This window comes from Sarcophilus harrisii, chromosome 4 (assembly GCF_902635505.1).
Source record: "Sarcophilus harrisii chromosome 4, mSarHar1.11, whole genome shotgun sequence".
Lineage (NCBI taxonomy): Eukaryota > Metazoa > Chordata > Mammalia > Dasyuromorphia > Dasyuridae > Sarcophilus > Sarcophilus harrisii.
Genome location: NC_045429.1, coordinates 90,994,973 through 91,067,061, shown reverse-complemented (window position 1 = coordinate 91,067,061; position 72,089 = coordinate 90,994,973). Strand labels below are relative to the sequence as shown.

General features: G+C 34.6%; 1 protein-coding gene across 1 annotated transcript; it reads left to right on the top strand.

Annotated features, from left to right (window-relative positions):
- The first annotated feature begins 25,870 nt into the window (after nucleotides 1–25,870).
- On the top strand, nucleotides 25,871–53,667 carry ATP6V1G3 (ATPase H+ transporting V1 subunit G3). Its single transcript, XM_003767548.3, has 3 exons — nucleotides 25,871–25,991; nucleotides 44,564–44,664; nucleotides 53,457–53,667. Exons 1-3 carry the CDS (start codon nucleotides 25,883–25,885, stop codon nucleotides 53,628–53,630), a joined length of 384 nt encoding a protein of 127 aa, XP_003767596.3. The 5' UTR covers nucleotides 25,871–25,882; the 3' UTR covers nucleotides 53,631–53,667.
- Nucleotides 53,668–72,089: the final 18,422 nt, after the last annotated feature.

Genomic DNA, 72,089 nt, shown 5'->3' with positions numbered 1-72,089 from the left:
ATGAAAAAATACTACAAATTGGTAATAATTGGAGAAATACAAATTAAACTCTGAATTTCAATCTCACATCCATCAAACTGCCAAAAATGACCAAAAAAGACAGAAAATTATAAAGGGACTATAGGATAACAAGAATATTGCCACATCTATAAATGATGGATCTGTGAATAGGACCAATCATTCTAGAATACAATTCAAAAGTAAACAATAGGAGTTGCTAGATAGTTTGATCTAGCTATATCACTATTAGGTTCATACTCCAAAGAAATAAGAGGAGGTGGTAAAGGTCCTTTATGTACAAAATGCCTCTTTTTGAAGAGGCATAAAACTAGAAACTAGAGGGATAGCCCATATACAGAAAGCTAAGAAGTGCAATATACAGAGTAGTATGCTGGGAATCAAGAAGACCTAAATTCAAACCTAAATTCAGACATTTAAAAATGGTGGACCCTGGGCAAGTTACTTAACCTCTCTCTATCTTAGTTACTTGTACTCTAAAATGGGGATAATATTAGCACCTATCTTTCAGGATTGTTGAGAGGAAAAAAAATATAGTAATTGTTTAGCACAGTGCCTTATGTATAACAGTAACTTATTAAAAATACTTGTTTTCCCTTCCCCACCTAACCTAATTGCCTATTACCTGAGGAATGGTTGAATAAATTGTAATATTTGAATGTAATGGAATACTATTGTGCTGTAAGAAATGAGGGGAAAGAATGCTTCAAAAATGCATGAAAAGATTTACATGAACTGATGCAGAATAAGGTGAGCAGAACCAAGCCAAAGAAAAAAATTTTATAACATCCATACTATAAAATGAAGAATTTTAAAGACTTACAAAATGATGAAGAAGTAGGGTAGGATAAATGCCTTTGCTTATCTGTTGAGGAAAGGGGACAGTTGATCTGGTTATTCATGATTAATTGATCCCACCCTCCAACTCAGTTGATGTGTAATCATAAAAGATAAAAGGAAGATAATTGGGACAAGAAGAAGCTGAGGTCTTAATGAAGAATATAGAATGACATAACTTATTTCTCTTTGCTCTTTATAGTTCTCTATTAAAGTTGTTGAAATAGAGGGCAGCTAGTTATTAAAAGTCTAGAATCAGCCAGGGCTTAGTAATTATTTGAAATCTCTATAGGGAGGCTAACCCTAAATACAATCTCTGGAATCAGAAGGAGAACTTTATATAAAAGAAGACAACTCTTGAGAAGGATTTACTCTTCACCTATCAAATAAGGGTGAAAGGAAGCAAAAATCTCTTCCTTCTTTCCCTTTTCAATGTTATCTCTTCTCCAGGCATCTTGATCTATTACTTGCCACTGCAATCAGATGGCTCTGGAGGGGCAAGTGAGGCAAGTGACCTTAGACAGTCCTCCTTCCCTTAAGTCCAGTTCACTTGCATATCATAAGATCACCTCCCCAATGTTATGGTTCTCTTCGAGAATGAAGGACAAACAGCAACAATTACTTTAGTAGAGCTACTTGTAAGTCAGGAACAATATATTTGGCTGAAGACAAACACAAACACAGTCAAAGCAAAAGACTCAGAGGAACTTCCTGAATTGAAAGACATCTATCCTTGGCTATTAGGAGTTAATCTATGAAGAGGAACAAGTCAAAGGAACCCAGGTGAGTGATCTGCTTAAGAGAGAAATACTTTATTCAGCCAGAAAAAAAAAAAATAAAGAAAAAAGAAAAAGGAAACCACCAGAAAAAAAAAAAAAGGTCTCTGTAGTAAACTGATTTTAGAAAAGCCTGGAAAGATTTATAAGAACTGATGCTGAACAAAACAGATAGAACCAATGATACCTTGCATACAGTAACAGCAAGTGTGATGATCAACTATGAAAGATTTGGTTCTTCTCAGAGATTCAGTGATCCCAAGCAATTCCAATAAACTCTGGATAGAAAATACATCTAGCAAGAGAACAATGGAGACTAAATGTAAATCAATATGTTCTATCTTCACTTATTTTCTTTTTGGGTTTTTTTTTTCTCTTGCTGTTTTTCCCTTTTGTTCTGATTTTTCTTTCCCAACATGATTCATAAAGAAATGTGTATTTAAAAAATAATGTAGGGGCAGCTAGTTGGTGTAATGGATAGAGCAACAGCCCTGAAGTCAGGAGGACCTGAGTTCAAATTTGGCCTCAGACCTGGGACACTTAACACTTCCTGGTTATGTGACCCTGGGCAATTGCCTCAGGAAAAAAAAAAATCATGCACATGTATAAAAAGAAATATTGTTTTGAAAATAAAAAAAGAACAACAGCAACAACAATCAAAACTAAATGTGAAATTATATTTAGTGTGATCCTATTGAAGAGATACAGGAATGTGCCTAAAAAGTAGTATAATAAAGTATACTTTAGTATACTATATATAGTATATAATAAAGTAGCATAATAGATAGAGTGCAGAACTTGGAATTAGGAAAACTTGAGTTCAAATTTGACCTCAGACAACAGGTGTATAACCCTGGGCAAGTCTTTGTTTGCATCAGTTTTATCATCTGTAAAGTGAGGATAATAGTAACACCTATGTCACAAGGTTTTGCAGAGGATCGAATGAGATAATAATTAGGAAGTCCTTAGCAACATTTTCTGGCACCTACTAAGTGCTATTTAAATGTTAGTTGTAATAATTATAATTTAAAAATTGGCATGTTTATTATTTTACTCCTTTTCTTGTCAGTGTGGGGAGGAACTATTGGAGTGAAACACTATAGATAATGCCAGAATTGGTTAATCTGTTTGTCAGTTTTGGTGAACTGTGTTATATTTTTTTCTTTTTTTATTCTTATAAAAACAAGAGATGAAGTCACACAAAAGAAATGGGAAGGAATGAGAAGGGAGAGTAATATATAGAGAGAAATGTATGTGATGTGAGAACAAAAGTTATCAATAAAAATTTTAAAAGCAAAGAAAATGGGCAATTCACTCAACCTTTCCATGTCCCCAGACAATTCTTTGGGACTTGAAAATGAATAATAATTGCAGATCTGAATTGATAGAGGAGATTTCCTCACATAACTTTGTATGTAATAATCATAGATCTAGAGACAGAAAAAAACTATCAAATCTAATAAATTAATTATAAAGTAAACATTATTCTTTTGATGTCAGTTAAATAATCTAGAGAGAAAAAAATTGAGTTTATCTCAAAAGAAAAGATTATTTTCTACCAAATATTGTACACATAGTAACCATTCTTCAAATAGGCACAGCTATACAAAATAGTTTGTCCAGATACATTGTTAGTAGTGACTGCAATCATCACAAAACATTGCCTGAGAATCTTCAAAGTGTCAATGTCCAAGAGAATAAAGAAAATTCTAAGACTCTGTCTTGGGAGATATTTAGGAACTCTGGGTTCAGTAAATTCTGCTTGATTGTCATTCATCTAAGAAACAGAATAAAGATTTTGAAGGTGAGCATTGAGACATTGGGTTCATAGAAACCAGAACCCCACCCACCTCCTGGCACATGTTCTGACTGAGATTCTTGTCTCCAATTCTTGCATTAGTTGAATTAGAGTCCTCTTCTCACACTTTCCTGCTTAAGTGACCCAACCCCAAATCCTAAGAATTAGAGTAAATTAAATTATGGTTTATAAATCCAAAGGAGTGCCCAAAAAATGGGAAGTAAAAGAAAAATTATTCGGCGTTCAATATACAGTATGAATGAGGTAAAAGAGAGGCAATTTATTCCTACATAAAAAAGAATGCCAATCATAAAAGAATCACAATTACCTTAGAAGAGAATTAACCCACAACTACAGATATAATCTGCTAGGAGGTTAATATTTAAACACCAGAACGTAAAGGAGTTTCTCAAGACTGATAACTGGGCATTTTACATTCCCTCTGTGCAGGACATTATATTTACAGTTCTCCTCAAAAATGGCAATGCTTGAGTCAGTTCTTTTCTTGTCAATGTAGATACTTCCACTATTATCAGCCCCAACCACTCTGGGGAATTCTATCCTCACAAACATTCATTAGAATTTTTTTGAATTATTAGATTGGTTGCAGTTTTAGATAGATAGATAGATTGATGAGAGGGAGAGGCATATATACAGATAGATGGGTGCAGATAGACAGGTGTAGATATAAATATATATATGGATAGAGATATAGAGATAGAAATAGAGATAGGTATATATACAGAAAGAAAGAGAGAGATGAGTGTATGCATATTCCTAAGATAATAATACTTAATAATGACTAAAATTTTTATAGCACTTATTATGTACCAAAAAATGTGCTAAATGATATACAAATACTATCTCATTTGATCTTCATAAAAAGCTTGGGAGGTTGCAGCAGCCTCCCATTTTTACAGAGGAAAAAAATTGAGTAAAACTAAGATAACATAACTTGCTCAAGATTTCACAGTAAGTCAGTGTCTGAGGTTAGATTAGAACTCAGGTCTTTCTGGCTCCAAGCCCAGTGCTCTATTTGCTGAGCCACTTGAAGTAAGCTAGATACTTGCTTACTTAAGATTAGAATGAACACAAAAGGAGCAAAAACAGTCAATAGTTCCATGTTTCTAAATGGGCTGGGTCACCATGATGGAAGGGTGGTACAGAAGCACCCATCCTTGTCCACCCATCACTGATGTTACATCTTACCATCTGAAGAATCACAGCCAAGAAGTGAGCCGAACTACCCCCTTTTTTACATGCAGTAAGTCATCCGTTCTTTGGCTTCAGAAGTCTATTAAAGAACTCTATCATCTAGCAGGCAAATAAGTGATACAGGGGATGAAGTGCCAAATTTGAAATCAGGGAGACTCAGCTTCCTGAGTTCAAATCTGGCTTCAGACTCTTACTAGTTGGGTGCTCCTGGGCAAGTCACTAAACCCTGTTCACCTCAGTTTTCTCATCTGTAAAATAATCTGGAGAAATAAATGGCAAACTGCTCCAATACCTTTGTTAAAAATTAAAATCGCAAATGAGGTAAGAAGAATCACAACTGAAATGAATGAACACACACAAATACACACATACATGTCCTTAGCAATGAGTCATATATAAGGCCAAATGTATGGTTTAAGGCTTTCACACAATTGAGTAGAATCAGAAAGGGAATTCTGACAATGTTCTGGGGAATATTCATATTACAGTATGGTGCAGTGGAAAAATTGTCAAATTTGGGTTCAGAGAAGTTGGGTTCAAATTCTTACCCTATGAATAAATGCCTGAAAAATTCAGTTATCCTTTCTGAGCTTCAATATCTTCATTTGTAGTATGAGTCATTTGGACAAAATGGCTTCTGAGATCTCTCTCAAAGTTAACCATCTGTGTTTAGAGGAAAGTATGACTATTCAATCTATCCCTAGAATATCTTGGAGCTCCACTTTTGAAGGAGACATATATCAAGAACTACAAGAACAAATAAAAACTGACCAAAGATTATAAAGCCAGAGCAACAGTGAGAAGGTCTTTCCATTGGCTTTGAAATATCCTATGAGCAACAAGGAGCAAAGAATTGAAAGAGGGTATGAGAAGTCAAACAAGAAAGGGAAGTTGGCCCACTAGCTCTGCAACTGGGAGCTTTTTTTTTTCCTGGAATAATCAAGCTTCTATAATGTGGTTTTAGTAGATAACAAATAGAGAAATTGGCCATTGGGTAACATAGCTTACTACCAAAGAATCCCCAAGTTAATAAAAGTTTTCTCTTTTTAAATGCCTCAAAAGTTTTTTTTTTTTTTTTTTTTGAAAAAGCAGGCAAGGAAAAAAAAACATCAGATTAGAAATGTATCACTGGAAATTACAATGAGAAAGCTTTACATTTTCACTTGTTAGAATTTCTAACAGGTGAATAGCCTAAGGAATCTCTTTACAATGTTCAAAGTAGTTGTTTAAGTGATAAAACTTTAAGATAAAATAATACCTTACAAGAATATAACCATAAAAAAGGAGTCATGAGGGTACTCTAATCTAAGCAGCTATGTGTCCATGGGCAAGTGGGGCTATAAAAGGTAACTTTTTTCTCATTTTCTAAAAAGATAATCATACCTGGAGTATCTAATTCAAACAGCTGTTCAAATAATTAAATACAATAAAGCCCTTCATTAAAACAAAGAAATAAGTTATTATTTTAGATTTTTTAAATACATATATGTGTATATATATATATACACACACATATATATGTATCTTCCCACATTTGAAAATCTATGTCTCATTCTTTATCTAATCTATTACTCTTCACCAAGAAAGGAGAATTGTGCTTATTCATCATTCTCTGGAATTATACACCATCAGGGACTTTCTTTCATATAATGCTGTGGACATCTTGGACAACAAGGTGGAACAGTAAATAGAGGACTGAGCCTGAACTCAGTAAAACTCATCTGCCTGAGTTCAAATCTGGCCTCAGGCACTTATTAGCTTGGTGACCATGGACCAGCCATTTTGCCCTGTTTACCTCAGTGTCCTCATCTGTAAAATGAATTTAGAGAAGAAAATGGCTAACTACTCCAATATCTTTGCCAAGAAAACAGCAAATGGAGTCATGATGAATTAAACATAACAAACAATGGCTGAACAACAGTTATATTAATTGTTCTTCTGGATTTACGCACACTATATCATTTCATAAAAGCCTTTCCAGATTCACTGAATCCATCCCTTTGTCATATCTTACAGTATAATCACATTTATATACTATAACTTAATTAATTATTGTCCAATTTTTGGATGGCCACTTTTACCCAGTTCTTTGCTACAACAAAGAGGCTTTTTAAGTCAATCTTCTCAGTATCACAGAGAATATGTTTCAGAGACTGGAGTTAAGTCCAGGACATTTTAACTCCAAAGCGGGCTGTCTGTTGACTAAACTACACAGTCTCTATTATTTGAAGAAGTATCTTGGGTAGGTTGTTAGCCTTTTCACTTTTAAAAGAAAAATTCAAAGTATTTAATTGACTTGTCAAAAGTCACCTAGCCATTAAAGAGAGAGACTGAAGTTCTTCAGAGCATGTACTCATAGGCCCAAGACAAATATGTTTTTAACTTGGAATAAGCTCAAAAGAGAGATCTATCAAAATGCTTACAAAAATGAGGAAGAGGTTGACTTCATTTGGGGAAAGATACCATGGTAGATGTGCTATCCAAACTGGACTTCGAAGAAAGAGAAGGCCTTCAATAAACATTTGTATAAGGAGTGCATTCTGTGCTTGTACAACTACCTCAAGGTGGGAAATACCAAAGTAATATGAGGGAATAGGAAATGAGTTTTAATTGGCTAAGACACAATGCATGGACAATATTTTGAAATAAAATTAGAAAATAAGATTGTAACCAGATTGTGAATGAATTTAAATACCATATTAAGGAGAATTTATAGTTTATCCTTAATTGATAAGGAGTTGTTTTTGAGCAGGAGAATACTATGTCAAGTCTAATGTATTAGGAAGCAGAACCTATAGTTTTCCCACTAGTTCCTGTGCATACAAAGCTGAAGTGAAACAATTCCTGACCTCAAGGAGCTTTTATTCCAATGGGGAAGACTATATGCACATTTATAAGAATATGCGAAACACATACAGAGCAGATGATACAAGGTAATCTTGGAGGGAAAATTGAGCTGAGACTCGAGGGAGACAAAAGATAGATCTAAGAAGGACGTCTACTCCAAAGATAAGAGGTAGCCATGGCAAAGGCAAGAAGTCAGGACAAAGAAGGAACATTAAGGACAGTTTGGCCAGGCTACAGAGTGTGTGGAGATGAATATGCAGCAAGGCTAGGAAAATCAATTAAGGACAAGTTGTGTCGAGTTTTTATTACAGAAGAAGTTATATTTTATCACGGAGATACTAGGAGCCACTGCAATTAATTGAATAGGGAGGTGATTTGGTCAGACTTTATCTTGAGGAAAATTACTTTTATAGATAGAGGAAGGAAAGATTGGAGATGCGAGAGATTAGAAACAGGGAGACCATTGTGATGCTATTACAATATTATAGGAGAAAAGTGTTGAGGACTGGAACTAGGCTGTTTGTTGACTGTTAGTACAGAGAAAGGGATGTCAGAAGTAAGAGATGTGCAGATGAAAATGACAGTATTTGGCAACTTATTTTCTATGCGGGGCGAATAAGAATGAAGAAGTGAGGATGACATTGAACTTGCAAACCTTGGGCACTGACCACTGGCAAGACAGGGGTGCCTCTATTGAAATAGGGAAATTCTAAAGAAGGAGATATATGCAGGAAAATGTATAAAATTAGGGAAATTATTTTGGCTACTACATCAATGTTATAGTGAAGAAGGAAAAAATTGAAGCCTAGTTTAAATGACATTACAATAATAACCTAGGAGAAAAGTAATGGGTGGTGGCAGAGAAAGGGAGGGAGTCAAAATAAGAGTGTAAAGAGAAATGAGAATCCAGATCCAACTGTGAGGGTTTAAGATGCTGCCTGGTTTGCAGGTGGCTAAAGTACTTATCATTCCAAGTTCTAAAGTCTAATTCTGACTAGTATTCAGATTGAAGGGTTGTTCCATGGGAGGGCATAAGAGTAGGTATTAGACCTAGGAGTAAAGAAGGATATGATAAGTAGAGAGTTGGGGGCAATGAGGACATGGCTATGTAAGAGGAAGTATGAGTAGAAATGAAACTGCAGAAAAAGGGAAATTATTAAAAATATAGTGAACAGCTGCTAAATTTACAAATGTATCTATTCAAAACATTAGTCATTAAGCTTTCAGCTTTGTGATAAGCAAAGATGAAAGCAATTTATCAACAATTAACTGAAACACCACCAGAAAGCATACTTTTTTTTTTTAGTCACTCATTTTCTAAACTTCTAAATTAAGGAAGGAAATTGAATGCAAGTTCCTGAATAATATAGTTTAGTTTCATATTTAAATGTCTTTGCAGCCAAAAGCACAAAGCAGGGGGAGGTTAGGGAATGGGTTCATTACCTCAGTTTATATATTTTTTCTACTCTATTGTAGACTCCTGGAAGGCAGGAGCTATGTCTTATTTACCTCTGTATCTCTTTGCATAGTTTTAGTCATTCAATAAACATTTATTAAACACTTACTATGTGCTAGACTCTGTGCTTAGCACAAGGGGATACAAAATAAGGCCAAACCTGGAGAGACTTACACGAACTGATGCTGAGTGGAATGAGCAGGACCAGGAGATCATTATATACTTCAACAACAACATATAGTAATATGATGACCAGTTCTGATGGACCTGGCCATCCTCAGCAATGAGATCAACCAAATCATTTCCAATGGAGCAGTAATGAACTGAACCAGCTACACCCAGAGAAAGAACTCTGGGAGATGACTAAAAACCATTACATTGAATTCCCAATCCCTATATTTATGCCCACCTGCATTTTTGATTTCCTTCACAAGCTAATTGTACAATATTTCAGAGTCTGATTCTTTTTGTACAGCAAAATAACGGTTTGGTCATGTATACTTATTGTGTATCTAATTTATATTTTAATATACTTAACATCTACTGGTCATCCTGCCATCTGGGGAAGGAGGTGGGGGGTAAGAGGTGAAAAATTGGAACAAGAGGTTTGACAATTGTTAATGCTGTAAAGTTACCCATACATATAACCTGTAAATAAAAAATTATTAAATAAAAAAAAATTTAAAAAAATAAGGCCAAAGACTTCCCTGCCTTCAGGGAACTTACAATCTAATGAGCAAGAAATATGCAAACAACTATATGCAAACAAGCTATAAATACAGGATAAATGGGAAATAATTAGTAGAGAGAAATAGGCAGTTAGTGGCACAGTACATAAGGTGTTAGACCTAGAGTCAGGAAGACTCATTTTCCTGAGTTCAAATCTGACTTAAAACACTTACTAGCTGTGTGACCTGGGCAAGTCACTTAACCCTGTTTGCCTCAGTTTCCTCATCTATAAAATGAGATGGAGAAGGAAATGGGAAGCCATTCTAATATCTCTGCTAAGAAAACTCCATAAAGGATGGCAAAGAGTCAGATAAGAGTGAAACAACTGAACAGCAGCAATAGCAGAAAGAATTAAGCAGTAGAATTAAGAGGGATCAAGAATGTTAGTTCATTCCATTAACATCTTGGTACTGATTTTCTTTCTACTCTATTAGAATCTTCCAGAGGTCAATTGCAATAAGACATAAATAATTTCTTATTAATTGTGTGTCCCCTTTGATGGTATGCCTTATATTTGCATAGACACTCAATAAATAGTTTCCTATCATATAGAAATAAATCAGCAAATAACTAAAATCAAGGTATGTCCCTAACTGTGTGTTATAAAGTAGAATACTATACCTTGGTTTATTCATTTGTAAAACAAAAGGATTAGATTAATTTATATCTAATATATTAACTGACATTACCATCATCATTAATAGTAACTGGTATTTGTATAAACCTTTCAAGATTTGTTAGCAAAGAAATGTTGCTTGAAGTGATTTAATTTCAGCTTTTCCATATAAAAAAAAATTCCTCTAACAATAGGCATGTTGTAAAGATTTATGATTAAAGGCTCAATTTCTACTTTTATATTAATTATTCAATTGAATATTTTATAAACGTTTTTAGTATTTTGCATGAAATATAATATTTTGATATTCTAATTATTGAAAAATGGAATTAGGTGGCATGATATTCAATAGTTAATTGTACTTCTTCAAGTAAATTCTATTGCATATGATATCAAGATCTTAGAATGTTAAAATTGGATGGTTGAGTAGTATCTCAGAGGACACAGAATTCAAATTCTACCTGAAGGGTGTATCCCCTCTATAATATTCTTAACTGAAGTGAAATAAAACTTGTAGAGCATTCAGTTTACATTCCCTTTTAAAATACAAAGCAAATTATGAAATAAAATTGCTTCTAGCGAGGCAGAATCCAAAAATTCATCTCCAGAGTTCTAGGATCAAAGAATATAATTTTAGAACTGAAGAGATATGCAAGGCCACCCACTTCAACTCTCTTATCATGCAGAAGAGGAACTGGGGCCCACATAGGTTAAGTGACTCACTCAAGATCACACAGTTAATACAGAACAAGAATTTAAACACATATTTTCTTCTTTGTTTAATAGTATTTTTTCCAAATACAAGCTCAGATAGTTTTCAACATTCATTTTTGCAAAACCTTGTATTCCAAATTTTTCTCTCTTCCTCTCTCCATCCCTTTTCCCTCCCCAAGACAGCAAGCAATCTGATATAGATTAAACATCTGCAATTCTTCTAAATCTATTTCCATATTCTATTTTTAAAATTCAATTGCATTCATATACCATAACTTATTCAGTCATTCTCCAACTGATGGGCATCCACTCAGTTTCCAGTTTCTTGTACAAAAAGGGCTGCTACAAACATTTTTGCACATGTGAGTCCTTTTCCCTCTTTTATGATGTCTTTGGGATACAGATAGATGGGTCAAAGGGTATGCATACTTTGATAGCCCTTTGGACACGTGAATGCTTCTGACTTTAAGTCCAGCTTTCTTTTCATTACACATATTAGAAAAAAAATATCATCTGACATAAATAACTGTATGACCTTTACCAAGCATATCACTTCTTAGTGCTCAAAGAAACTGTAGCTCTGCTCAGGTAGAGGAAGCTCCTCATCAATAACTCCCCCTCCCTACTGGCTATTCCCTATCTCTGTGAAATCACAGGTCAACTCCCCTACCTTAAAAAGAAATTAATCTAGTTCCCATTAGTTTGAAGATTCAGTTGCTATACCAAGCTAATTTCAATCCATCTGTAATTTCTCTTTTCACTGTGTTGAGATCATGTTGTGAAATGGTAGGCTTTCAACAAAGTGGTCCCCAGGGACTGATATAGGTCCCCTTACTCCCCTTACTAATACTTCTACCCTAGATGGAGCTAATAACAATGTAGTGATTTAAATAATGTCCCTTGGGGGCCAACATTTGGATTTCAAACTTAATTTAAGAAGATTATATGTTTTATGAGTTTGTGAATTAGGAATGTTCGCTGAATCAGGGAGATAATACTCCCAGGTGTCTGGAGAAGACCATCATTTCTGAGTCTTGGTGACTGGAATCCTGGGACGGAGAGAGTTGAGGACATTCATGGGATTAGGGTCAGGCTGGAGGAAGAGAAAGACTCAAGCCTATCAAGAGAGGTCCCTGTTCTAGCAATCTTTCAGAAGAGCAATGTGGTGGGAAGACCGTGATCTCCTGCCACTGTGTTCACGTAAGGGTATGACTGGGATTCAGATGAATTGATTTCAGGGTGTCTATGACCTTCAACTCAAACAAACAAAAAAAAATCCATCTTTATTTTCACTAGCCTTTAACTGAAATTTACCCTACTTCCCATTAACAAACAAACAAACATAATTCTGAAAAGGAATCTTTAGAGCAATGGAGGAGACAGTTAAGAGCAAAGGAACCATGACAGAGAATGAGTAAGACCCAATAATACTGGTCAGGAAGATCAACAGAGGAGAATGGTCCCTGTCGCCATCTTCTGGGAGCTGCTCAAAACTGCGCAAAGAGAAAGCATCTTGTAGGTAGCTAGGTGGATTCTCGGACAGTCAGGAAAAGCTGAATTTAAATCCTGCCTTAGACATTTACCAATTCTTTGTGCCTCAGTTTCCTGATTTGTAAAATGAGTGGGTTGGGTTAGAAAGACTCCAAGACCCTTTTATGCTTTCAATCTATGATCCTATGAACCGATTGAAGGTAGCTAGATGGCTCAGTTTAGACATAAAGACTTGAGGTCAAATTTGCCCTCGGGTGCTTACTAGCTGTATGACTGGGCAAGTCATGTAACCTCTGCTTGCCTTAATCCACTGGAGAAGGCAAATTGTTCCAGAATATTTTCCAAGAAAACCCCATCAAGAGTATTGGTGTACTATGATCCATGGAGTCCCAAAGAGTAGGATATGACTGAACTTTATCAATTACAACATGAGCCTGCCAGGAGCTCTGCCTGATATGGCAATAACTGAGACTGTATACAGGTATACCTTTGGCATTGGGGTGCTCATTGGAAGGTGAGTGTTTTCCAAGAGCTTTGCTGTGAGAACGATTTAATTTTCTACAGACTTCTAAATAATATTTTTCCCTTTTTAGCTCTGTGAACTGTGCATTTATAAAGAAAGCTGATGTCAAGATAATAACTGTTTTAAGAAGAGTAATCACCTCAAAATTTTCTGGGTGGGAGTTCCAATCCAGAGAAATGAAATAATATTTGTAGCACAGTTTGCAAAACCTTAAAGCTCTGTATGAATGCTAGTTGTATGTTGTTATCATTGTTGACTTTAAAGAAATGAATGAAAATGCCCACAAAACACTGATGGTTTGGGTTTGGTGAATGTTACTGAATGCTGATAAAGGCAACACTTAAAATCCTGCAGACTGCTTTTAATCTTAGAGCAAATAGGAGGAAAAGGAGGAAGGAAGAAAATTTTAGGACACAAAGTTTTATCAAAATGATGCTGAAAAGTATCTTTGCATATATTTGGAAAAATAAAATACTATTGAGAAAAAACAACAAATGAATGAATAAGTAAATAAAAAGAACAGAAGGTGGCAGACACAGAGAAAACCAATAAGGTTACTTGAGAACTCTATTGTTGCTGCTGTTCAATCATTTCAGTCCTGGAAATGACTCTTCATGACCTACTTTGGAGTTTTCTTGGCAAAGATACTAAAGTGGTTTGTTATTTCCTTTTCCAGCTCATTTCATAGATGATGAAACTGAGGCAAACAAGAATAAGTGATTTGCCAGTATCACAGCTAGCTACTGTCTGAGGCTAGATTTGAACTCACAAAGATGAGTTTTCCTGACTTAAGACTTAGTATTCCAAGCTGCCCACTTGAAAGCCTTAGAGAATTTATATTTTATGTGTATTTTATTTGATACATATGCCACAAATGTGATATGTATTGTATTTCATATATGTGCTACAAATAGAAAACCCATCCCCTATTCTTCTTAGGAACAATGTGCCCCTACCCAAAATCCTGTGCCCATATTCTGGCACCATAGCTATGTTTTTGCTTGGTATAGAATTGTTCAAATCTGACAGTTTTCCCATTTCTGACTTGATTCTCTCCTTTTCTTTTCCTTTACTTGGAAAAGTGATGGCTTCAGTCCTCAGTATGAAGTAGGGTATTTTTTGTTGGCTCTTCATCTCTCTTTCTTTCTCTAGATACTTACATAGTAAGTAAGCATCTTTTGCATTTTCTAGCCTCTCTTCCCTGTTCTCCTTGGTATCTATCTTAATGGAGAAATATAAGTGAGGTGTATTTGCATGTATAGCAAACATACTATGTGTTTTCTAGCTTCTCTCTAACATTTCTAAATTCTAAATGATTCTCAACCTGCCCCTAGATTGCAGAGCAGTCTGAAGGTCTTTTAAATTGTACTCTTAGCATTATTCCATATTATTCACCAAACCAAGAGTATTTTTCTGGGGCTTCATTTATCCCCGTTTATAGCTAGCATTTATATAGTACTTTATATAGTGGTATAGTTATATTAAAATACACTGGTCAAATTGCGTCCATTTTAGGTAAGTTGGTCTAATTTTTTTATTAAAGAGATTTAGAGAACTTTGAAATATTATGTACTTTGATTCCTTTATGCTTAAAGCATATTAGAGTGTAAGCCTGGGGTGTCTGTTTAAGCTTGCATTCAGAAATCTAAACCCAATTCTTAGACAATTTCTTCTTAATTAGATCTTCATACATGAATATATCTTTCTCTTCTGAAACTGATGCCTTCATTGGATGGCAGTGGCAAAAAACAATGTTTATATCTCTAAGGTCTTTAATTTCTTGCCGAATACTAGGTAATTTTTAGTGATGCTTTCTGGATTTTTTCTGGCAGCATCAATGAATCCCCATGAATTACCAAAGTAGGTGGAAGACATATGGTTTAAAAAGTCCCCAGAGGCTCACTGTCAGATCTTGGATACATGCACAAGAAGGACATAAGATCTCTCCATTGTTGTTATTCAGGGAGCAGCCAGCTGCCTCAACATCCCTCAGCAGGGAGTCACCAGTCACTGCTACTCATCTCTTCTTCCTCTGTCCCTTAAAGTTGCAGGAGATAACATACAAGTTGTATTGGTAGCCAAAAGAAATGAACTTGATTAGCAGAGATTTCAATTAAAGTCAAATTCCTTTTATGAGAATAATAGACATTGAAAATTTCTAATGAATGATTATATAAGGGAATCTATGTAAAGTGAATGTAAATAGTCTGTGCTATTCAAAGACTGTTGATTAGTAACTACGAAAGCCTTCCATGATCACGTTATGTACATACATCAAAAGAAAACTATAGCCCTATTATGAAGGTGATCCCATCAGCTACAAATGGCAGATAACCCAGATAAGAATGGGGAAACTTAAGCCAGGTGTGTTTAAAGAAAGGTTTTTGTAAATTGAGTTGCCTGAGGAGTATAAGCAGCAAAGAGCCATCAGAGTTGATATGTGTGGTGTTCTCTTACATAATGAATCAAAATATCAAGAACAATAGTGACAGACCACTTTACCCAACATATGCACAAATGGCTGCTCAGCCCATTAATCAGGGGAACTCCCTGGTAGCCAGTGTCATCAGACCACATTTCTCATTCTATCGATTCCCAAAAAGATTGACTGAAATTTCAGTTGATGTTTTAAAAGCAAATTATTGAGCATTTGACTTGGTTTCAGATAAATGGGTAGAGAGATTAATAAATGGATTGATTGGGAGAGGGAAAGAAAAAGAGACAGACAGACACAAACACAGATACAGAGAGACAGAAGACAAGAAAGCTGAGATAGGGGCAAAGAGACAAGAGAGACAGAGACACACACACAGAGAGATAAAACATTTATCAAACATTTATTTAATGGCAGGTTCTATATTAAGCTTTAGAAATATAAATATAAGCAAGCAGAAAAACCTCTACCTTCAAAGACTTACATTCTAAGGGAGAAAGACAACACTTTATGGAGGGATAGAAGGAGCATGATGAGGAGGTTTTAGGAAGGATGATGGTGGCCTGAACCCTGATTGCATTAGACAAAAAGCTCAGCTAGCAGGGAGGAGGCCAGGACTGGAGTCCTAATTTCAGGTAGGTCAGAAATTGAGGCTACAGAGGAGAGGCTGCTGTGGTGGCTCCTGGTTCTCTTGCAGGTCAGATAAGGCAAAAAGCTCATCTATCAGAGCCAGGGGAGATTTAGTTTGGGAGGATTTAGATAATTCTGCCCAATTGCCTTAGAGACATTCTTAGAGATTTAAGAGGTTTAAATCAGAAGGAAGCTGGGTGTTTTGTCAGCTTCTGGGATGGGGAAAGGGAGAGGTAGCTGAAGGAGAACAGGAATTAAGATTTATAAATTCTATGTCTGGACCTGGTGTTTATAACTGAGATCCTCCTGAAGAAAGGGCACAGTAAGATTCCTGGTGCCTGGATCAGCATTTGTGAGATCAGCTTCTTTAGGAGTAATATCAACAAAAATGAGAAATTCTGAGAATGAAGTAGACCAAGCTATCTTTAGACCAGGAACATCCTTGGAAACATTCTCCCCTAGCAGTGGGCAAGGATAATATTTATTTTTTTTCTTTTTTTTTAATAGCCTTTTATTTACAGGTTATATGTATGGGTAACTTTACAGCATTGACAATTGCCAAACCTCTTGTTCCAATTTTCTCCCTCCTTCCCCTCATCCCCTTCCCCAGATGTCAGGCTGACCAGTAGATGTTAAATATATTAAAATATAAATTAGATGCACAATAAGTATACATGGCCAAACCGTTATTTTGCTGTACAAAAAGAATCAGATTCTGAAATATTGTACAATTAGCCTGTGAAGGAAATCAAAAATGCAGGTGGGCAAAAATATAGGGATTGGGAATTCAATGTAATGGTTTTTAGTTATCTCCCAGAATTCTTTCACTGGGCATAGCTGCTCCAGTTCATTACTGCTCCATTGGAACTGATTTGGTTCATCTCATTGCTGAGGATGGCCAGGTCCATCAGAATTGGTCATCATATAGTATTGTTGTTGAAGAATATAATGATCTTTTGGCCCTGCTCGTTTCACTCAGAATCAGTTTGTGTAAGTCTCTCCAGGCCTTTCTGAAATCATCCTGCTGGTCATTTCTTACAGAACAATAATCCATAATATTCATATACCACAATTTATTGATGAGAATCCACTCAGTTTCCAGTTTCTGGCCACTACAAAGAGGGATGCCACAAACATTCGTGCACATACAGGTCCCTTTCCCTTCTTTAGTATCTCTTTGGGATATAAGGCCAGTAGTAACACTGCTGGATCAAAGGGTATGCACAGTTTGATAACTTTTTGAGCATAGTTCCAAATTACTCTCCAGAATGGTTGGATGTATTCACAGTTCCACCAACAATGTATTAGTGTCCCTGTTTTCCCACATCCCCTCCAACATTCCGCATTATCTTTCCCTGTCATTCTAGCCAGTCTGACAGGGGTGTAGTGGTATCTCAGAGTTGTCTTAATTTGCATTTTTCTGATTAATAATGACTTGGAGCATCTTTTTATATGGCTACAAATAGTTTCAATTTCTTCATCTGAGAATTGTCTGTTCATATGCTTTGACCATTTATCAATTGAAGAATGGTTTGATTTTTTATAAATTCAAGTCAATTCTCTATATATTTTGGAAATGAGGTCTTTATCAGAACCTTTGACTATAAAAATATTTTCCCAGTTTATTGCTCCCCTTCTAATCTTGTCTGTATTAGTTTTGTTTGTGCAAAAACTTTTCAGTTTGGTATAGTCAAAATTTCCTATTTTGTGATCAGTAATGATCTCTAGTTCTTCTTTGGTCATAAATTCCTTCCTCTTCCACAGGTCTGAGAGGTAAACTATCCTGTGTTCCTCTAATTTATTTATAATCTCATCCTTTATGCCTAGGTCATGAACCCATTTTGACCTTATCTTGGTGTACGGTGTTAAGTGTGGATCAATGCCTAGTTTCTGCCATATCAAGTTTCCAATTTTCCCAGCAATTTTTGTCAAATAGTAAGTTCTTATCCCAAAAGCTGGGGTCTTTGGCTTTGTCAAACACTAGGTTGCTGTAGTTGCTGACTGTTTTGTCCTTTGAACCTAACCTATTCCACTGATCTCAAGGATAGTATTTAAAGGAGACCTGGTCTGAGGAATGGGCAATGCTATCTGATGGAGTTATGGAGGAGCCTTGACAAAGAACAATACTTTCTGGGAGCTGGAACCTCAGATGGGGAATTGGCAGGGCATCTGTTGCTGGCTAGTGGGAGCTATGCAGAGCTACAGGAGGAGCTGCCTTAAGGAATATTGCCTGCTGGGAGTTGGAATTGCCTAAAACAGCACACCTGTTATTGCCTGCTGAGAATTGTGAAGACCTGCAGGAAGAAGCACTGTGGGAAGCATCACGGAACTACAGGAATCAGTGTCCATGGGAACCCTGGCTTTGTTTGACCAGATCACAGACTAGGCCTTAGGAACAGGTTGTTGACCAGAGAGCATTTCTTTTTCCAAAGTCCTATTTCATTTCCTAAGATCTTCCAATAAAACTTTCCTTTCTTTGTTTTGGGTACGGTTAGCTTGAAATGGAAATTGGCTCCAATAAACTATGGGACATCAGGTGGAAATTTTCCCAGATTTTTGGAGTGGGGGCTATGAATCAGCGAAATGAGAAATTCCATGAAGTGAACCCCAGTAATCTGCATGATGAAATACTTCCACACATGAGTCTCATACTTCTAATGGAATAAGTTACACATTTTTAATTCAACAAACATTTACTTCATAAGTATCTAAACCACAATACCATATGATGAATCCTATATCTTTGATTTATCTCTTGTTTCCCACAAAATCATAAATGAAATATTTGTTTACATACTCAGCAGTATGAGAAAATAGTAGTAAATCCCCCAAATATTCTGAAAAACCCTATAATTTCAATTGCAGTCAGCAGATCTTTTTGTGCCTGGAAATTCACGTTTGGTAACTAACTTCCACAATCAACTTCCCTCTTGTCTATGGATCTGTCTGAGTTTATGTATTTAATTGCAAAATCTTGGTGGAAATAAAAACAGATTTTTTAAAAATGACAGCTTCTTGACATTAAATGCAGAAGTGGAAAATGAAGCCAAGTATACCAGTTCGAAAGGTAAATCTGCATACTGCACACTTAACAGTGAATGCTACTTATTGTAGTCATCCTGCACCAGCCCTGCTGTCAACATTGTCTTCTGGTGACAACCTCCAGCTCTAACTGAATTGTGTTGCAACTGAAATTGTACTGAGATAGCTAAAGGACTTGCATAAGATGAAGCAGTAAGAGGACAAAGTATCTTTAAAAAGATACTTAAGATAAAGCATGGTGCCCAACCAGGCTGCCTACTTTGTTATTGTTTTCAGATGTTTTTGGGTGGATTTTTTTTTTGTGGAAGTAGATCCTAATTATCTCTATTTTCCCAGGTTCTTTTCTTCTCTAGAATCTAATCATTAACTAGATACAGTATGAGTTTAAAAGAATAGAGAAGTCTTTCATCCGATTGTAATGGCAGGAATCATATCCTCAGTTTTACATCCTGATCCTTGGCTCTTTTCTTATACAAAATAATGATAATTTGTAAAAAAAAAAAAAAAAAAAAAAAAAAAAATTAATTGAATTTTGAACAAATATTTGGGAAGGATCTGTCATGCATTCAGTTTGGAAATTTTGAGTATGAGAATCCTTTCCATTAATGCAGATGAGTCATTGTTCAAGTTGTTTTTCAGTCATGTCCAACTCTTTGTGACCTAATTAGGGTTTCCTTGATAGAAATACTAGAGTGGTTTGCAATTTCCTTCTCTAGTTCATTTACAGAGGAGGAAACTGAGGCAAACGGGGTTAAGTGACTTGTTCAGGATCACACAGCTAGGAAGTGTCTGAGGCCAAATTTGAACTTGGGAAGGTGAGTCTCTCTGACAGGTTCAACATTCTATCTACTGTACCTTGTACCTGCCCAGATGAATAGTAGATGAATAAATGGATTGATGAGTAGATGAATGCATGGAAAAGCACTTATTAAAAGATTTATTTAAAAATCCATCATTTCTGGTGGATTTTAAGGTTTGCAAAGTATTTTACTATTTCATTTGATTTGTATAAAAACTTAGGAGGAAGGTGTTATTAGACCCATATTATAGATCAGGCAACTGAGACTGAGATTTACTCATGATCACACAGCTAGCAAATATGAGGAGAATTTGACCTCGGATCTTCTTGATACTGAATCCGGCATTCTGGGCAGAATCATTTAGCTGAATTGACTATAGGCCAAAAATGTTTATTAAACACTGGGGATGCCAATAAAAGGAAAGACTGCTCTGGATTTCATGAAAATCACTTCCTACTAGGTAGACATAATCCATGTAGGAGGGTTCAGTATTAGAATATATGGAAAAGCCTAGTACTCTTTAGGACTCAGCAGTAAGGTCTATGGCAAAGCATATGCTTTAGCATCATCTCTCTTTGATTGTGTCAACACTTGGTGATAAGAGCATTCTTTTTCTGGGTCTTAAATACCTGCAGATACTGAGGAAGCTATAGTCCATATTTTCTTTTGCAACATAGCCATTTATACATACATATATATATGTACATATGTATATATATATATATATATATATATATATATATACACACACACACATATTTTGCAGGGTTGCATATGTATAATTTATACCTAATTGCTTGTTGTCTCAAGAAAGGGGGAGGAGAGGAAGAGCAATAAACTTAGAACTCAAAATTCTTAAAAACAAAAGTTAAAAATTATTTGTACATGTAGTCTGAAAGATTAAAAAGAAAAAAATTTAATTAGTCTATCTAAGTTTGATCATGCAAAAATCAGTCAATAGTTGTATCAAAAGGCAGGACATTGCACATAGAGATGGAGAGACAGGGTGATAGAGGGGAAAAGGAATAATCCCAGATGGAGTGTTATACTATCACCTCCACCACCATTGTATCTATTATTGGAGAGGCTGTACCAGTAGTCAACCCCACATCCAGCCAGGATCAGCAAAAGACACATTGATTACAAACAGAGACAAATAAGCTCATAGATGGAGATGAAAATAAGCCATTTGAGGGAGGAAGCAGTTTCGAAGGATGTGACACTCCCTCCCCTTTATACATTCTTTTCCCTTTACATACTCCCTCCCCCATACAACAGAAAAGTAATGTTGGCTTTGAACTATATGTTTTAGAAGCATTGACTCAGACCATGGGCAGAGAGCTTCACCTAAAGGAGACTTCTGGAGGCCCCTGCAAAAGGCTTCCAGTAATCAGGAGTTGTGATTACTCTTGGGTCATATGGGTCCTCCACTACCTTTGTACTTTGAGGCTTTCAGGGTCTTTCCTCAGGGATCTTGTGTATATAACCCTGGCTTTGAGAAAACATTGTCATACCAATTCTTCTTGCCATACCATTTTGGTAAATAATTTTCTAAAAAGTTAATTAAGGTTACTGACTGATAATTAGTAGAAGATATACTGATAGGACTTGTAAGTGATGGAACAAGAAACCCAACCCTTCCCCACCAGTTTTGCTCTCAAAACTTTAAGGGAGAATAGTAGCGATATATCAGGAACCCAACAGGATTCCTGGTCAAAAAACAGTGCCAGTTGGGTGAATACTGTTTGGGAATACAGGCATAATCCTCATGGTGTCACTTAGTATTAGCCTTTAGGACAATTGACCTTTTATTACCATTGGCCTAGAATATAACTACAACTAAAACTTCCTCCTTTCGCTCTGTGTAGGACATTGGTCTAGTTTTTAATCATTCTGGGTTTAAGTTTCATAGCTAATATGAGGGTATGAACTAGAGGCAAACCACAGGAAAATTAGTTCTTACAAAAGTGTGACTGATACTAGGCTACATTATATTTGTTGGAGGAGATAAAGAAAGAATGGGCTAGAAGCCAGAAATCACACATCCCTGACTTGACAGTTTTATCAAGGCAAAGCCTTTTCATTGTCCTCTGTTGTGCTTAGAAAAATTAAATGGGCAGATGCTCACTGCATAGCTCATTGGAAACACTGATAGGTTATATAAAGCATAAATGTTCAATTAAATCTCAGGTCAACTAACCCCTGAGCCCAAATTTCTCTTTCTTTCTTTCTCTTCCTTTATTTTGCTTGTTTCTTTTTTCTCTTTCCTTTTCCTCTCTTTCCTTTTCTTTTTTTTCTTTCTCTTTTTTCTTTCTCACCCTCCCTCCTTCCTATTATATTAATCCTTCCTTCTCTTAGCTTCCCCAGATTGGAAATGCAATGGCTCCTCATAGATTTAACTCTGTTGATCAAGCACAGATGATTTGACTTTGATTCACTTCCCACATAGCCAGTTCTTCCCTCCTTAGATAGCCCGATGCCATTCCCATTCCAATCCCAGAGGCTCACCATATTGATTCTAGATAGCATATGATTTTGACTTTTGCCCTATTGACTTCAAAATTCCCCTACCTCAAGCTATCCACCAGTTTCATCCTCTGCAATAGCAGGAACTACAAGCATGTGACACCATCTCTGGTCCCAGATCATATTTCTCAGTTCCTCTCATGCAAAAGATTCTTAACCTGCAGTCCATAAATATGGTTTTTAAAAATAGTTTGATAATTGATTTTCATTTGTAATACTATGTATTTTATTTTATACATTTAAAAATATAATTCCTGAGGAGTCCACAAGTTTCTCCAGGCTGTTAAAGTGGTCCACGAATCAATAAAAATAGTCATAAGTCAGACACTGTGCTAAGTGCTTGGGTAACACAAAAAAAAAAAAAGAAGAAGCAAAAGACAAAACCTGCTCCAAGAGCTCATAATCTCATCAAGGAAACAATACCTTTAGTTCTAAGAGTTAACAGTAAGACTAATTATAAGAGGGTGGGTTAATATGAAGGAATTAAAATATATGTTCAAAGAGGTTTGGCAATTGTTAATGCTGTAAAGTTACCCATGCATATATCCTGTAAATAAAAGGCTATTAAATAAAAATAAATAAATAAATAAATAAAATAAAATATATGTTCAATATTCTTATGCAAAAATATACATGTACAAAAATGTCACCAACTTTTTATGGCAGAGGTTACAAACACAACTTACTCAGACATATCATTAAAGTTCTGTAGTTGGTAATACATACAAAAATCTCTCAATGGAAAATGAAATTCTCTTTATGAATTCTGCCTCCTATTTTAAGCTATTGATTTAGCTTTGGCTTCTGAATTCTCCTATCTAGCACCATTGTTCCCCAGTGACCAGCAATTCCCAACCAAAGGTTGCTATATTCTGTAATTAAAGCAGCTTTCAACCCCCCATTCTCCTTGGAGAAGCAGATGGAATCTGAAGTCTATACAACACCTCCTATTCTCTCTAGTCCAACAATGTTGTTTTCAATACAAATTTGTTGAGTGTGTCTGCCTGCCCTGTACTCCAGTGAGACTTCTTCCACCTCCAAACTTTACTCACTTCTTTCAGACTTTATCATTCCCAGTGCCCTTACTTCTCACTCAATCAATTAACAAACATTTATGAAGTACCTATTAAGTAATAGGCACTGAGGATACACAAGAATATTATATATATATGTAGTATATATATATGTAGTATATACTATATACATATATATGTATAATATATTATATTAATGTATAGTCTATTATATAATATATAATGTATATATGTTATACATTATAAAATATATGCATATATAAGTATATGTAGAAGTATGTTTAAAATTAAACAAAAAAATAAATATAAGGTGATTTGAAGTTGGGGTAGGCAGGAAAGGCTTTTTTATTTATTTCATTTCCATAATTGACCATTTTCCTGTAACATTTCTCAGAATTGCTTCTTTTCATTCTAAACAGCAATTACTTTTGTCAAATAAACCTTTTTGGTCTCCTAAATACTTTGAAATATTTTAAGTTGGATTCACCATACCTCTTCCAACATCTGAAATTCCCTCCATATTCTTCAGTGCTATATTTTGTTTTTCAATTTATTCAAAACCCTGATTGAGATTCACCTCTGCCATATAATCTCTTCAGCTAGATGGTCCAATGGATAGGGAAAGAGACCTGGAATCAGGAATTCTGAATTCAAATTTGTCTTTAGACATTTACTAGCTGTGACACACAACCTCTATCTACCTCAGTTTCTTCAACTGAAACTAAGGATAATCACAGCATCTACCTTCTATCTTGTTGTGAGGGTAAAATGAAGTCATTATTTGTAAAGTAATTTGCAGTTTCTTTGACATAGTAGGTTCTGTATAAATGCTTATTTATTTCCCTTTTACCCTCTTCTAATCAAATGTTCTTCACTTTCCAAATAAAATAAAAATCTAAGATTGTCTTCCTTTCAACATTTTTAATATAAGTGCATCAAATAAGTTAGTCAAATGAAGGAAAGAACCAAAGAAAAAGTTTAAATTTCTATCATCTGATCCCAAATAAGTAGGTATTGAATAATGATTTCTGCAGAACTTCAAGAGAGCAAGGGGTCAAGAAGATTTACCTTTCCCAGTTCAGACACTGACTACCTGTGGGACACTGAGCAACCACTTAACCTTTTTTGCCTCATTTTCCTCATCTGTAAAATTAGCTAGAGAAGAAAATGGCAAACCACTCCAGTATCTTTGACATGAAAACACTAAATGGAGTCATGAAAAGTTGAATACAACTAAATAACAAACAGAACTTCAACAGAGTAATCAATGTATTATAAATAAAAGTATAACTTAATCTTTCCAAAAAGACCCCTCATCTCCCAAACCAGAAATAATCCTGGCCATCTGTTGTTCCCAAGCCACAAATTCTATATACTTAATCACCCCCAGGCCTGTAATTATTTATATACATGACATATTCCTCTCTTAGGGCAGGAACTGTCTTTTTTTGCATCTTTTATTTCCAGTGCCTAAGTAGACATTGAAAAATAATAAATATGTCTTGTGTTAAATAGAATCACTTCTTCCTGTCTGTAAATAAAATCCACAGCTCTCTTTTGATCAATTGGCTTCACTGATAAAGTTTAAGGGCAGTATTCACCGTTTTCAGGTTGCTCAAATCCACCCTCATGAAGTTCATAGTACTCATTTCCCATATGACCATATTCATTCAAATTTAGTTTAATACTCGTGTTACAAAACTGGGGAAGAGCACTGGTTTTGAAATCAAAGGCTATAGATTCAAATATTTCCTTTGTCATTTACTGTTTCATCTTGGACAAGCCACTTAATCCTTTGCTTTCATTTTCTTTACCTGTAAAATGAAAGTTTGAACTAAATACCAAGGTTTCTTCTAGCTCTATGTATAAAAATAGATAAAAATTTTAACTGACATTTAGATTATGCTTCAGATATTGCAAAGCACTTTATATCCATTATTTCATTTGACCCTGAGAACTAGTCTATAAGGTTTCTACTTCAGGTATCCATATTTAACAGACAAGAAAATTGAGACTTAGCCAAGATTCAATGTCTTGTCTGTGGTCACACATACTATGTTCCATCAAAAATAGAATTTGAATCCACATCTTCCTGAAACTAAATCCAATATTCTACTGTTATGCTCCTCTACTCCAGCTCTTAACTAAAGTTTCTTTTCATCACAGGTAAGAGCTCTTAGACTCTTCAAATTGTTAAGTTAACCAAGTCACTAGAAATAGATTACCTTGGTTTTCTGGATTGCACCCTGCTTTTTTTCTGAGAGCTCTTGCTATCTGACCTGAGCAATCTAGTTTGATGCAAGATATCTATGCCCAGAATCTGTTGACAAAACATTCCAAGTGATGTGATGATAACCAAGAGTATAAGTCTCTCTCCCCAGGATCAGAGTTCTTCTATGCAGCCTGATCCCAAGGAGACAATGATGGCCAGTCAGTCTCAGGGAATTCAGCAACTCTTACAGGCAGAAAAACGAGCTAAAGATAAGCTGGATGAAGCCAAAAAGAGTAAGTTCTAACTCATTTTAATGGTATTTTCTTTTCTAATGTTCCTAGAATTTCTAATAGTTTCTAATTTCGAATTTTCTCTAATCCTGGAGTTGATATAGAGTTTCTTGAACCCAAACCAAATTGAAATTGAGATCTCACTGGCTCTACACCCCTACTATTTCTTTGCTCCAGTTCATTTTTCCAAAAGAGCTTGTAACTAGTAACTAAATCCTTAAACAGATTCCCCTCTTAATTGCTTTTCATTCCAAGATTTAAAAATATTCCTATCACATGGTTCAGCTGTCTACAAGCTAAACTCCAAGGCCAGCATTTCTAACTTTAAATGTTTCTCAGTGGTTCCTCTAATTTTCTCTTTCTTCATACAATAACAGTAATATGGTACAGCTGCATGTAAATCTCTAACCCCTTCTAAGTCTGTTTCCTCGTCAAGATAAAAGGAATAATAACACATTTAGTACCAACCAGACATTTACTAACTGTTGTGAAGGTCAAGTAAGGTCATTTAGTTGTTATTTGCAAAAATTGAAACATTTTTTATCATTACTGTCAATTACTAATTATTATTATCATCATTTTGTTCTCATCCTTTTCAATAGAGTTCAGAAAGAAATTATGGTAGAAGCTATTTTTCTTTATATTTAATGTTACATGTAGTACAAATTCTATAATAATTATTATTGCTATCTCAGTGGGTCTGTCAAAAACTACAGAAGAAAAAATTGAATACCATGGTAATCTATTTAAAATATTCTTAGAATGCAACAACATTCAGTGGTTGGGTCTAGAGGACTGAACTCATATTAATAGATAAGAGTTACATGTAGGAAGACAAAGTAATTTCACAACAAAATTAGGATTATTTTAAGGTGGAATGTGCTACCATGGGAAGTAGTGAGTGGATTCCTCTTCCCTCAAATTTAGAGGTCTTCAAGTAAAAACTGAAGGATCAATTATTGGAGGTATCATAGGATTTGGGGTTAGATTCAAAATTGATTGAGGTCTCTTGCAACTCTGACCCTGGATTTATAAAATCTATACTCAAATCCCAATTCTCTTATTTACTAACTATGTAACCTTGGTCAAATCATTCAAACTTAGTTTCCTCATTTTTATAATAAGGAATTATAACAATAATTCATTTTTTCTATGATATATTAAGATTTATAAAGTAGTTTCCACACAATAATCCTATAAGATAGACAGGGGGAAATATAACTTCTATTTATATACTTATTTCATTTTATAATCAATGAGATACTAATGGATATATAAAGATTTTATTAGTCATAAGCATGATACACATGATATGTAAAGAAGGTATACTTCTGTATTGTTAGAAATGTTAGCATGTTAGAAATATTAATGAGTGCTTAATCAAGAAAGTAATGGCAATATTTTAACACAAAGTATTTTAAGTTAAAATACTATTAATTTGGAATATTTCATTTTTTATCTGGATTAAAATAAAGAAAATGAAAGAAATGAATGAAAGAAATCAATCAGCTTCTATCTGATTCATTCTTGAAGTTTCACTATAATTAAAGAATTGTAGGAATGTAAATTCACAGATCCAAGGTTAGAAGGGGCCAGAGGTCATCCAGCCCAACCCTTGCATTTTATGTATTAAGAATGGATTTGGAATCAGGAAGATGAGTTTGAATGCTCTCTCAGAGACTTCTAAGCCATGTGATCCTGTACAAGTCCTTCAGACTTAGTTTACCAATCTGCAAAAAAAAAAAAAAAAAAAAAAATCACTTCACAGGATTATTTTGAGGATTAATAGGTAACTGTGTAAAATGTTTTCAAATGTTAAAGTGACAATATACTGCTGCTGCTACTACTACTATTGTACATGAGGAAAATATAAGTCAATTTATAATTTTGCATATATGATCTGACCAAGTCACTTCCTTATCAATAAATTCTAGTGGCTCCCAAGATCAAATATAAAATCTTCTGTGTGGTTTTTAAAGCTCTTCATAACCTGGCCTCTTCCTGTTTTTCCAGTTTTCTTATACCTTACTTCCCTCCCCACATTATTCCATCCATTGACACTATCTCTTTGCTGCTCCCAGTATATAACAACTGATTGCATGCATTTCTCCCCCTGGCTATTTGTCCTCCATGTCTTTCTCTTTCCTTCTTCGTCTTTACCTCCTAGATTTTCTGACTTCAAATCTCAACTGAAGTCCCCCTATTTACAAAAAATTATTTTCAATCCTGCCTAAACTTGTCTTCCCTCTGTGATAAAATCCCATTTACAAGAGTGGGATCTTCCTTAATGCTATTTATTTTTATTGATCATTTCCAATTTATTCTGTATGTACCTTATTATTCAGTCATGCCCTACTCTCATGACTGCATTTGGGGTTTTCTTGGCAAAGATACTAGAGAAGTTTGCCATTTCCTTCACCAGTTTATTTTACAGATGGGGAGACTGAGTAAGTAAGTCTAAGTGATTTGCCTAGGGTTATATAACTAGTAAATGTCTAAGGCTATATTTTAAACTCAGGAAGATGAATCTTCCTGACTAAAGGACCAATGCTCTATCCACTGTATCACCCAGTATCCCTATACAAACCTAATTGTTTTCATGTTGTCTCCTTCCCACCCCTTTAGATTGTGAGCTCCTGGAAAACAAAACAGATAATTGACTTTTGCCTTTCTTTGTAATTCCGTTGTTTATCAGTCTCTGATGCAGAGTAAGCACTTCTTAATAAATGCTTATCCATTTAATAGCACAAATACACAAACATGTATAACATAAAAGTCATCAAAGTGCTTTACTTCTTCATCATCATGTTTTTGGGCAGCTAATACAGGTATTTTTTCGATGAGGAAAGTAAGACTCAGCATGGTTAAATGGCCTATCTAGTGTTATAGCCAAAGAACAAAGTCAGGAATCATACCCAAATCTTCTGGCTTACAGTCTAGTGCTTTGTTCACTGTGCCACACTTCTGATTATGTGAACATTTATGAATATGAAATAAGTTTGAAGATGAGGCAAACTATGAAGCCGAGTCTATAAATTTTTAAATATTTATATATATATTTTCTTACCAAAATTAGAGTAATTTAAAATGTTCCAAAGAAAAAAAGCCAGTTCTCCCTCAGACATGACAGTCATTTATCTGAGATTCTGTCAAAAAAAAAGTGACATTAAACTCAATTTTAATCAATATCATTGTCTTTTCAAACAACTTTAATCAACCATTTCACTCTCTTCCAAACTTACTTGCAAAAAGAAAAAAAAAAATATTTTTCTCACTGATCATGTCTGCTAATGGAGGCCGTTGGAGGTGGGTAGTAAGCAAAAGCTTCAAATTCCAGTGTAAGGGCAAAAGATAAACTCTTTTCTTTTTAAATGCGTGGGAAGCCTTTTTTTGTCATCTGTTTACATATCGAATCCTCCCAGTAGAAAGTTAACTTCTTAAAGGCAGAGAATGCCTTTAAGTTTTGTCTTTGAGAAGTATAGCTTCTTTACCAGAAAGATCTAGATACAAATTTGGCCTCTGACACATGTTGCCTGTGTGACTTGTGGCAGGTGATTTAATTTCTCAGTGTTCTCATGCTTTGGAAGATGACATTTACTCACTCAAGAGTTCCCTTTACCAGTGAAATTATAGGTCTTATCATTATCTGTTCACAGTATCCCCAGGGCTTTGCACACATAGAAAGAACATGAAGCTGGTTCTCCTCAAAGGCATTTCAGAAAATGTTTTGATTTCTAACAGGTAACTTTTGTTCTTAGTTTTGCCCAGTGAGTGTTCTGTCCCAGAAAGTAGAAGCTTGGAAACAGTTTTCACTGGCTAATACCAGATTTCCCCACTCAAAAGTGGGCAGTTTACAGTAGCTACATAAAATACCTGACCCATACTCTCCAAATAAATACAGTTCATTCCATGGCAAACATAAATAAAACCTGACCTTCACAGCATAAGAAATCTGTTATTATTTAGCTAACCTTTTATGTTTTACTGTCTTTTATTTCTTTCTTTTCTTCTCTAAATAGATGCGGAATCACAGTTGAGCTGAAATGGATTTTAGCTATCATGTTTTAAAACTTTCTTCTCTATAAAGACAAGATCAAGACTTTGAATAATTTAAACCAGCTAAGTTAGATGATTGAACTTGAATGGTGAAGTATTAAGAGCCCTGGAGTTAGATACAAATGGCTTGATTTCCACCCCTCATCTTGAAACTGGATTGGCTATGGATGTCACTTTACCAAGGTGACATTCAGTGTCCTCATGGGGAAAAATGGATATAGTCATATTTTTTAATGTAACTCACAGAGTAGTAAAGAAAGCACTTTCAAAAAGCTATAAGGCTCTATAAATGTTAGTTACTAATTTAAAAGCTAGCAAGCAGTTCTATTGTGTGTGTTTGCATACATAGGCATATGTATACATACATACACACACACACACACACACACATATATGTATATATATATAAAATTAAATCTCCAGAGCTAGGAGGCTAACTAATCTAAGTCTTTCATTTTACAGACAGGGAAACCAAGGTCCCCCAAATCTCGGAGGATTTTGGTTTTGTAAAAGTGGGTATATTACAAAACTGATTACTCATTAACCAGAAGAAAGCTTACTCATTGAATTAGAATGGACTTCAGGGAAAACTAGTCTAACTTGTACCCAAGCACGTATCTCCTCTAGTATAATATATCAGATAATTGTCATCTTGACTCTTTTTGAAGATTTTCACTGAGAGAAAAATTTCCTGCTCCCCAAAGGGATCCATTCCACTTTGGATCAATTCTAATTGTTAGGAGGTTTTTCCTTAGATTGAACATAAATCTGCCTTTCTGCAACTTACTGTAGGATGACAGTATCAAAATTTAAAATTGGACCAAAAATTTGAATTGGAAGGAACCTTAAAAATATTCTAATCCAAAATCTTCATTTTACACATAGAGAATTGGATTTAGCTTTCCCATTAAGATCAGGAGTGAAGCAAGGATGCCCATTATAACCACTATTATTCAGTTTTATACTGGAAATACTAATTCTAGCAAGAAGACAAGAAAAGGAAATTGGAGAAATAAAAATAAACAATCTTTCTGAAGATGATTTGATGGAATAATTAAAGAACCCTAGAGAATCAACTAAAAAAAACTAGTTAAAAGAAATAACAATTTTATCAAAGTTGCATGATGTAAAATAAACTCATATAAATCATAAGCATTTCTACATATTACCAACAAAACCCAACAGTAAGAGAAAAAGAAATTTCTTTTAAAATAATTGTAGACAATATAAAGTATTTGGCAGTCTACCCACAAGATAAACCCAGGGGAATATATGAATACAATTAATAAATACTTTTCATATAATAAAAGAAAGGGCTAAATCCCTTAATATTAATTGCTCATGGATAGGCATGATATAATATAATAAATTACAATTTTACTTAAGGGAATTTCAGTGCCATATCAAACTATCAAAATATATCTGGAAGAATAAAAGGTGAAGAACATCAAGACAATTAATGAGAGAAAGGGAGAATGAAGGAAGATGGCCTTAGCAATTCCAGATTTCAAAATTAATTACAAATTAGTAATCCTCAAAACAAGCTGGTACTGGCTAAGAAATAGAGTGGTAGATCAGTGGAATAGATTAGATACACAATACACAATAGCAACAACCATAGTAATTTAATGTTTGATAAACTCAAAGATCCAGGTTTGGGGGTAATAACTCACCATTTGACAAAAATTGCTGAGAATACTAGAAAGCAGTTTGGCAGACACTAAGCATAAGATCAATATTTCACATTGTTTAACAAGATAAAGTCAAAATGGATAAATGATTTAGACATAAAAGGTGTGATATCATAAGTAAATTAGGGAAGCATGGAAAAAATGTACTTGTTAGATCTATGAATAAAGGAAGTGTTTATGGCCATACAAAAGAAGCAGAATATCACAAGTAAAATAGATGGTTTTGATTTTATCAACTGGGGAATGACTCTTATTTTTATAAATTTGGCTCATTTCCCTATAAACTGGCTTTAATCCCCTCCTCCCCATTTCCTGTCTTCTTTTTAACTGCATCAATTTGTTTTATTTATACAAAATCCTTTAGTTCATATAAAATAAAAAATCACCTTCCTCAAATTTTCCAGGTTTTTTAAGTCATCAGCGGCTCAAAAATGAGTGTGTGATATTGTTGCCCAAGAAGCCAACATCATATAGGTGTCTTAACAAATTAGTCTTTGACTCAAGAGAGGTATGGTTCCTCTGTGCAGTATTTGAAGGGCTGGGTTATCCCACTCCAGAGTAATTTCCACTTCACTGTAGCTAAATCTAGAACTAGAAAAATTTAGTTGACTTCTTATCTCTACTAATCAAGGAGGTGTCTAAATTCATTGATTTAAACAACGCCCTTGTTTTTGATCTGTACCTAAGTTTTAATTCATTTCATTATATTGAAAGAGAATACTATGGGTTTGCACTAATTTATTTTATTTTATCTTTAGCCCTTCTTTACCATATATTTAGCTGCTTGGAGATGGGTGAAAGAGAAAAAAACAACCAACAAACATAAAAATGAACATATTGTGCCAAGGGCAGTAATTTTTTTTTATTTTAAGCTAATCACAGCACTGCTTAGAAGTCTAAAGAATTTTTTGAGTTCAATGAATCCTGGCCAGAATTCAATGTGATTTTTAAAAATGAGTGTGATATGTTATATGTTATAAGGATTTGGGCTTCCGCCTGCTTATCCCCAAATTTTGCCCTAAATATTCTTTTGTTTAGTTTATGGACATTTTTCTCAGATTTTTAAAAAATTCATAAATAGAAGGAAATACTCAATTTGATTTAGAAGTTAGTAAATATGAAGATATAAATTTTCTTTTTTATCCAAGCTTTTAGATTTCCTGAAATGAGATCTCAAAGCAGTGTTTACCCCAAGTTAAGAAACCCTACCTAAAGATAATTTTCTCACTCCTACATTTTAGTAGCATACTTTAAAAACTTTAGTAATTACATCTGTGTTTCAAAGATCAAAGAAAAGAGAAAGGGACCTATTTGTACAAAAAGCTTTTTGAAGGGAAAACATTAGCAAACTTCAGTTATAGTCATGATAGATGGTGGCAGTGTCAAGTGCCCTCAAAGACTTAAACTTTGTCTCATTTATCACCTATTGCTATACTGTATACTGGAGAAATAAACTGAAGACAAAAATAAAAAAGGAAATCCTTATTTCTCTTAAGGAGACTTACAACCTACTATTCCAGAGTTTACAGACCCTTCTATCTTCTTAGTTTGCAAGTGAACTAGAGCAGGTCTTCTAAAATGAAAAAAAACACCATAAAGCCCTCTTTGCCTTAGCTCTTAACAAACCCAAGCCTCATGAGGCATTGATTTTGAGGAGGAAAATATTCTATCCATCCAACACTGAAATCTAAGGCAAAGGTCAAATGAATATAAGTTTTCCATCCAAGAAAACTTACAAGGGGCAGGAGAGAGGGCATGGGATAAGAGGTGGCAGAAAATTTATAGAGAAAGCTGAGAGGACTGAAAAATTAAAACACACAAAAAGGACCTGTCCTCCCAGCTGCCACAGGCCCCAGTCACACCTTTGGTATTGCCCTTAATTTTACATGTCAACTGTCCCCACTATATGTCCCCAGATTTTCTCCCAGATCTGTAGTTGGCCGTTTTACTCTGTCTACTATATTTTTACTGGGTAATTTTCAATCATCTCCAATTCTTCACAACCCTATTTTGATATTTTCTTGTCAAAGATACTGGAATGCTCTGCTATACAATATTTTTAGTGTATTTTAAAATTTTATATATTTATATGTTCCCAATTACATGTTTTTTAAAAAATTCTAATATTTATTTTTTTAAAAATTAGTTCTAATTTCTTCCCCCCCATCATTTGAGAAGATGAGAAATATGATAGCAATTATGCATGTGAATTCATGCAAAACATACGGCACTATATACTCTTGCTACATCCTAAAGTTCAGAGAAAGGACTATTATGCATCATCTGCCTTCTTCCATCTCCTTCAGATTGGGGCTTTGACCAGTTCATTGTCAGAGTAAACAAAGTCTAGATCCTGCAGGGGCAGGCTAGCCTTCTCTCAACACGGCCATATCCAATTCATTAGCCATTTAATGGACAAAGGGAAGTGAAAGAGGACAACCTCCAAGGTGGGATCCCAAGAAATCCTCATATCCCAGAAAAGTTCCTTTACAGTCAGGGACCCACTTTGCTTCCTTTCCACAATTGAACTCACAAAATATTTTGCCAAACATGGTAGTTTTATCCATTCACAGCTTTTCTTTTGTCACAAAGGAGAATTTGGTTCAAAGATAGGGAGTGTGCCCCAAAACTGGCTGTGATATAAAAATCAAAGATATCCTAGGTTTATTTTTTAAAAATAATAAGAGCTATTGAAAACATCAAGGTAATTTTTTCATAATGTTTCCTCATCAGTTTTTCTTTCCCCAAAATTTTTTTAAATTGACTTTTTTTCCATCTTTAAAAATGTGATGTGTTAGACCTGAACAAGGTAACCAAATATTCCTGTCCATAACATTGCAAAAGCATAATACTGTTTGATATTTCCAATGTATCTATTCAATTAGCAAACCAAGCTTGTTTTGATAATATATAAAATCTAGAGACTAAGGCCATTTCTCTTTGACCTTTGTTTTTCCCCACCAGCCAATACATTCTACTGTACATCATAGATTCCTATTATTTTTTTAATTGAGCAAGCTAGATGGAATGCTCTGATGGCAAGAGCACTATGCCTCAAGTCAGGAAGATCTGAGTTCCAATTCAGCATCAGACATTCACTAATTAGGTGACCCTCACCAAGCCACTTACTCCTTCTTTGCCTTAGTTTATATACAAAATGGAAATAATACCAACCTCTACCTCCCAAGGTTGTTGTGAAGATCAAATGAGATAACATTTGTAAAGCACTCAGCATAGTGCCTGACACACAGAAAGTACCATGTAAATGTTAGCCATCATTATTATTAGTTGAATTACAGGCATAGAAACAAGAATACCACAATTAGATTTAGGCTTCTAATGGTTAGGACCATACCTAGGTTTTAAGTTAAAGTCTATATTCCTGTGGAACATTTTCATAAAGGAATCTCTTAAGATATAGCAAGATGAGCTTTAGAGAGATTCATAAGAAGTAGGTTTGACCATGGACAAGAGCATGATGTTCACATACAGGACAGTAATAGAGTCTTTGACTGGAATCAGAGGAGGAAGGAGCCTATGATCTAACTTCCATGCTCAGATCTTCTAAAATTACCTATGTGATTTTGGAGAAGTTGCTTACCACCTCTAGGGATTGGTTTTCTCATCTATAAAATGGGGAACTTGGACTAAATGACTTCAGAGGTCCCTTTTAACTCAACATTTGATCCTTACATCTAAAATTAGAATATGATTATATTTTTAAAAATAATTTTTAAAACATATTTAGGGTTTTTTATATCACCAACAATACTCCACTGTCTTTTCTCAATTTTCCAAAAAGCCATCTCATTAAACAAAGTTTGATTCTTTTTTTTCTTTTTTTTTGTCAGGTCTTCTATTCATTGCTCCAAATAGCTGCTCCTATCACAAAAAATTCTTCAAGAAAAAAATTGTCAACAAAAATTGATTTATACAATGAAAAAGCCTTAAAATATAAGCAATGTACTCCATTTATGGGTCTCCAACTTCTATAAAGGCGTGAGATGTTAGGATTCTCATATCTATTCTTTATAATTTAGCTAACATTCACTATACTCACTAGTGATTGTTTTGTGGTTGTCTTTAAGTATAATATTTCTGCATTATTCCTACACACTGCCTTAATCTGTTGTAAGAATCAAAGAATTTAGTATTTGTGAAATTCTTAATGAACTGTATTATTACTGTTATTTATTCATTGAAAATATAATGCCTCTCCAATGGAGAGGAATACTCTCTAAAGCTCTAGCATATGCTTAAACAGAGCTTACTACCATCTCCAAATGAATCCATGCATTACCAGAATGGTTAAGAATTGATAGGGTACACTCCTAGCATTTTCTGGTTGGCTTCTCTGCTACTGTTTCCAAGGCAATGGTGTCCATCTTCAGAGCTAAAGACTGGATTTCACAGATAAGGAGTAAGAAAGATGTTGATGTAAATAAATCTCGTTTATTCATTTTTAGTTTCATCTAATGAAACAGTGGGGTACTAAAGATAGTTCCTTCCATGGAATATAATCAGTGTCAATATATGTAGTATCACAAACAGTGGCAGCTGCTGGGTCAAGCCAGAAAACTGCTGAGCCAACAACTTCTCCCATACAACTTTCTCTCTTAATTGAATAGGGACCAGCAGGTGCCTGGTATGATAATAGGTAGATATCATGGGCACACTGAGAAACTGTCATTTGAAGAAAAATCTGATATATGCCATCTTGTAGGAAGCTCTTGATTTTGGTCTGGGGTGGAGCATATGTTACCTTTTCCAAAATCTTCTTTCTTTGCTATAGCATCTTTGTTTTCAAGCCTATAGATCATGATTTTTACACTGGAAAAGAATGTCATTGGAGTTCAGAAGAAGGAGAGGCCATATCTGGCTGGAAATTAAGAATAGCATTTATATAGCTCTTTAAAATTTAAAGAGTTCTTTACAAATATCTCATTTTAGCCTTATTACAACCCTGGGAAGTAACTACCATTGACAAAGCCATTTTACAAATGAGGAAGATTTCATTGAAAAGTTGACATATGATCTGATCCACAAGGGAGTGGTATGGGCGGATCTATGCCTTAAGAATATCGATTTAACTGCTTTATGGACTATGGTTTAGAGAAACTAGATATATAGAGATCAATTAGGAGTATTGCAATGGTCCAGGAAAGAGATAATGAAGGCCTGAACCAGGATGACATTGACTTTGGAGGGGGAATGGCAGAGAAGAGGGAAAAGGAATTTATATGAGACATATTGTGAAGATAGAATTGATAAGACTTGGCAACTGACTGGGTTTGAATTGTTAAAAGTACTCCGGTGAAAGAGAATTAAGAGGACCCATTCATAGCAATTGGGAAATCAATTAATGAGCGTTTATATTAATGAGTATTTATATTAAGCACTAATTCTACATAGCATAAGGTTTGAATGAATACACATATTTATAGACATCTATAAAATATATACATTATGTGTATGTATATATGTGTATATATGTATATAGAGATATAAAATACAAGATAATATTATTTCATCAATATGGGTATTTTCTCCACTATTTTAACCCTTTTGTGCCTTAGCAGATTCCACAAGTTGCTCTAATTTAAACAAAATCAATTTTTTTTCAAGTTTCTATTTAGTGGTGATATTGTTCTTAATTTAATTAGGCAGGTCCTTGAACAACAGAGATAATACCTCACTCAAAATCTTTCTTGCTTCAATAGGCTTGCCAGAGCTTGGAATGCTGGTGGAATAGCCACCAGAACTCTGTGTACTCTCTCTGTCATAATGAATCATTAGTAAATGTTCAAATATAAACAAACATTTTGTAAAAACCTCTAAGTCTTCACTTTTTAAAAAAAAGCAAACATTTAAAAAGTCACCCATATGGAAATTCTAACTACATAAACAATTGTTTATTTTGTCTACTTTTACTCAAATTCAGGCTTCCATAAATTCAATAAAGTACCTATGTTTTTCTACCTATATATCTATAGGTGCTATAAAGTACCTATGTTTTTCAATGTTCCTACAAACATCCTTACTTAATTTGAACATTCCCAATCCAAATAAAGCTTCTGGGAAGCAGCTCTTTAAAATGTTTCCTTGCAAGTCAAAATTTCAGGGGCCATAAAATTTCAGAACTTGTTTCCTGAGATTAAAAAAATAGTACATGAACATTTATTTCAATAACAAAATTCTTTGTGTACACATATAAAATGAGAAATTGCTTCTTCCTTTATGTTTCAGATACAGTCCTTACATTAAAGTATATATTGTATTAGGTAAAAGAAACTTTATATGGGTAATATGGTTTAAGTTAGCATTCATTTGGACCCCATTTTTTCATTATTCCCATACCTTACTGTCTTTATAAAATTTAGATTGGATTATAGATTCTTTAATACTTTGAACCTCAAAATATCAGCCCTTTCATCAGTATGGTTTCTATTCCTTTCTATATATATTGAAATGTCTCTATTTCTTTGCAATGAGATATGGGAGTTCCAGTGTCCCTCCTACTTTTTTACCCATTCCACTGTTAGCAAACATTATCTGCTTGCTAATTTTCTGATGCTAAATTCAGTGTACTTAGCTAGGGTGATCCTCTGACAACAATCACCCCCACCTGTTCTGACTTTATAGACACTGTCAGAGTAACTATTTACCCAATATGTCACAATACCTTTATTATAGAGATGTTTGCAGATTATTATCCTCTTCATTTTCTTAGGAAGGCTGATACAAATGAAGTGATTTGCCAAATGACTTACTGGTAAACTATTAAATGGGGTCAGAATTAGAATTCAGGGCTATGGATTCCTAAGGGTTATTTTATTCAAAAAAATTCATTTTAATTAATGACACACACACTCAAGCCCTTTTCCTATGTCATATTATGGTAGGGAACATTCTGGGAACAGTCTGCTTTTATGGCCTATTAACCTGGAAAGTTTATAACTTTTCCAGGAAAGATTACTAACTCAGGATAGATTGTGTATCTATCATCTAAGAACCAACCTTTATCTCCAGAAAATAGGGGAATTCAATGAGGCTTGTTCAGTTTGCACACAATAGAGAACTACTTTGAACATTTATAGAATGTTGGATGATCTCATTGTCACATTCGTTCTATTTATAAAAAGCTATTATACAAGTGATTATCTGCTCATTTGATGATATGCCATAATTTAAAAATTTCTGCCTTCATGTTGGAAAAAAAATTCTAAAAATTCAATTTTTCACTTCTCCCACCTCCCAAGTAATACACCGTATGGAAGAATTGTTGCCCTCACCAATCTATTTAAAATATAGAGTTAACAAATCAAAAAATGACCTGATCTTAAAAATAAAAGTGAAGACTCCAAAGGATTCCTATCCTTAGCATTCAGGAGAGGTCCCCTAGGGAATAATTTCCAGAGTCAAGGACTTTCCCAAAGGCTCTACATATTCTAAAAGCTCAGTGGATCTTAATAATACTTTTATCTTTAAGAGTCCACTATAGAACCTAATTAATTCAAAAATAATTTAATAAATGATATAGAAAAAAAAATTTTTTAAATTTCAAATAAACTGAGAGCATATTGTCCCACAAATTCACACACAGGTAGGAAACATCTGGGATCAGGGAAAACTAGAGAGGAAAGCATATAAGGAAGACATATGGCCAGGGCACATATATGGCAAAATACACATATAAGGAGAATGAGTGGCCATGGTACACACATGCATATAAACACACACATGAAACATGCATGACTAGCAAATACATATGTGGAAGGGCAATTAACATCTTCAGTGGTTTGGAACTACTGATGTCTTCTAATAATTCTGTTTCTTCCTTGCACTATCTCCCTTCTGGTATTGTACTTTTCAGTTGATAGGTCCCATAGTGTGGACTGGACATTATTGCTGTACTGTAGTCTTTCTCAAATATTGCTCCACCAAATTCTGCTTGGGTGGATTCTTGTTTTGATGATGCTTCTGGTCTACCTGAATTCTTTAGCTACTTTTCAAGGGAAAAAAAATGGATGATTCCATATTCTTTCAGCTAAAATAAAACCCCTGGACTTTTCCCAACTCTTAGAAGAGTTGCGACACTCTTCCCAAGAAACAAACAAAAAAAAATCCCTTGGGGGTTCTGCTTTCTTCTCTTAGGATCTTGGCTACACATCTTCTCATCAGCAAAGTTTTAGCTTCCAGTGTCAAACCATTAAAAAACAAATAGCATGGTTGTCCCAGTTAATGAATGTCTAGGAGTAATCTTTTTTTTAGGCTCCTCATCCTAGATTCAGAGTCCTCATTCTAGCTTATGCTGAACATGCCATGTACATTTTAATTTTCAATTTCTGAAAGCTAGCTATAAGTCAGGGGATGGTTATTTGTCTAATAACTACCAAGCATCTCTATAGTTTAAGGTTCCTTAGTTTTTAAATCCTAAATTTCTTCTATTCTGCCACATAAATGAGAGATTAAATAAAGGTACAAAGACAAGCTAAGTCCAGGGGATAAGGTCACATTGCCATTTCTATCTATCTAACCACATTCCTCACTTGTCATATGGAGATACAGCCAACATCAAAGCTTTAGAGCAGTTTTGAAGTATGCTATCAAGATTATTAAAGCTTGCCTAGAGTCATGGTAGCACATAATCTGCTTTTTAAATAATGTGTGTATGTATGTGCATTTATATTTATATACATACATACATACATAAAATTTACATCACTGGTATTTCTACCAGTAACCCCTCCAGACCCCACTCATAGAACAATCTCATTTAACTAAATACACATACACATGTGTTTTTATGTGTGTATTCTGTCTGTCTTTCTTTATCTCTCTCCCTACATATATATATATATATATATATATATGTGTGTGTGTGTGTGTGTGTGTATGTATGTGTGTGTGTGTGTGAGTATGTATACACACAAAAAAAAAGAAAAAAGAAAAAAAATCAGCAAAATCAATCAATATATTGAAAAAATCAAGAAATTTCAATTCTCCACATTCAATGCTACACATTTGTGAACTTTCCATCTAGGTAAAGAAACCAGGTAAGACTGTTTCTTAAATCTCTTCTTTAATGCCTTGCTTATTCATGGTAATTTTCAACATTTCCTTCTGCTTGTTTTGTATTTTTTTTTTCATTTTATTGACATTGCAGTAATGTTGTAGAATGTTTTCTTGGTTCTGCTTATTTCGTTCTGTATCAGATCATGTCAAGCTCTCCATGTTTCTTTGTATTGATTGTTTTTTCTTTTTCTTATAGCACAGTAGGACTCCACTACATTCATGTCCCACAATCATTAAGTCATTCCAGAATCAATGAGATTTTGCTCTGTTCTTAACTGTATTATAATATCCTGTTGCTAAATCAAAAGATGGAAAGGGCTGCAGAGGTAATACAGCAATTACTCACTGAAGTTTATGTAGCATCCTTGAGGATGGGCTAGGCAGATTCCAGCTGAAGATCTCACTATGAACTATTACAAAAATACTTATTTAATCACAAAAATTCAAATATTTTAGAAAACAATGGTATAATGAAAATGAAATTCTTATTGATAGGTAGGAATATGAAAGTGTTCTCCCAAAAGAAGATGAGATTATGGAAGATTATTAATACTTGTCCAAGGTGCTTAATTAATACCTGTCTATTGATTAGGCCAAAAAAAACAAGAACCCTTCCCATGAGGCCACTGGAGATAACTGTGAGAGCAACACTAAAGTCTGTTGGCCTATCCAACAGAAAAGAAGCTAAAAGCAAGACATCCAAAGTAATGATCTTCATTTCAATGGAAAGGTAGAAGAAAGAGAAGGAAGGCAGGAGGGGAGGCAGGACACGTGGTTATATAGGTTATATAGCAAAGTATAGTATTAGTGTAGTAGGAAGTAAGAAAAAGTATTGTCTACTCTTGCAAAATCATAGATTAAAAACAATATTCTCTTAAAAAGCTACATTTCCTGGCTTTATCCTTATATAAGAGGCATCATGATATAATAATCAGAATGATGGCCAGATGAAACCTGTTCATATCTTGCCTCTGATACTTGCTGATTTATGTGATCAATGCTAAACATACAATTTTCTTTTTTATAAGTTTTTTATTTTCAAAACAGATGCAAGAATAATTTTTCAATATTGACCTTTGAAAAACTTTGTGTTCCAATTTTTCCTCCATTCCCCCCACTCCTCCCCTAGATGACATGTAATCCAATATATGTTAAACATGGTAAAAATATATGTTAAATCCAGTATAGGCATATATATTTATACAATTGCTGCACAAGAAAAATCAAATCAAAAAGTAGAAAAAAAATGAGAAAGAAAATAAAATTCAAGCATATGGTGTGATCTACCCTCAGTTCCCACAGTCCTCTCTCTGAGTGTAGATGGCTCTCTTCATCACAAGTTTATTGGAACTGGCTGAATCATTTCATTGTTGAAAAAAGCCATATCCATCAGAATTTGTCATCGTATAATCTTATTGTTGCCATAACCTAAAAGTTTCTTAATTTTTGTATTCCTCATTCAACTTTCTCATTCTCATCTACCATGTTATATCTTGGATATGTAACAGGCGCTTTTTCTACTAGTGCTCTCCTTATCCCCAGCAACAAGAGTTAGGCTAATGTTGCCTCTTTTAACATAGCTTTCAGGTATACTCTTACTTCAATGAAGGTGGCTTCCTGTCACTGAAGGGTATCTAAAAAAATAGGTCCACCTATGTGGAACGGGGACTCTTCACATATAGTAGATGACTCAATGGGCAAGTCACCACAGGCTACAGATGTATTTTCATATTCTATGAAGAGGTGGCCACTAGCCAAGCAAATGCTGGAGTATCTCTTTTATGGTGTGGCTCCTTTTGTTAACTGCTGAATGGCCTCTGGGTATCTCATTTTCTTCTAAAAGCAAACCTAAACTAATAATGTACAAACATGATTCAGGCTTGTCCCTTATAGGTTGCAACTTGTGTAACTAAAGGTAGTTTTCCATACTGACAAGTTCACAGAACCTTCCTATACATCAAATTGTTATCTTGTGCTATAACATCACTGGGGATGGGTTAGTGGAAAGAACATTGTTCTGTTCTAGCCAAAGGTCCTGACTCTGACATTTACTGCTGTGTGATCTTAGGCAAGTTAACCAGTATTCTGAATATGTTCCCTAATTTGTCAAGTTGTCATAATATCACTTACACTACATATATGAAGCATTGTTGAGAGGGAAGCACACTGTAAACTGTCAGCCAATACAGAATATGATCTATGACTGTTATTATTAAAACAAACTAATTTAACTAAAGTCTACTCAACAGACCATATTGGATGAAAGAAGCATTATTCATTGTCTCAGGAGAATGAGAGAAGGAATGTTACCTGGATGAGATATTTGGAATATAAAAGACCAGAAATAAAGAATCAGAAACATAGTGAAGGATTTCTTAAACTATTGAATATTAGCAATGACTAAGGAGTTTTGCAATGTTACTACTGAACTCCTGGAGATGAGAGTGAGAAAGTTTTAAGATTTGTTTGGTCCTTTGACCTACAGATCCAATTCCAGTAGTTCAAGATATAAATTTCAGGTTTTAACCAATGCTATCCAAAGCATTACTTTTGTACTAAAACTTTACAGTATAGTCTGCCAGTCTTTGGACTTAATGCTTATACCCTTGGCCTTAATAAAACTGAAGAACCATTTAACTGAATCTCTTTGCCATTAAAAAATATTGGTTTTACAATCCCTTTCAAGTCTCCCCATAGAAAGTTAGTATACAAAACCTACTTTGATGTGCCCTTAATCTTGATCACTCATTCTACAGGCAGAAAATGTTAAGGGAAAAATCCCAATAAAATGCAACGACAAAAATGTAAGCCATTTTAGTAGAGTCCAAGCTGTAGGTTTGTAGCGACTTGGCTAGCTGCCAGTGTTAAATAGAATCCAGTTGGTAGAGACAACAGGGTTCTTGGCAGCAAATCAGTACCAAACTTTGACCAAATAATATCTTTCCCAATCAATGACAGCTAAAATCTGTTCTTTGGCTGTTATTGCTATGAGTAAAAGAGACAGTTATTTTACTTAAACATGAAAGTGCAATAGAAAATTGCCATTTTCATAATATTAAAGAAATCCAATGGAAAATGTTTCAAGATCTGTGTAATTATATTTGGGGTTTTTTTTGCAAGCTTCCAACAATTCTATAATATATGGTAATGTGATTCTTCTGATGGGCACTTTGTAAATAACCTGATCTCCTTTTTCTGATGTGGGGTGTGTATGTATGTGTATACACATGCACATAGATTATACATATGTATGTATGTAATAGCTAACCTTTATACAGTGTTTACTATGTGCCTAACACTGTGCTGATTACTATATCATTTAATCTTCATCACATCCCTGGAGGTGGATGGTATCTATTACTATCCTCATTTTACAGATGAGGAAATTGAGAGAAATAGAAGTAAAGTAATTTACCTAGTGAAGGAGCCATTAAATTCCTAAGACTGGATTTGAACTCAAGGTTTGGTGTACCATGTAGCTGCATATGCATATGTTTGCAAGGATGTATATAATAATGTAAATGTGTGTATATTATTATATTCTATAAAATTATAGGCTCTTAAAAATGAAAGAGACTTTCCCAAGACTCTCAATTTAGAGATAAGGAAACTGAGACCTAAAGAAGGAAGAATCACATTAAAATCATAAATAGCAGACCCCAAATTTGAAGCAAGAAATTCTGGTTTCAACTACAGTTAATTTCAAAGGTTCCTCATTTTCTGCTTCCCTCAGACATCTCTTTTAATTTTCAGGAAAAGGTAAAAGGCTAAAACAAGCGAAAGAAGAAGCAATGGCTGAAATAAATCAATTTAGAATGCAGAAAGAAAAGGAATTTCAGGAAAAACAATCTTTGGTAAGTATGAATGTCAATTAATTTCTCATATATTTTAAGCAAAGTCCTATGGGAGACATTATGACATTGAAAAAAAAAAAGATATTGAAGAAGGTATAAGAAGACCAAACTGTCAGAGTTGATTTGATATTTGATTATCTGATCAACCTGATTCTTAATCTCAGTTTCTTCACTGGTAGAATTAAATGGTTGGAGAAGATGATTTAAGCCAATCCAATTTAATCAAATTCAACATTCATTTAAACACCTACTTTGTATAGAACACAATCTATTTATTCCAATGGAGAGAGAAGGCATAAATGTAGATTAACTAAGCTGGGTAAGTAACATAACATTGTGGATATAGAGCTGACCTGGAATTAGAAAGAGCTGAGGTTAATTTTACTTACTTTGTGACCTTGGGCAAATCACTTAACTGCTGTCTCCCTCAGTTTCCATATGTGTGAAATGAGAATAATAACAGCTCCCATTTCTCATAACAGTTATTATGAGGCCCAAATGAAAGATAATTATAAAGAATTTACAATTAGCATGGTGCCTAGCATTTACTAACTGAAATATAAATGCTAATTACATAGTAGTAGCGGTAGTAGTAGTAACAGTAGTAGTAGTAGTAGTAGTAGTAGTAGTAGTAGTAATGGTAGTAGTGGTAATGCTGCATACTGCAGGAATACAATGAAAAATGATTCTATAGTTGCTTGGGAAAGGGAATATCCTTACTGAAATTTCCCTGTACCAATGAAATACCACTACATTTATGTAACCATTTCACCATTTTTCTCTTTCTAAGTGGTTTTAGGGCTTTTCTATGGAAGCCCTTTTCAAAAAAACAATCATTCTCTCTAAGACTGAGTGGTTGGGAAAAAGTAATATGAAATCCACAAATGAGAAAATAACCTATATAGAGAGAGTGTGCAAAGGCCATCTGATATTTCTTTAACCTTGCACTAAACTACCTTCTACAAGAAGCCCTTCCTAGTCTTCTTTAATCTTACTTCCTTTTCTCAGAGATTTCTTCCATTTTATCTTGAATATATCTTGTTTATATATAGTTGCTTGTGTGTTGTCTCCTACATTAGACTGAACCTCAAGAGTAGGTGCTTTATTTTTTGCCCTTTCATTTGTATCCCCAGTACATAACACAGTGTCTGGCATAGAGCAGGAACTTATTAAATGCTAATCAAGTGATTGACTATAGAGAGAGAGATAGAGAGACAGAGACAGAGAGATTAAATGATTACTCTGTGTCAGTAAGTACTTAGCATTGAATATAATAATAGAAGCAAATGAGACAGTCTTTTCCTTGAAGTGATCTTATATTTTCATGGGGTGGGATTGGGAGGTAATATACATCTGAAAATGTTGATCAGAAAAAGGAAAGATAGGGAAGGAAGGGAAGACATTAGATTGATACACACAATAATGTTTGAAAATAGTGATTGGTAAGTACACTTCAAACAACAGACATATCTGTAATAAACCTTTCCTGAAGGGCACAAAAAAAAAATCTATTTTTAATCAAGGAGTATCCATCAGGCAGAATCATGTGTTTTGGATATTTCTTTTTTTGACTCTTTCCTATTCAATTATGATGAGCCCATGAGACAAGAGTACCTGAGAACGTATCTTCCCAACTATCACTATTTTTGGCTACCTTATTGGAGAAAAACAAGAACAAGAATAACAAGGGGAAAAAAAAGAACCAGAACAAGAAGAAGCTTTTTTTGTCTTTTTTCTGCATCAAAAATGAAACAAAAAACCCACACTAAAGCCATCCTAATAGTGCACACCATGGGACTGTGGGGGTGCAGAATTTCTTGATATACAACAGCTAAGAAGATTACTCCCTAGGAGTTGCATATGATGTAAATCTATTCCAGGAAATTAACCATTGGCATTGAACTTGAATAAAAACTTGTCTTTTTCACAATTCAAACCTAAGCCAATTTCACAGCTGGCTGATCAAACTGTGTCCACAGAGAAAGAAAGGCCAAGGTGCATGGGGCTGCTCTGCTGAAGGCTTATTATAAGAACCATCTCAGTACTTCTACTCTTGGCATGACCTCACTGTATTCATTGTATTGTTATCCTAGGCAAGACTCATCATGATTAACCTAAGCCTGGGGTCAAGCAGGAAGACCTCCTTGGAACCTGAAGAAAAAGGGGTCCTTGGGGATAATCATATTGAGTTCCATGTGATGCTTCCAAAATTCATACAAAAGCAATTATGGTCTCACAGCCATCATAATCCATTAAACTTAACTTTCTCTATGTAGTTCCTCAAAAGGATATGATGATCTTCATTGCAGTAAATCAACTAAATGTAGCATCAACAAACCTTTTTTTTATTAACCAACAAAAGTGGAATGGTAATTGTAAAGTTCACTGTCTTAAGGATACTGAAATAATAATAGCATATATAGAGAAATAGAGAGAATAGATGACAGATGATAGATAAATATGTATGTGTCTATTCAGTTCAGTCATTTTTCAGTTGTGTCCTACTTTTCATGACCCCATTTGGGTCTTCTTGGCAAAGAGTAGTTTGCCATTTCTTAATCCAATTCATTTTATAGATGAGAGGAAACAGAGGTAGAGTTAAGTTACTTGCCTAATCACAGAACTACTAAGTATCTTCTTGAAAATCCATCTCAGCACTTTATTCACTGCACCGCCTAGCTGCCTTATGTATTATACATACATGTGCACATGCTACTATGCATATATATAGGTGTGTATTAGTGTATATAGATAGATATGTACAGAGATACAGAGATATATATATATACATACATACATAGAGATAGATAATACATAAAAGATACAGACAGACATATAGAGATACAAAATAGATACAGAGATAGATAGATATAATATTTTAAGGTTTTTCAAAAGGTTTACATTTATCATCTTAATGTGATCCTCTTTACAACCTTTTGAGATAAGTGCTATTACTATTATTCCCATTTTTATATGAGGAAACTGATATCTTTTTTTTTTTTTTAATTTTGAGACAACTGATATCAAGGAAGGTTAAATTACTTGTTTGAGGTCACATAACAAGTAAATGTCTGGTATAGAATTTGAACTGTCTTCCTAAAATACCCTAATGACTCCAAGAAACAGCCCAGGAGAGAGGGTTAAGGTGGGAGTTCAAAATCCACTGAAGCCATTTTGCCAGAGGTGGTATTAGCAGTGTTTTTGTTTTTTTTTTTTTTTTCCCCTGGAGAGAAGGCTTACTTTAACTGTGGCCCCTAAGTTTAGGAAGGTCATATTGGGTACCCTAAGTTTCTACCCCGCTGAAATGTCAAAAGTGAATAGAATTTCCAATCAGTGACTGATGGGGAAAAGCTAGTGACCATCACTAAACAGAGAGGCCATGAATCTTCTCCCATTCTCACCCCCCACACACACTACTGGTGGATGTCTCCATTATTATTACATCTTTGCATTTTTCATTAAAAATGGCTCAATTTGAGTTATGCTGAATTAGTTGGACTACATTTTAGGAGGGAGGAAATTGATAACTCCACATGTTAAGAAGGAACAAGAATCAGAACTTTTCACCTCAACTTTTGTAAAACATTCCATTTGCCCCCAACAGAATAACAACCAAGCATCCTGAGAGTTATTGTCCTTGAAGCTATAACCCTTAGCGATATAATTTTTTTAAAAAAAGCAAAATAGCCCCCTGACAATAGTTCTCTGTCAAGTATACATTTCTCATTATTGAAATTTTGGTGTGTTTTTTTTTTTTCCATTTCAAAATGGCAGATCTGATAGCTTTGAAAACTCAGGAAATATCCCCAAATTATTTTTCAAATGTGTTTGGGATTTAGCCAAACCCCAAACACATTTTGATAAGACATCTCCACCATATTTTTAAAATCTTATGAGCACCAAGGAAAACACAATCCATATGGTTCTGATTCATTTATACTTAACTCATCAAAATGTTATTTTGAATAAGCCATCGGATATCTAAGGAGCTATAATATCCTTTCAAAGCTTTTTTTCTTTGAACTGGGAAGTCATCTTTAGCCTGTACTATAAAGAGAACTGGAATAGAACCTGGATAGACTCAAGCTCATTTGATTTCAAGTTTAGGACTCAGGAAGATCAAATGGGCACTGAAGTTTGTGGCCCTCCAGAAGAGGTTTACAGTGATTTTCCTCTACTACCTTATATACCTTTGGGATATATATATATATATATATATATATATATATATATATATATCCCAATAGCTCACAGATAAAGAAAAAGAAAACACTTAAATAAAACTGAAAAAGGAAACTGACTTTCCTAAATAGATAAATTAGGATTTGATGGTTGGTTTTACAGAAGAATGTCTAATTTTATAAAATGCAGAGTTTCTTTAAATAAGGCATTCTTGATATTTGAGCTCTTTTGGCAGTCTGGTGAATCTTACCGAACAATTTTCAGAATAATGTTTGTTGCCTTCATTCATTGTGATGACCGTGTATTTTAAAATCAGCTGGAGTCAGGAATTCAGGTTAGGGGAAAATCGTCCATCTTTATTCTTAGCAGAGATGAAGAAAGATCGGAGGTAGAAGGGAATCGGCAATGGCAATGTCAGCAGCTGAGTCAAGGAGCTAGCTAGACCAGAATATAGGAGACCAGCAGCCACCAGAATCGAACCCAGCCAGCAATCTTTCTCAGCCTCTCTTCCTGCCCCTGTGCCTCCACCCACCAAAATCGTCATTTCCTATACAACACATCAGGACTTGCACAGAGAGTGAGCGGGGGCCATTCTTTCTCCAAGCATATATATTAATAGAGTGTAGTCCAATTACTATTTAGCCTCACATGCTTGGGACCTCAGTGCATCAACTCAAGCCTCAGCCCATTACAATTCATAATTGAAGAAAATGTCAAATTTCAGTTATACATTAGTGAACTAGAAATGCAATTTGTTTCCCATTCAGTTCATTGATCCTCGAAATCTAATGACTGCTTTAAATATTGAGTTCCCTCACACTTTGTTTTAATTTACAGATTATTAACTTCTTGCCAGAGATTCTAAGATTATTAAAGAGGTAAATTCAGCATTGGGGAACCCTGAGAATTGAAATAAGGAAAAAAAGATTAAAATGTCTCTAAAATTATATTGTCCCACCCTATCATCTGTCCGCATCACTGCCAAAATAGTCTTCTGAATGTGCTACAATGAAACTTAAGATTTAGACAACAAGTAGATAGGAAGGATTGTGTGCATGAGGAGATCAAATGACTTGTGTTTTAAACTTGGTCCTGCAGCTTACTCTGTGTGACCCTTAAACAGGAGGTCTCACCTCTCAGAACATGAAGAATCATGAGGGATTTAGACTCATTAATCTTGTAACTCTAAATCTATGGTTGCCACTATGATCAAGGCTTAAATCTTGCTTCCGATATTTGATAGGGTTTTTTTTTTTTTTTTTTGTTTGTTTATGGAAAAGTCACTTGACTACACAGAGCATCCCCTTCCCCACTCATTCAGTCTACCTATAACCTTAACCTTCTCACTTCCTAGCTCAGCTATCATAGTGAGCCTTCTCTTTTTCCCCCAGGCAGAAAAAATTCCTCCTCCCTTGGATTTCTCAGACTTCTAAAATTTGATGTCCTCATGCACACAATCCTTTTCTAACTTCTATTATAGTTATTTGTGTATATGAATCATAAACATACATACTTCCTCATGGAATAGGGTCAGTAAAGTGATTCAGGGAGAGAGCTCTAGATTTGGAGTCAGGAACACCTGGATGAAAACCTAACCTGAGATACTTACTACCTGTGTAATCCTGGGCAAGTCACTTAACTTTGGTCTTAGTTTCCTCAGGTGTTGTGATAACAGCACCTACATCTCCATGTTATCTTGAGGATAAACTGAGATAATATTTGTAAATGTTTATTACAGTGCCTCACACATAATTGCTACTCAGTTGTGTCTCATTCTTTGTCTGATTTGGGCTTTTTCTTAGCAAAGATATTGAAGTAGTTTGCCATTTCCTTCTCCAGATTATTTCACACAAGAGGAAACTGAGCAAACAGAGTTAAATGACTTTCCCAGAATCACACAGCTAGTAAGTGTATAAGTTGGATATGAATTCATGAAGGTGAATCTTCCTCAATTCAGGTCCAGCAGTCTGTCCATTGCACAATTTAGCACACTTAGTAGATAGTTAACAAATGTTCATTTCTTCCCCACTAGAATGCAAGTTTCTCAAGGGCAAAGACAGGGTCATTTCCCATCTTTTTATGTCTAGTGTATTACATGTATGCATGCATGCATGCATGTGCATATAAACACATACATATACAAAGCAGGTGCTTATTAAATATTTTAGATGTAATTAATTAAACATTTTCTTTCATAGACAGTTCACTTTGCCCTCAATTTTTCAGGAATAAGTTTTTTTTTTTATGTAAAGGAGGTATATGTATTTATACTTTAATGGCAATGATGTGCCTATGGTTTCCCATGCCAACCCAACTGACTAATTAAATAAATTCAGCAAGAACAATACTCGTCAATTTAGAGAAAGAGAAATCAATCTAATCATTTTTCTTTCCACATTGTAATATCTGGACAATGGGGTAAATGTATTTTTCAGCATTCATTCTGTACATGCAGCCGTATCTTGCTAGATGAAAACTTAGCATTAAAAGTGTGATGCAAAATAGGCTTATTTTGAAAATGATTATCTTTCACTCTTAGTGGTTTTATCTACTAGATAATAAATTTTATCTTTGTAGTTTCTTCATTGCCTTTACACTTCACTCATACTTAATATTTCATTATTAAGTTAATACTTCAAAAGTTCTGTAATTTTTTTTAATGGTAGGCCAATCGATTTACTTAAACTCACTCTACTTAAATTCAGTGATAAGATGCCCAATCAAATCATTCTTCAAAGACCTTCATCTAAGTTTGAAAAAGCCTTTGAAGTAAAATGCCATATAGGAATTGTTTGTTTAGATTGGAAAAAAAAAAAAAACTTGATCATGCTATGGACGCCTTCTATAAGTTTTCAAGGTTGTCAAGAAAGGACTCATTTCAGAAGTTAAAATGAGTAAAGATTCTAATTGAAGTCTTGGAAAAGAGCCAACTGCATGTAAGGAGAGACCCTGACTTCAGTTTTGGTGAGCTCCTCTTATCCAGGTAGTTCCTCCTGATTTATCCAGAAGAGGTTTTGATAAGCTGAGAATGTTCTGGTGGGTTTCAGACTTCCTTCCAATGAATGACCTAATCAGTTGCAGTGTCTATGTTGGGAGTCAAGGGCACAAAGACAGAGATTCATATGTTTAAGTGGGATTTCTTAAATGGGTTCTCCACAAATGAGAGATATGGGAGCTACGAGTTACCTCTTTGCCACACATAACCTTTAAGCTTGAGCCCACTGTTCCCTGGACTTTCCATGTTGTAGATGTGGGGAGAAGGATATTTTATATCAACTGTTCTTAATTCTAGATGACTGAATAAAAATCAATAAATAACCTAGGAGGGAATCACTTGATTAATTGAAGACTTGATTAAATGGCATTTAAGAAATTCCTAAGCCCCCAGGAAGATCCCCCTAAAACTCATAAGGAAGATTTTGCCTTGTTTTAGGACCCAAGACTAATTGTGAGAATGGATGATGACATAAAGATCTTCAGCTATATGGACTGTTGGTGTAAAGGGCATTAATGAAGATTACAAGTCCACCACACTTCGGAGGCTGGCTTGATGAGTTGCAGTGAAGAGTGCAGAGAGATGGGCATTAATGACCTGGGCATTAAAATCCAGCCAGTGGGATTTGAAGTGACTGATAGTGCAATATCTGAGTCATCCACCAGGTGGTAGTAAAAGCCCAAGTTGTTCCTTTACTTGGACTGGTCAGCCACTTTGCTTTTCATTTTCAATAGTTAAAAACAGTTTTTCTCTTTCTGTACATGAAGGCTTTCTAAATTCACACCTAAAAGGATAATTCATATTTAATTAATTTACAAATTGTAATGCTTTAATTATCTCAGTTTATTTCTACCCCCTAGCATATTTCTTAGCTATTTTGGTTCTCAGACTATCACTGAGGCCTTTTAGAAACTCTTCTGACTTCAAGTTCTCTATTTGACACAGCCCTGGAGAACCTAGGGTCACTTCAGAGTAGGACATTAGTCTAAATGTTTTGCTCAGTGCGTGTCTAACACTTTTGAGTTATATTGAATTTCTCTCCGGGTCATATCAAAGGTTTCTAAAGTATTAAATCTAATTAAGTTTAAAGTGTTTGTCAAATTTCAAGGGTTTCCAATATATTACAAAAAATAGAAAATGATGGACATGGCTATTTTTAACAAATTGATTTAAATCAGTTCCAGTTGTTCAGTGAAGAGAGCCATCCAAACCCAGAGAGAGGACCATGGGAACTGAATGTGGTCCACAACATAGCATTTTCACTCTTTTTTGTTGTTTCTTGCTTGCATTTTATTCTGCTGCTTCTTTTTTATTGGTTTGATTTGGTTTTTCTTGTGTAGCACAATAATTGTATAAATATGTATGCATACATTGGACTTAATATACATTTCTACCATGTTTAACATATATTGAACTACTTGCCATCTAGGGGAGGGCATGAGGTAAAGGAGGGGAAATTGGAACATGAAGTTTTGCAAGGGTTAATGTTAAAGAATTGTCCATGCATATGTTTTGAAAAATAAAAAAGCTTTAATAAAAAAATTCACTGACAAAGTGGATAAGTAATAATAAATGATTCTTGGTTCAATAAGTTTTTTTCTTTTTGCCTCTGCAGATAATGGGTTCCCAAAGCAACCTCTCCAATGAAATAGATGAACAGACAGTAGGAAAGATTCAGAACCTCACTGGTAACTACAATGAGAGCTTGGAAAATGTGATGAAGCAGCTCCTGAGCATGGTTTGTGACCTGAATCCTGAAATTAATAAGAACTACAGATTCACAGATTAAACATTATTCAGATTAATTAATAAATAATATATGTATATTATCTGATGGCTTTGACTTCAGCATTTGTATCACAGAGCTGTGATTATGACTTTCAAATCATGAAATTACTGACAGATTCTAGAATGACATAATTCACACAAGGCACTGAATGAAAAAAGGGGCTGATTATTACTTTTCCTCCATAGTAGTTATGAACTTGTCATTTAAACAAGGCTAGTCAGTCAGGCAGAGTCACTTATCATTCGACACTTTACATTAGGAAGGCCAGGTTAGTGAGTCTTGGAGATTTTTTTCATCCCTTTAGAAAAATGTGCTATTATTTGAGGGTGTTGGGTCAAATCAGTCTCAGTCTGCAATGGATTCAACATATCACAATCTAAAATTGAAATAATTTATTTTATTTCATATTACAACAGGTTCTTTTGTGGGAATGGAATGAGTTAACCTGAATTAGAATCAGACTAAAGAACAAGCTCTGTTAATTAAAAGTTTATACACAAAATAGTTTATAACTGCTCCTCTAACATATACATATAGAAACAAGAGACACACAGAGAGAGGCATCCCTCAAGGCTTTAGAACACATCTTTCCATTATCCCCAGTTCTCAATTAATGATTTTTTTACCTACTGTGAAAGCAATTTTAAGCAAAAGAGATACATAAGAAAGATATTAGAGATTTGAGTGACTTTCTTTCTAGTATTTATTTGTTCATTTTTGTTTTTAATTTTAAAAATAAATAAAATAATTTAAAAAATAAAATCTAAATAAAAATAAATAAATAGCTCCCAAGGGATGTCTTGAGGTTAGCAAACATTCCACCCAATTGAAACTACCACAAACCTAGAACTGTTGCCCAGAATGCAAACTTGTAGGTGCTGGCACATTCTTGATTATCTGAGTGAATGCAAACCTTTTAAACATCTGCCCCTCCAAAAAAAAAAAAAAAAAAAAAAAAAAAAAGGAATTGGTACTGTTTTTCTCTTACTTTAAAAAATTCAAAAATGAATTAAAAATACAGATATGAAAGATGTTTGGATTAAGCACCAGCTTGGATTAACTACCTATTATAAAAGAAAATTGTTGTCTATGTATTCTTAAAAGACCTAAATATAACCACTTAAAGAAGAACAAAGGTACAATGAAAAACAGTGAGCCTGAAGTCATAGGACTTGACATCAGATCTTGCATTGTTATTTACCTCCTCTGCAAGCTTGGGCTTGCTCACTTAACCTCGTTGAGCCTCAGTTTCTTCATTTGTAAAGTGAGGGATTTAAATTAGATGATTGTCAAATCAATCTATATTTTTGTTTTTAATCTATGATTTTGTGAAGTCTACTACATCTAAGCAAAAGTGTCAGAGAAATAGAACAATATTCAGGCAAGATAAATTTTTTAAAGATTTATTTCTGTATTTGTATTCCTTTGGCACACAAAGTATCTATACTTTGGAGGTAATTAAAGTTACATTTTGCCATTTCTTTGGCTACTTTGAAGTCAATAAGCATTTATTAAATTCTTACTGTGTCAGATACTGTTAAGTCCTGAGGATACAAAGAAAGGTAAACAGAAAATGGTCTCACCCTCAAGGAGCTCACAATCTAATGGAGAAACAACTGTAAACAATTATGTACAAACAAAATAGATGCAGGATAAATTGGAGATAATCATAAAGTGAAAACACTAAGATTAATAAGGATCAGAGAATGCTTCTTGCAAAAAGTGGAATTCTAGTTGAGATTTGAAGGAAGCCAGAGAATACAGCAGGCAGAAATAAGGATGGAGAGAAACCCAAGCATGGGCACGAGCCAGAAATCTCTCCTGCTTTTTCCATATTATGAACCAAATGACTGGTGTAAGATGCTTTCATAGGACAGCCCTCCACAGGACTATATGGGAAGAGAGAAAACTTGGCTCTTACTTTACAAAGAGAGACCTGTAACGGATTTTCTTTCCTCCACAATTTTGGAGAGTTCTACTGCTATATTCTAAAGGGCTAGAATGGGAGAATAATTCATAATTAATACTTCCATAAGGCATTCTCATTGATATGGGAGTTCCAGTGGCAAAGCTGATAAGATAACCAAAACTCATCCTGGTCTAGTTATGCATTATCTCCTATAAATTCTCTATAAGCCTCCATCTGAGCACTTCTTCTTGTGTCTTATGGGTGTCAATGTAATATGAATAATATGAATCAGTTACCCTTGCTTTAAAACATGACCCACCCATAACTTTTTCCTGTTATACATCACTTTGATGATATGTTTTGTGCTGTTTTGTGCACACAATTCACCACGGGCATATGCTGCACTTTTCATCCACAGAGCATCTCTACATTGCTCTTTGGATAACCCACAATTCCAGTTTCCCCAAGTTTGTGGTATTCTATGATTCATAGCATGTAGCATAATTTTAAGTACTGGTTAGAACAGAATTTTCTTGCTTGATAAGCCTCAATTGTACCCTATTTTACTACAGTTAATTACAAACCTCTCTATTGAAAATTTTAAGCCCTTTACAATCCAGTCAACCTTTTCAGGCTTATTGAATATATTATCCCGATTCACATACTATAGTCCATCTAAACTGGCTTTCCCTTCTTCAGATTTAACACTTCATCTCCTGTCTCTGTATCTTTCCACAGGCTGTGCCGCCTTTTTCTTGAAATTACTCTCTTCTCTCCTCCAGTTTTTAGATACCTATCAATCTTCAAAACACAATTTAGATTTCACCTCCAAAATGAATGTTTTTCTGATCCCTTCAATTAATAGGGTCTTCCCAAATCCCAGTTCCAAATTATCATTCATTCATTTCTTCAATCTACATTTCATATACATTTGTATGTGCACATGTTATTTCCTAAAGAGAATGTGAGCTCTTGGAAGACAGAAACCAAATGCTTTTTTTCATAGATTAATTGATTGATTGAATGACTGAATAATTAACTGACTAGTGACATCTAAAATCATAAAAAACAAAATAAAAAAGGAACCTTCTTAAAGTTTTACTTAGAAAATAAGTGTTAAAAAAAACTTTATTTTTGACCTAAAGATTGAGGGGAAAGTTTTATATTTAACCTTATTAAATTTCAGCTACTATTCAGACAAATGTTCTAGTCTGACAAAAACTTTCTGCATTTTAACTCTGTCATTCAATTTGTTAACAATAACTTCCAGATTTGTGTTACTCATAAATTTAATAAGCATGGCTGGTTATACATATTTATTCCCAAATTGATAAAATGTAAAACATAAGACCATGCACAAATCCCTACAGTAATTCCATTAGAGATCTCCTTTCAAGTTAACATTGAACCATTAATGAACATTTTTAGGTTTCAGTCATTCTATTAACATGCTGTGGCATATAAATTCCTTAACTTGGAGTCAGAAATATCTGGGTTCAAATTCTGCTTTAGATATTTACTAGTTATGTGACTCTGAGGAATATACTTTGTCCCAGTTTTCTCATCTGTAAAATGAATGGCACTTTCACAAAGACTACAAGGTTGCTGTCAAGATGTTCATTGAGAAATGTTATTTCTGTTCTGGACCACAGTTCCAGGACATAGCATAATGTTTGTCCACCACTGAAAGATGTTCAGATTTTGTAAGTCAAAATGCCATAAAAACTTTGAAAAGAACAACAGTTTTCCTAAAGTCAGAGGTCTTCTAAAAGAAAAATGGCAAATGACTCTATAATGGATAATTCATTTGAATTAAAAAAAAAACAGAATGAAACTAACATACTAGAATTGAAGCCATGAAAAATAATAGATCAAGCAAAAGTATCAAGTGAACTTTATAATGAACTTGGTGAAGAAGAGTAAAGAATAGAGAAAATTCAAGTTATCAATGAAGAAAAGTAAAGAACTAGAGAAAATTCAAGTTATCAAATGAAGTTTGGATAAATTTGACTTATCCAAACACCAAGAACGGGCAAAAAAAATAGCATGGGAAGAAGAAATGATGGTCAGTTACAATAAAAATGTTAATATCCAAGATGCTTCTTAGATTTTAAAATATTCCCACAACTATTACTATGTATCTTTCTTGAAAATATTAGGTAGACAATAGAAACTACTCTATTATATTTTTTCATACTAGTTTAGTCAATTAAAAATACATCTCTTCCACATTGTTAGCAGTAAATCATCAAATAATTATGGATGCTAGATCATGCATTTCAAGGTTAAAGCTTCACTAAGTAAGAGCTGTTTTGTAAGTCATGAAAGTGCTATTTGTAATTGTAGAAGTGTATAGCCAGAAAATTGCCTTGTCATTTGAATAGTAGCTTCAGGCACTTATCTAATACAATAATGACATTGTGTTTTAAAGTCTTTGATGAAAAAAATAAAGTACTTTTTGAATATTCCCTCTTTCTTGTTATGAGAATGAAATTCAATTGTATGTTTATTAAATTGCCACTTTGTGAAGTAATTGATTATAAATTATATTCTCTACTTAATATACGTAAAAGTTTCCTTTTTTGTTTTTGTAATCTGTGAAAGAGTAGAATTTGGTGGAATAATAGAATATCTTATCTAATAGAATGAAACCTCCCAAAAAAGAGAAAAAAATAAACTGGAGAGATTATAAAATCCTTTCCATATTTCAAACTATGATGATTCAATGACTCCACATAATTGCACTAATCCATGTCTCTCTATCTTTGTAAAGGAAGAGAATAATAGATTTTATCCAATGTTTTGATATAATCTACGGAAAATGTGCCTGCAGCATTCTTCTGTACTATTGCTTTGTAACACTATCAATGAGAAAAGTAAGGTTAATATAACCTTAATTTATTCATGGTGAGGGTATAGAAGTTCTTTATGATCATCAGTACCTTTTCTGGATATTTACAACCTTACTTTTACTATTTTCACTCTGTCAAATTATCTGGAATAAGAATCAAGTTCATTGATCTCTTTGTAGATTCAGTTCTTTATTCTCTTTTGAAAATCAAATAGCATCTGTTCTTCTTCTGTCCTGTAGTAATGTTCCAAATATCCAAAATTTTTCAAAAATCACTTATAATGACACAATTCTTTTAGTAAGAGGGGCTATGTTCATCCAAGTTACTCACCAAAGTCAACATAGCTCTCTTCCAATCTCCCACTCACCTCAGGTTTCAACTTCTCATTAGGAATCTTTTTCAATCCAAAAATTATCCTCCTCAGCTAAGAATATAGGAGCAAAATAACTGTTGAGTAATTTTATCTTTCCTCTATCATAACGTCTTTTCTTTTTTATTTTTGCTGAGGTAATTGGGGTTAAGTGACTTGCCCAGGGTCACACAGCTGGGAAATGTTAAGTGTATGAGGACAGATTTGAACTTGGGTCCTCCTGACTTCAGAGCTGGTGCTCTGTCTACAGCACCAACTAGCTGTCCCCATAATTTATTTTCTCATCCACTCCAAGGCACAATGTTATGCCTTCTTTATGTCTATACTGGAGACCTTCAAAATTGACACTGAATCATTAATGGATACTCTTTTTGGGTCTAGTTATTCAACTAGTTCTGAATGCAACTTATTATACTAGTCCACATCTTGTCATCTTTCAACAAAAAAGCTCAGAATATTTGCTTTCATATTTTATATGATTTTGGTTTTTTTTAATCTAAATTGATTGGTGGTTTCTCATATATATCATTTTATTATTGTATCCTCAGCACTAGCACAATGGTTGGTATATAGCAAACACTTAGTAAATATCTTATCTAGCCATCTATCTATATTTATTTATCTATATTTATCTATATAGCTCTATCTGTCTATCATCTTCTTACTTCATATCTTTGGCCTTCCATTCAATCAGCAGAAATGAGAGGAACATCATTTATTTCCTTGAGGTGTTCAATTTCTTGTCGTTACCTTGGAATTCCTAACAATGCTTTCTAACGTCCTTCTAACAATATTTTTATCACTACATGAATCATTATGAGTGAGTAATGGACACCAAGCTTGATAAGACTTGAGAGACTCTCTGTTACATCCCAGGTACATCTCCTTCCCAAAAATATCTCTCTCTATTATTTGTGTCAGGCTGCCCATTGGTTGTCTCGTTAAGGTTTCAAATCTTTACTCTTCCTCTCTTTTTCTGGTTAGTTTTAGCTACCTTCTCTTCTGTTGGTATGTCATTCATTATTCCTTAGAGCATGAAAAGATCCTTCCTTTAAAAGGATCCACCTCCATCCTTTTTGGGAAGAGACTTTAATCTATTGTATATCCCCAAAGGCTTGATGGCCCTTCTCTCTCAATTTTTCATTCATCTATTCTCCAACTTCCTCATATACCTTCTCTATCTGCTCTATCTCTGAAATATTTCTTCTTTCTTTTCTTTTTATTTTTCCTATTATTTTGAGACACACTTCATTCTTCTTGATCATATAAAGAATAGAGAACAATTCCTCCAGCCCTTGAATCACTTCTTTGGCAGAGAGAATAACTTGGAAAATTGTCCCATCTAGGTGATACATGAAACAGAGGATGCTCATCTCAAGCAACGGTGAAATTCTCCTTTCTCTCTTCTTCCCCCATAATTTCTAGTTGTGACTTCTTGTGTTCTTTGTCATTCTTTTTAAATAGCTCTTGTGGTTAACACATATGCCTATCACATACCTGTTTGCTGCATCTATAAACTCTTAATGGGTGAGGCTGGGAGAGGGGAGAAGTACTTTCAGTTTCTATTTAACTTCTATAGTAGGTTCCTGACTTTCTTGAATGTTTCCCACCTTTTCTCATAATGATTGTCTAGTTTTCACGATCTGTCTTTAGTATATAACTAGAAGATTTCTACATAACCCCAAAGAGAAGTTGCCCATTCACTATTGTCTATAGAGTCTTAGGGAGAAATTCAACCACTGAGCATGTCTCGCTTTCTATTCTGTCTTTTTGCTGGTCAGACCTTAAAAACTTTCTACCTCTATCTTTCCACTTTACTGTCTCACCATTTTATGTCTGTCTTAGCTATAGACTAGAAAATTAAATTCCATCCTTTGATACTCTCTACATAAGAAGTCATTTATTTCCTCAATTCTTTCCCTTCCAAAATTCCTATAATCATTTGGAAGATGACATGAAAAATACTACCTGTGACTAGAACACTAATACATAGTTGGTGGAGTTGTAAATTGATTCAACCTCTTGGGAGAGCAATTTGGAGCTATGCCCAAAAGCTATCAAACTGTGTCTATATCACAAAGAGATCAAAAAAAAAAAAAAAAAAAAAAAAAAAAAAAAGGAAAAAGGATCACATGTGCAAAAAGTTTGTAGCAGCCCTTTTTGTGGTAGAAAAGAACTAGGTGCCCATCAGTTGGGGAATGGCTGAACAAATTATGGTATATGAATGTAACAAAACATTGTTCTATAAGAAACAATCACCAAGCTTATTTCAGAAAGGCCTGGAGAGACCTATATAAACTGAGGAGAAGTGAAGTGAGTAGAACCAAAAGACCATTGGATACAACAACAACAAACAGGATTATGTGATAGACAGGTTCTTTTCAACAATGAAGTGATTCAGGTCAATTCCAATAGTCTTGTGATGGAGAGAGCCATCCACATGCAGACAGAAGACTATGGGAACTGAATGATAATCACAGCACAGTATTTTCACCTTTGTTGTTGTTGTAGTTGTTGTTTGCTTGCTTGTTTTTTCTTCCTCATTTTTCCCCTTTTGATCTAATTTTTCTCGTGCAGCATGATAAATGTGGAAACATGTTTGGAAGAATTGCATATGTTTAATCTATATTGGATTACTTGCTGTCCAGGGGACGTGGGTGAGGAAAGGAGAAAAATTTGGAACATTTCATAAGCTTGAATGTTGAAAACTATCTCTGCATGTATTAAAAAAAAATAAAAAGCTATTATGAGAGACAAAAACAGAGACAGAGACAGGAACAGAGAGAATCAGGAGAATCAGCAACATAATTTCAGAAAGGCTTGTAGAGACTTACATGAGCTGATGCTAAGAGAAATATGTAGAACCAGGAGAACATTGTACACAACAACAAGAAGATTACGTGATGGTCAACTTTGATGGGGATGGCTTTTTTCAGCAATGAGGTAATTCAAGCCAATTCCAATAGACTTGTGAGAGAACCATCTACCTCCAAAGAGAGGACTCTGGAGACTGAATGTGGATCACAACGTAGTATTTTCATGTTTTTTTGTTGTTTGCTTGTTTTTTTCTCATTTTTTCCTTTTTGTTCTGATTTTTCTTGTGCAGTTTGATAAATGTGGAAATAAGAATAGAAGAATTGTACAAGTTTAACATATAGTGGATTGCTTGTAGTCTGTGGGAGGAGGTGGTGAAAGGGAGGGGGAAAATTTGGAAGACAAGGTTTTACAAGGGTGAATGTTTAAATCTATTTTGGCATGTATTTTGAAAAAAAAAGTTATCAAAAAAAAATAATACCACCCGTGCCCTCTTCCCTATCCTCCAGTCTCCATTAGTTTCCTGTCCAGGATGCTAGAATTCCTACAGAAAATTTTCAGTTTCTGCCGCCCTCTACAAAGTATGTGCAGGCCCATGAATCGATAGAAATTGAGATTGGTCAGCAGCTTTCAAAGGTCTGTCACATCTTACATACAGAAAAAATTCTGTGCTATGAATAAAAAACTATGAATTCTAGTTTTAATTCTGCTTTTTAAACAGTTGTGTGTTCTGAGGCAAGTTATTAATCTGTTGGTCCCAATTTCTTCATATGTACAATGAGGGGATTTGTTGTTGCTGCTGTGTCATTTCAGTCATGTCCATATTTCCATGACCTCGTTTGGTGTTTCTTGACAGATAATGAAGTAGTTTGCTTTTTCCTTCTCCAGATCATTTTACAAATGAAGAAACTCAGGCAAACCAGACAGGTGCCTTTTCCAGGATCTCACAGCTAGTGAGTATCTGAAGCTACACTGGAACTCAGATCTTCCTGAAAGAAGGTTAATTGATTTGCCCACAATCACATGTAATCAGTATCAAAGCCACATGAGTGTGGCTTAGTACAAAGAGTACTAAAATTGGAATTTTAAGATCTTGGATTAAGTCCCAACTGTGCGTTATTATTTGTTGGAATTCCCCCCTCACTGGAAAAATAACTTTATTTCTAGGAACTTTAGTCACCTCATTTGTAAAGTGAAGACAATAATTCTTATTACTATCTATAGCAAAGAACTTTATAAGCATCAACATATAGTACATAAATAACAGCTTGTTGTTACTGAGAATGAGAATAAGAACTCATACATATAATACAAATAGAAATAATATTTGTAGAGTTTATAAAATAATATAGTGGAGGACTTGACTTAAAATCAGAAAGACCTGTGTTAGTATTTCTTAGACACTAACTGGATGACCTTAGTCAAACCATTTAACTTCTCTTAACCTTAAGTACATTATCTGTAAAATGTAAAAAATAATTAATATCTCTTTACAAGACTGGTGGGAGGACAAAAAAGATATATAAAGAGCTTTGAAAATGAATAGGAATATATAAATATCAACTCTTGTGTTGATATGCATTGTGTTGTATCCCCCTAGTAAAATATAATCTCCTTAAAAGCTATTTCTCATTTTATTTTTATATGGGCAGGTATTAGCTAAGTGTCTTGTATATGTCAGGTACATGTTAAATGCTCATGAGATTGGATAATCTATAAATTCCCTTATATTGGGATTAGTATTACTAGTAGTATTCTTTATTATAAAAAGTATTATCATATAAATGAGAATATTCTGATGAGTGCAGCCCAAGAAGAGAAATTACAGATAAATTTAAACCCATGAGAATTTCAAACAGGCTAAAAAGAGAAAGAAGAAAAAAAGCATGGGAATAAATATGGCAAAAGGACTAAGAAGTTAGAGATAGATAGGCAGAGACAGACATAGAGAGGGAAATACAGACACAGAGAGACACACACACACACAAAGACATAGAGAAAGAAGGAAGGAGAGAGGGAAAGAGAAAGAGAAAGACAGAAATGATGAGAGATGAAAAGAGAGTGAGAAAGAAAGAAGGCAGGAACAGAGAGAAAGGAAGGGAAGGAGAGATACAGAGGAAGGGGAGAAAAGAAAGAGGAAGAAGAGAGAAGGAGGGAGAGAAAGAAAGAAGAGGGAGAGGAAGAAAGGAGAAGAGGGAAGGAGAGAGACAGGGAGAGAAAGGAGAGTAAGAGAGAGGGGTAGAGATAGACAGAGGGAGGGAGGAAAAGATGGAGAAAGAGGTGGGAAAGTAGAGAAAAGAGTGATAAAGAGACAGACAGACAGAGAGAATAGTTAGGAAATGAGAAACCAGTCTAACTCTAGCTGAGCTGCAAAGCTCGTGATGACAGAATTTACTTTCAGTTTGTTGGGCCTGACAATGTGTGGAATGATTTTGTACAGCTAGGTCCTGTCACAATTTTCCTAATTTGAGCCCAGCCCTATAAAGAATTGTGTAAGTAACCATGGTAACTGGGACCATGACATGGGCCTCCTGCTATACATAGGGCCTAAAACCTCAAAACTAACCTTCCCTTAATGCCCCCCCCACCACCTATACAGACACAAAAACATCAACCTTAAAATCAGGTAGCATTTTACATAAAGAACACTTGCATCTCAAGAGTTGGAGCTCAGTGAGGCTTCTCCATAGGCCATGAGCTCATAGCAACATGAACTAGATATAGGACAAAGGAAGAAGGTTTAACTTCCAAGTAGGGAAAAAAATATTCAAAACCCCAAAACCAGTTCTCTATCATGAAAAACATCAAATCATTTTTAAAAAAATCATTTAACCTTGTTTTCAAGGTTAATAAAAGACAATCAAAGGATTGAATAGAGAGTACAAATGATCTATGATCCAGTTTTTTTTTATTCTTGCTTCAGCATTACAAACCAAATGAATCTCAATCTCTCTCTCTCTCTTCTCTTTCTTTCTCTCTCTCTCTCTCTCTCTCTCTCAGAAAGAATTTTGACATTTTAAAAAATTAGATCATTCCTCTTCCTGGTCCTTTCCTCTTTCAGAATGACTCACGGGCACTAATAAACACAGTTCTAGCTTCATGTCACAAATAAGATGCCATCTTTGGTCTCTGTATACCAAGCTAACCCTCAACCCATGATAGTCCATTAAGACTCCTATGTACTGGAGGAGGAGAGGGAGAATAAGAACAGGAAGCTTTCTATTTACTTTTTCATTGCACAAACAGATAGGGGTATGGTTAATCAGTGAATAGGGGATTGCTAAATACTAGGGAGGATATACTTTTTTTTCCCCCTAGATATGAACATACAACTACATATAACCTCTGCTGGATCTAAAGGACCTAAGTTATTTATTTATCTTTTCCCTATAAATGAGTCTCTAGTTCTGGACTTATGTGGGTAGACCCATTTAGTCCTAGGGAAATTTGACCCCTAACAAGAAGGGTCAGGCTTTTCTCCCCTTCAAAATCTTTGTCTCTTTATATGCATCTTCCCCCACCTCCACCGGAAAAAAAAACACTTGGAGAAAATCATTGGATGCTTAGATTTGGCTCATGTCTACCCCATAAAAGTAACTCAAAGTAACACAATATACTTATAATGAATAAGGCTAGAAGGTTGGTACTTGAAATATCAAGACATGAAGCATTTGGTGAGATTGCTGGCATTTCACTTTTGACTCATTATTGCACTGTCAGAATAACTCCCTCAAGGTGAATGCCTACTGACAATTTAGACAAGAATTGGGCTCTTGCTTCGAAGAGTGGTTATCTTTTCTAAAAAGCAGCATAACAGTTGCAAAGGATTCCTGCTAAAATGCAGCCAGCACTTATTAAAGAGGCGAGGAATTTTCAAACTCCAGAAGTAGTCACACCCCAAAAGTATATCTTTCCCAATTGATTTTTGGTCATCTATCCACATACAAGAAGCAGAAGACTTTTTCCTAGGCTCAAGTTTGCTGAGTTAGTACATGTGTTCAAAGCTATCAAAACTGCCTTGGGAAAAGGGCATCCTTTCCTTTCCCTTCACAGGAAGTCAGAGAGAGAGAGAGAGAGAGTGTGTCACATATCACAGAAAGGAGGTAAAGTTAGTGGGAGAGGTTGGAGTCATTCCTTTTCCTATCACTTCCCTGCCTCTACTGCCTTTATAGGGATCCTTGGCTTGTGTAATTCCAGAGAACCAATTTCTTTATTATTGAACTCTATTTGAAGCTGACCAAGAGTGACATATATTCCTGCAGAACAAGAAAAAGGCATTTAGTAGATCACTTCCATTGCCTACATATGAAGAAGTAAAAAGAAGAATATGACTATCAAATTGAGCAGTATTGAACAAGAGGCTATAAGAATTGAAAAGAATAGCTAACTGTGGGATGGGTTATTCTGGGGGGTAGCCTCTACATTAGCTAAAACTGATCCCTATTCTTAGAGAATAGCACTGGATTTAGAAGAGGAAGGCCTGGAGTTCAAATACTGGCTCTAGGAAGATAGAAGGCCCACTTGAGAAAATATTGAGACTTAACTCAAGAAGATCTGAGTTCACATCCTATTTCAGAAAGTTACCAGCTAGATGACCCTTGGTACGTCACTTAAAGTGTATTTGCCTCATTTTTATCAATTTGTCAAAGAAGTGCTCAAATGTTTCCTCCTTCTAGATGCTTTCCTGGATGGAAAGTGATTTTATGCTCATTTGAACTGACACAAAATTTTGTATAAATATCTCCTTTAATAAATTTTCACTTTCTATCTTGCATTTGTTATCAGAGAATAATAAATGGAAGAGACCATAAGGGCCATCTAATACAACCCTTTTCTTTTACAGTAAAGGAAACTCAGGCCTGGAAATGTTCAGTGATTTGCCTAAGGTCATGTAATCAGGGGTTTAGAGGTAGAAGGATTTTACAAGCCATCTGGTCCATTTCTTTCGGGGAATCTAAGACCCAGAGAAACTAAGGTGATTTTCCCTAGCTGAGATTCAAAGATTTGTCTTTTGACTCCTATAGTCAAAGTCTTTCCATTGTATAACACTACCTCTAGGTCATTCAGGCATTAGGTGCTTATTGATTTAATTTTCAATATGTACATCTCATTTTCCTGCCCAACTTCTCTATCAAGCTACATTTGCTCCTAGGGTACTCAGAACTATGAGTAATTCATCTTTGTCCATTCCCTAACACCTAGAATAATGTCATTAATATAATGGATGGTCAGTAAGAATGATCAAATGAACAAGGAACAGACATTCCAGGTAGAAGATATTACATAAGTAAAAAATATTCAAATGGAATAAGCAAGTTACATTCCAGGAATTGTGAGAAAGAATTGAGGAACTGGAAAACAAAATTGATGATGATGAAAAAAAATCATGAAGACTGCAATGATTTATTTAGCACCTTATAAAACACAGCTCATAACCACCTTGTGAAAGTCAATACAAGTACTGTTCTCCCCATTTTATAGATGAAAAAAATGAGGCTCAGGAAAGTTAATTTACTTGCTAACAATCATATTAACTCTCATTCATGGTCTCTGTCCAATTCCCAGTTTCAACTAATCCTTCCTGCTTAATGATGTTTTGTTTTTTTGTTTTTTTTGCTTTCTTTCTCCTGCCAAATCAGATAAACCAAGAGATATGGACCTTAATAAACCAGAAATACTACAGCCCAAACATAAGACATTCCTTTACATTTTTTGATGAGCTTTTAAATTTAGAAACCAGAAAAAAGCTAATATGAGCAGTCCAATTTACAAAAATATTTTGTTCTCCAAATCCAACCATTCTGGAGAGCAATTTGGAATTATGCCCAAAAAGTTATCAAACTGTGCATACCCTATGATCCAGTAGTGCTACTACTGGGCTTATATCCCAAAGAGATACTAAAGAAGGGAAAGGGACCTGTATGTGCCAAAATGTTTGTGGCAGCCCTTTTTGTAGTGATTAGAAACTGGAAATGAATGGATGCCCATCAATTGGAGAATGGTTGAGTAAATTGTGGTATATGAATGTTATGGAATATTATTGTTCTGTAAGAAATGACCAGCAGGATGAATACAGAGAGGCTTGGCGAGATTTATATGAACTGATGCTGAGTGAAATGAGCAGAACCAGGAGATCATTATATACTTCAACAACAATACTGTATGAGGATGTATTCTGATGGAAGTGGATTTCTTTGACAAAGAGAAGTTTCAATTGATCAACGATGGACAGAAGCAGCTACACCCAAAGAAAGAACACTGGGAAATGAATGTAAACTGTTTGCATTTTGGTTCTTCTTCCCGGGTTATTTTTACCTTCGGAATCCAATTCTTCCTGTGCAACAAGAGAACTGTTCGGTTCTGCAAACATATATTGTATCTAGGATATACTGCGACATAGTTAACATGTATAAGACTTCCTGCCATCTGGGGGAGGGGGTGGAAGGAGGGAGGGGAAAAGTCGGAACAGAAGTGAGTGCAAGGGATAATATTGTAAAAAATTACCCAGGCATGGGCTCTGTCAATAAAAAGTTATAATTATTAAAAAAAAAAAGAATATTCTGTTTTCAAACTCATCTTGAATCCAAGGTTGGAACATGAGAAGTTTATGTTCTCAAAAGCAATCCTAACAGTGGAGATGAAAGCATGACATACACCATATACAAAACCATAACATCAGGACTAGGATGCTCCAGCAGCCAAAGAAAGCAGAAGGACTAGTGTGAAGACAAGGAATTCCCTCAGAGACAATGGGGAGGGTGTCAGGCATCCCTAGCAAGGGTAGAAAAAGAGCAGGATTCTTGGAGTTCACCTAACAACCTTGGAGAAATTCATGGAAGCCAAGGCTGATATATGATCTAATTTATGTTCTCTTCTCTCTCTCTCTCTCTCTCTCTCTCTCTCTCTCTCTCTCTCTCTCTCTCTCTCTCTCTTCCTCCCTCCCTCCCTCCCTCCCTCCCTCTCTCTTACTTTTATTTGGTGAAGGAATTGGGGTTATTACTTGCCCAGGGGCACTCAGCTAGTAAGTGGGTATCTGAGGCACATTTGAACTCAGGTCCTCCTGACTTCTCCACCAACACTATCTACTGCACCATCTAGCTACTGCATTCCCTTCTCTGCCTCTCTCTGTCTCTCTATCTTTCTCTTCCTTCCTCTCTCCCTCTCTCTTTCTCTTCTTTCCTTCCACCCTTTCTCCCTCCCTTACTTTCTCCTTTTCTCCCTCCTTCTCTCTCTCTCTCTCTCTCACACACACACACACACACACACACACACACACACACATTCACTGTATTTCTGTCTCTGTCTCCATCTGAAGCAGTCAGGATAATGTGACTTGCCAGGTTCTGTGTGCAAGTGCAGAGAGCGATCAAGTTGTGGAGAAGTATCTGAGGTCATATTTGAACTTTTGGTCCTCCTGACTTCAGGGTCAATGCTCTATCCATTATACCATTGAGCACTTCTAATTAGTAGAAAACCATTCCTTATAAAAAATTGAAATCTGTGTCTCAATTACTTTTATCTTTAATTTTGTCTTAATTCTCTCCTCTGGTAAAAATCAATTTAATCTTTCATTAACCACTTCCAAAATTTAGAGTTATCATGACCCACTCCCTAAATCTTTTCTTATCAAAGCTAAACATTTTCATTATCTCAACTGATACTTATATGACAGTTTCTACAACAAGAACTAAATAGTTGACAGTTCTGCCAATGTATGAAAAGTATGACCAAGAACCAATCTGATGCCCTTTAAAAACATAAATTTTGATCCTATGATAAATTTACACTCTAATTCTCAGTATTTGATACAAATACTGTATACAATCTAGGAAAGCTCTGAAAATATAGTTGTTGCTATCCCAACATGACATGTCTTCTTCAGTAACAAATATATTTTCAAAGAAATAACTAGAAAAAATTGCACTGGAAAGTAACTATAATCTTGATTCACTGGAAAGAGAGAAAAAATAACCCCTATGGCTCCTCTGTTGTAGACATTAGCTACTGGAGGTGATTATAGAGAACAGAGAGAGGGTGAATCAAGAAGTATATATTAGGCAAACTATTTTCCAAAGGAATATAAGCAAATGGGGTCTTAGGAGAGACCAATCTGAGAAGTGTCATTAGAGGAAAACAGAAAAAAGGTCAATGCCTTACATCCTCTCAAGTCACCACAACCATTGCTATTTGCATAGAAGTGAGAAGTTGATGAAAGCAGTTTAAAAGGAGTCTTACCCCTGAAAAACTCTGCTACCTTAAAAGGTAAGCTCTAGAGAGCAATTTCTGGTGGGGTATCAATCCCGAAAGAAATACCACTATTACACTAGAAGTAAACAGCAACTTTGTAATGTGAAAGTGAATTGCTTCACTATGTATTTTCTCTGTTCACAAAGGTCCTGTATGCTATGTTCAGAAACCCCATGTATAATTCCTATAAAGGTTGATTTCCCTCACTGAAGATACTCATGTATCTTCATAAGAGAATAATTTCAAGGTTTATGGAGAAAGTGATCTATTATTACTTTAATTACATTGATATTAACTTATGTTCTTTCTTATGAATGATATTTAATATCTCACTGACTAGTAAAAGTTAAATCCATCAGTAGGGATTCATGTGGGTTAAAAAGAATTCTGACCCACAAAATACAAAGAACCTGGCATGGCTGACTAAGGGAACAAAGTAAAGAATACCTTGATCAATATGTGAGCTAAGAAAAGGGTTTTGCAGAATTTTCTGCCACCAAAAGACAAGAAAAATTTGTAGAACTGTATTTTGACTTGTATAGCACTATTGTGGGGGTGAATGCAACAGTTTCAATTTTCTTTATTATGGATGTATTTTCTTATGGATACATTATAATTTTTCTTCATACTTCAAAAATTATGTCCTCCAAACTTATCGTGATATTAGCTTTGTGGTCTGACTATAGTAGAATAAAGTGAAACTTTCATCCTCCTTTATTATGGACATTTTTGTCAATACTATAGTTTCCCCTTGTAAGAGAAAAGAGAGTTCTTCTAGTGAAAACATAGTTTGCAAGTGTACCAGTAAGATAAGTAAAAAGCAAAGCAAAAAAAAAAAAAAATCAGAAAACATTCATTGTCAGCTAAACAATAAGATAGATATAGATATAGATATATAGATTCAATCAGTACAGATTGACATAGCTTATATGTATTTATAAGATCTGGTATAACGTTGGTACTGAATAAATGCTTATTCATTTGAATTGAATATATATGCAATATATATATATATATATATAACTTGATTAACTATTTTTCCAAGAAGATTACTAAATTGGATGTATAATGCAAATAATTCAGAACCCCCTAAAAGGATATAGTTTTTCAAGGAACAATGAAAATTTCCCTATATCTCTGAGAGGTACAAAATATATAGATTTTTATTTTAAATAATTAAAAAAAAACATAAAAATTACAAGTTAAAAACAAGGGAAGTGAGGACCTATCCTAGTCAACTTGTGTGATATGGAATAGGTTCATTTAATTTTTGTTTTCTCATTTGTCAGAGACCTCTCTTGCTTATTTCATAGGATCACAGGATTTCAAGCTCATTTTTCAAACACTTGGTAATCCTCTAGATAATATCCCTGACATATAACCAGCCTGACCATCCAGGCTTAGTTTGAACATTTTCATTCTTCTCATAGGAAAAGCATAAGGATTATTCATTATATCAGGTCCTGAAATGTTTTGGGCTTCTTGGAGAGATCACCATAAATAAAACATTTCATTATCACTATTGATAATCATTACTCTAGTATAACAATGTTGCTCAAATTCATATTTGTCCTTTTTCAGAACACATATGGAATTTTAATTGTATGGCAGGAAAACAGATACAGATAGATTTCAAAGACTTCTTGCCAGAAAGATAAAATTGTTGGGGAAAGGGGTGTTGAGAAGAAGTAATTAATTGCGTGGTCATTGGAGAAATCCATTCTGAAGCTCCATGTAATGCACAGATCTATTTCCAACAGCAGCTCCCCCATTCTTTTCTTTAGCAGCCTCAGGGAGTACACTGTCAATGCAATGAAACTCTTAAAAACCAATAAAAGAAGGGTATTAGACACAGGCAGTAAACTTCCCTCTTACTCAAGCTGAAATGTATCTTCAAATATTCCCACTGAAAAAATAGATCCATTAAATAAAAGCATTCCTCACACATTAAACCTAAACTAATGTCGGAAAGAACAGAGCTCTAGTAGCAAAACAATTTCTGGAAACATATTCGTGTACTCTCAGAAAAATGTCTTCATTCCATTATTTTTGCTCAATTTAAGATTTTTTACTTTGTTCAATTAACAATAAAAAGTATCAACTAACAAAGGAATATACAGTGATTTTAAAAAAAATTATTCATAAAAGAAGGAATACTTAAAATTTTATTGAATGGAATATAACATAAAAGGTGCAGAATTTTTGATTGTTTAAGAGTTGTGGTTCTCTTTAATGGTACATAAAATAAAATGGATAAAATAATAGCA

Bases quoted from the DNA above. Each gene is read 5' to 3' on its own strand.
- ATP6V1G3 (XM_003767548.3), top strand. From the start codon at position 25,883: ATGCAGCCTGATCCCAAGGAGACAATGATGGCCAGTCAGTCTCAGGGA. The intron at 25,992-44,563 runs GTAAGTTCTAAC...TTTAATTTTCAG, and splicing joins GCTGGATGAAGCCAAAAAGA to GAAAAGGTAAAAGGCTAAAA. The intron at 44,665-53,456 runs GTAAGTATGAAT...TTGCCTCTGCAG, and splicing joins TTCAGGAAAAACAATCTTTG to ATAATGGGTTCCCAAAGCAA.